Source organism: Hakea prostrata, chromosome 5 (assembly GCF_041222555.1).
Source record: "Hakea prostrata isolate BN-2017 chromosome 5, UWA_Hpros_2, whole genome shotgun sequence".
Classification (NCBI taxonomy): domain Eukaryota; kingdom Viridiplantae; phylum Streptophyta; class Magnoliopsida; order Proteales; family Proteaceae; genus Hakea; species Hakea prostrata.
This window is the reverse complement of record NC_142604.1, coordinates 34,278,443-34,350,531: the sequence shown is the minus strand read 5'-3', so window position 1 is coordinate 34,350,531 and position 72,089 is coordinate 34,278,443. Positions and strand designations below refer to the sequence as shown.

At 40.0% G+C, this 72,089-nt stretch overlaps 2 protein-coding genes and 1 long non-coding RNA gene across 7 annotated transcripts; 2 read left to right on the top strand and 1 right to left on the bottom strand.

The window, feature by feature from the left end:
• The first annotated feature begins 17,585 nt into the window (after positions 1-17,585).
• LOC149015860 (Actin-binding FH2 (formin homology 2) family protein) lies at positions 17,586-21,653 on the top strand. Of its 2 annotated transcripts, XM_089157001.1 has the most exons (5): positions 17,586-18,326; positions 18,459-20,017; positions 20,108-20,298; positions 20,400-20,635; positions 20,757-21,653. In XM_089157001.1, exons 1-5 carry the CDS (start codon positions 18,315-18,317, stop codon positions 21,477-21,479), a joined length of 2,721 nt encoding a protein of 906 aa, XP_089013127.1. In that variant the 5' UTR covers positions 17,586-18,314; the 3' UTR covers positions 21,480-21,653. The 2 variants fall into 2 exon arrangements, with proteins under 2 accessions (XP_089013127.1, XP_089013126.1); XM_089157000.1 differs by having other exon boundaries at positions 17,586-20,017.
• A 1,121-nt stretch (positions 21,654-22,774) lies between these two features.
• Positions 22,775-36,966, bottom strand: LOC149015859 (serine/threonine-protein kinase VPS15-like). Of its 3 annotated transcripts, XM_089156084.1 has the most exons (11): positions 36,512-36,966; positions 36,243-36,365; positions 36,081-36,126; positions 35,840-36,000; positions 34,559-34,638; positions 29,684-29,789; positions 29,337-29,513; positions 26,058-29,240; positions 25,706-25,953; positions 25,523-25,622; positions 22,775-23,214 (listed from the first exon to the last, which is right to left on the bottom strand). In XM_089156084.1, the coding sequence occupies exons 1-11, from the start codon at positions 36,782-36,784 to the stop codon at positions 23,038-23,040; spliced, it is 4,674 nt and encodes a 1,557-aa protein (XP_089012210.1). In that variant the 5' UTR covers positions 36,785-36,966; the 3' UTR covers positions 22,775-23,037. The 3 variants fall into 3 exon arrangements, with proteins under 3 accessions (XP_089012210.1, XP_089012212.1, XP_089012213.1); XM_089156086.1 differs by lacking the exons at positions 36,243-36,365; positions 36,512-36,966 and having other exon boundaries at positions 35,840-36,010; XM_089156087.1 differs by lacking the exons at positions 36,081-36,126; positions 36,243-36,365; positions 36,512-36,966 and having other exon boundaries at positions 35,800-35,928.
• A 286-nt stretch (positions 36,967-37,252) lies between these two features.
• Positions 37,253-42,403, top strand: LOC149015858 (uncharacterized). 2 transcript variants are annotated; one of them, XR_016173667.1, is made up of 5 exons: positions 37,253-37,598; positions 38,115-38,302; positions 38,443-39,257; positions 39,370-39,468; positions 41,863-42,403. It is a non-coding gene; the product is annotated as an uncharacterized LOC149015858 (long non-coding RNA). The 2 variants fall into 2 exon arrangements; XR_016173666.1 differs by lacking the exon at positions 41,863-42,403 and having other exon boundaries at positions 39,370-39,543.
• The last annotated feature ends 29,686 nt before the right edge of the window (positions 42,404-72,089 follow it).

The following is a 72,089-nucleotide window of genomic DNA, read 5'->3' as shown; positions in this document are numbered from 1 at the left end:
CCCCAGACCAAGCGTTCGGTCGATCCCGAGGGCTTGGTTTTTAACTGGGTTCTTCGTCAGGCGATAGTCTCTGCGTGCTCCATTAAATGTCATATCACATTTAATGCGGTGGTCACTTTTCCTCGAGCGTTGTGAGGGTAAGGCCACATGTCTCCTTGCAGTCGATCTGTCGTGGCTCACGTAATCCAAGCGACGGTTTCCGAACGCCTGTTTCGGATTCGTGAGTTCAAACTTTCAAAACGTCTTTCAATCTCGATCGTCGATTTTGAATCAATCTCGATCGTTCAGATTCCCAAACACTCGTGCGGGTGTTTTAAAAGCGGTTCGTTGTCTTCGTAGGTTTCATTCTTCCTGTCCGGAATTTGAACCTTTGTTGTTGCCTTCGCGCCTTCTTGCTCTCAAGCTTTTGCCTCACTGAATCAGTAAGTTTCTGGTCTTTTCTTTTTCTTTTGTAGTTTCTTGAAACAAGTAATGGCGGATAATAGGGCTTCTTCGGTACCCAGTGTTGGTAATAGTAGTGGTAATGAAGCTTTTGCTTCTCCTCCTTCCGAACAGTCGGATAGTGATAACAAAACCCTAACTGTCCTCTGGCGCGAGTTTGCTGAAGTTTCTCAAAAAGGTTTAGAGAGAAAAACCGAAACTCCTTCTGTCCTCCTCGAGTCTGGATCTTCCAAGATTGCCGAGTCTTCTAGGCAGCCTCAAACTTCCAGGTCCGATGGTGGACTTGGCTCTATTCCCTCCATTTACAATGAGGAAACCCTTCTTTCAGCCATCCAAGATTTTGATTTTCCTTCCTCTTATCAGGTTAGGGCTCCCCATCCTGATGAGAGGGTTGATTCAACCCTTTCGGGTGAATTTTCTCTGTACATAGATGCACTGGAAAGCGGGGTTCGCTTTCCCTTTTTTAATCCTTTGTTCTCCACAGTTCTGAATCATTGGGACATTTGTCCCGGAATGCTCCTTCCCAATAGCTGGCGTCTCATCGTCGGCTTCTTGGGTTTGTGTTTTGAACTTGGCATTACGCCATCTCTTTCTCTCTTTGTACATTTTCATGTTCTTTCTATCTCCCATCCTCCCGGATGGGTTTTTCTGTCCAAACGCAATAAGGCTGAACTTGATTGGAGGGGCAGCATCCTTGCCAAAGGAACTTGCCCTTCTAACCACAAAAGATGGCGCGAACGATACTTTTTCTGTCGAGCGCCTCCATCGGATCTTAACTTCCCAACCGCCTGGAGGCGGTGTACTTCTTCTTCCGAGAATAACCGAGGCCTTCCCTTATCCAAAGAAGACGAGGCGGCCGTCAGGAAGATCAAATCCATTCCATGGTATCAAGAGATACATGGACTTGAGGTGGAGTATAACTCCATTCTTGATCTTGGGGCTTGGCTCATTGTGAGCTTCTAACCATCATCCTTTAATTTTACTTGAAGTGATATGTCTTTAATTCTGACTCTTGCTCTTCTTTGCAGTGCCTCCAAGAATGAACCCCGAGAACCTGCGAGTGAAGGCCGCTAGGGCCGTTGCGACAGCCGAGCAACGATCACCCAGAGCCTTGACCGTAGATCAAGAGGCTTCTGTTCCCTCTCCCGACCCCTCTTATAGGGGTATCAGGAATATCAGGCCCGTGGCTGATGCTTCGGGTAAAGGGAAGAAGCCAATGGTGGAGAGGTCTAATGTCTCCTCCTCCGCCCGAACCAAAAGGAGGCATGATACAATTGATGCTTCCTCCCATAAAAAATCCAAAACTTCAACGGATTGTGAGGAGGTCTTCACCCCCCAGTGGACCCTGAAGTTGACCGACAGGGTGACTCGGGACCCTGAGAAAGCTGCAGAGTGGAGCTCCCTCAGTCTTGTTCCTTCTGATCGCCAGGAATTTGAAAACCTGGATGACGTTGCCCTTGTTAGTCAATCCACAAGGTACCGGTCTTCTTGCTTACTTATTTTTTCATAATTTCTTATGACTTCTTCTGATATTTTCCGCCTTCCCAGGAATGCTGTGTTGAGCTTCTATCAACACATGGAAGCATTGAGCCGGGTTGGCCGCAGACGCTCTTTGCTTGCAAACTGTGAAGAGAATTTGGCCAAGGCCAATTCTGAGATAGACCGGCTGACTGCAGCTGCTGAGGAGCTGCAGAAAAAGCATGAGGAAGAAGTGATCTCCCTCAAGGATGCCCTTGTTGCTTCGAAGGCTCGTGCCGCTGCTGCCGAGCGCGAGGCCAGGAAGCAAAAAGAAGCTGCCACGTTGTTCGGTGACAGGCTTGAATTTCAATGTAGGGAGAACGAAGAATATCTGAAGTGGGCGGTCCCTAGCAAGCCCGAGCATATCAAGCCAGAGCTTCGGAAGGAGTGTGTTCGGAAATACCTGAACAACGTACCTTTCTCCGAGCTGCTAGGTGCCTACAACATTCAAGCTTATCGCTTGGGGCAGAATGACGTTTGGGAGCGAATTCTCGCATCAATCCCTTCCTTCAATCTTGCTCCCTTTCGTGAGGTGTGCCATAAAGAGGTCTTCGGGAAATTAGGCATGGATCTCCCAGACTGGGCTCGGGAAGAAAATGATCCTTTTCCAGCTGACCCTCAATATGAGGCATACCTGGCTGACGAGCCGGCGCTTCCAGAGGAGAAGTCACAAGCCGAGTCTCAAGCTGCTGCTAAAGAGGACTCTGACAATGTCATTCTTGAGGAAGACTCTTCTCAAGATCTGAGAAAAGTCCTCCCGACCAGGGGTCCCTCGGGCAACAATGAAGAAGAGGCTTAGGGAGTTATCTTTTTTTTTTTTTTTTGTAAAGATTGACCTCCTTGCTAATGAATAGACATTTCTTTTTCATGTTGGCCTTTCCATTTCCCTGTCTCCTGCTGAAATCTTGTCTTGAATATCAAAGTATAAATGATAAAACTTATCACTTAACTTCACATTCTTCGACGAATAATAATCTTGTAGAGATATTGTGAAGATGCGTTTCGGAAAGATGCATTAATCTTCCCCACTACTTCATTTACTGCAAAGTCCACACGTTTCCCTTCTCGTATCTGCGAAGTCCAAACGTTTTCTTGCTTTGGTATACCATTCACTGTTTCCAATGAATCGGAAATACACCCATTATTACAATGGCGGTGCGACGATTGGAGGTATCTCTGCATCGGGTGCTCGCCTCCACATGTTTCCATGTGGCATCCCTCCGACCGTTGATCTTGCTTTCTGCGGATTTCGAAGCGTCATTTCGATCTGGGCCATTGGTTGTCCTTAGCTTTCAATCGTCGTCTTAATACCTGAGGCTATTTAAAGCCTTCGTGGGTACTCTCCATCTATCCTGCTATCTGCAAGTTAGATTTGCTAAAGTGCTAAAGCGACATTCCGTCCTTCTGCCTGCTCCCGTATTCCTCGTACTCCAACAATAGCTCTATCAACTTCTGAACAAGTGAGTTTTTTGATTACTCATCTCTTTCCCCACTTCCCCCCTGAGTAAACTGCACAGTAGTAGTACTTGGGGTTTAGTTAATCGGGTTTTTCATAAGTGATAGAGAACTAGGGTTTTCCCTCTTTTTTTTCGTCGTTGGATATCTGTATTGTCGATACGGCTTTTCTGTTTATATAGTGGCTCCCAAGATCAACCCGAACTTTATCAGAGCGAAGTCTAGCAAGAAAATCGTTCCGTCGGCGGTGGTTGGGGCCAGTGAGGTGGTTTCAGCTAGTGAATCCTCCAAGCGTAAGGCGACTGCTGTTGGTGAATCTTCAAGTCAGATTCCCACAGTTTCTATTGATGCCGCCCCTACGCCTCTTTTGCCCGAAGTGATCGCTCGTCTTTCCCAGGAAGATCTTGATCACTCCGTTGTTGATGGCGCTGCTGACGCCCCTGCTGCAGAGACCGTTGGTGCACCCCCGAAGGAGACTCTTCGGGCATCTGAGGCAACTATGTTGGCGTCTGATGAAGGTGTGGTCCCAGCAGGTGCTGCTCCTATTTCCAATTCTAGTGCTTGTTTGGCATCCTCCTCCTCTCCTTTGGAGTTGGAGGATTTTGCCACTAGGAAGCGCCGTCGGGTGACAAGTGATGCAGCTCATCCTTCTCTTGATGTAGCTCATCCTTCTCATCCTTCGCCCGAATTAGTGTCAAACGAGTTTGACAGAGCGTTGGAATGGTGCACTGCTGCTCGAATGACTTCGAGAGAGCGCAGTGCTTTCCAAACTCTCAGATGAAGTCTTTATGAAGTCACTGGTGATGTAAGTCTTTCTTCATTATCTTTTGATTCTGAAAAATTACTCTTCTGCTCCTTTTTAACTCGGAAGTTATTTGCAGGAGTCTTACTGGTAACTTCCACAACCAAGTGGAAGCAGCCTCTAGGCTCAATAGGTTGAGCAATGAAGTTTCCAGGCTTCGGGAAATCTCTGAAGCTAAAGATGCTGAGATTGCTCGCCTTCGGAAACTAGCTTGGGAGGTTGTAGGAGAAAAGAATTCGATGATCGGTCGTCTTCAGTCGGACTTGGATGATGCCAGGGAGAAGATCCAGCAACTGGAGCGAGCAGTTGGAAAGTCAGGAGCCAAAGGATCTGAAACGTTACCCCAAAGGCAAGCTGTCGTTCCTTTGCCCGAATCCCTTCCAACTGATGTTCGCAGAGCCTGCGTCTTCAAGTATTTACACAGTAAGCCCTTTGTTGATATGCTGAATGCTTATAACTTGCAGGCGTACCGGGATGGTGAGAACGAAGTATGGGAATCAATATTAAGGAAGGATCCTCATTTTGATACGACTCCCTACAATGTTGTTTGCCATCCTGAAGTATTTACCGACCTAGGTATTCCTCCTCCTGACTGGACCAAAGATAAGATTGATCCTCCACCTTCCGATCCAGATATTATGCATTATCTGGAAGATTCTCCTGTTTATTCTCCCCTGGAAGGAGTCAATTATGACGAGCTCGTCTTGAATGCAAGTTTGGTCGAGGACCATACTTCTCCTGGACAAGCTGGACAAAGAGTATGAAATTGCGGAGGATCTTATGCATACCGAGATATTTTTTGTAATCCTCATTTCTCCTCTTCTTTTCCTTGAATCCACACCAATGGTTGACTCATATGTTTGTTCTAGCAAAGTTGTGTCGATCTTGTATAACTTCTTAATAATCACCGATGATGACTTTCTTTTTTGACCGAAGATTGTATCCAGCTCTTGTAATTGTTTTGATACTGGCCTCTTTCGATCTTTTGAAGAAATAAGAAATTAACTTCATCTTGAACTTTGCTAGCCACTTGAATCGCTGTTGAATTAGGTCTTAGTTGTTTGAAACAATGCCTTTACTTAAAGATTTCCGGAGAAATACAATAAGTCTGAGAAGGAACTCACTCGGGTTTTAAACCGATGCCTTTACTTAAGGATTTCCGGAGAAATACAATAAGTCTGGGTAACCGTGCCTACAGATTTCCGGAGAATACAATAAGTCTGAGAAGGAACTCACTCGGGTTTTAAACCGATGCCTTTACTTAAGGATTTCCGGAGAAATACAATAAGTCTGAGAAGGAACTCACTCGGGTTTTAAACCGATGCCTTTACTTAAGGATAATTCGAAAATTCAATAAGTCTTGAAGGAACTTACTCGGGTTTCAAACCGACGCCTTGCAAAAGGAACTCACTCGGATTTTCATCCGATGCCTCGACTTAAGAAGATCCGAAAAAATTCCATAAGTGTTGAAGGACCCACACGGATTTTCATCCGATGCCTTATAGTTGGATCTTGTTCTTGAATGTGGTGTATGATGCCCCCCAATCAAAAGATAATTTGTTGAAAGCCAAAAATTGCATTGATTGAGTTGAAAATGTTTACATCGCGAACAAAATTGAAATCATCATCAAGGATAAAACTTTTTGAGATGCCTGGCATTCCACGACCGATCCAACTCTTTCTGGGTGTTGATGTTCTTCAGCCTATAAGCTCCTGAACCAACTGGTTTTACAACCATATAAGGTCCTTCCCAGGAAGGGTCCAATTTTCTTTGGTGACGCGGGTCGGAAGCTAAGGTGTTTCTCAACACCAAATCTCCGGCTAAGTACCGACGATTCTTCACTCGAGTATTATAATGAGACGCTATCCTTCTTTGATAATGTTGAGTTCGTGCTATTGCCTTTGCCCGAACTTCGTCCAACAGATCAAGACTATCAAGCAGTCCTTGCTCATTTGCTTTTTCCTCGAACTCTCGATCCCGTAATGTCCCCGCCATTATCTCCACTGGTGCCAATGCTTCGGATCCATATGCCAACCTGAATGGAGTTTCTCCTGTGGGTGTTCGAACCGTAGTTCTATAGGCCCACAGTACATTATGAAGTTCTTCGACCCAAGAAGCTTTGTCAGCTTCGAGTCTTCTCTTTATTCCTTCCAGTAGCGTTCGGTTAGTAACCTCTACCTGTCCATTGCTCTGGGGGTATGCCACTGAGGACATACGATGCTCGATCATATATGTTCCGCAAAATTGCTCAAATTGCGGACAATCGACCGAGTACCATGGTCGATGACGATAATCTTTGGAATCCCAAAGCGATATATGATTGACTCAAGCACGAATTTCTCCACTTTTTCTCAGGTAATTGCTGCCGGTGCATCGGCTTCAACCCATTTCGTGAAGTAATCAATTGCTACTATCGAGATATTCCCGTCCGCCTGACGCCTTGGTGAATTTGCCCATGATATCAATTCCCCACATCGCAAAGGGAATGGGATCTAGAATTGAAGTCATGGTTTCAGCCGGGCGCTTTGATACTGTAGCATGAATTTGACAGTTACCACACCGACGAACATATTCCATAGCAGCCTCTTGGACCTTAGGCCAATATAACCCAAGTCTTAGAATTTTGTGGGCCAGGGCTCGTCCACCCATGTGAGCTCCACAAATTCCTTCATGAACCTCAGCCAAAGCTGATTTTGCTCCTTCGGGGCCTATACATCTCATAAGGGGTCCAGAATAAGATCTTTTGTATAGTCTCCCATTCTGAATGACAAATCTAGCTGATCGTATCTTGATCAACTTTGCCTCTTTCGGATCCTCAGGTAATTTGTCATCTCTCAGATACTCGATTATCGGATCCATCCAGCAACGCTCTGCTTCAATATAAGAAATTTCTTTCTCATGATAACTTGGAAAAGTTATTTCTTCAATATAGACCGAAGGGTCTAGATTCTTTTCTTTGGCATTGGCTAGTCGGGATAGCTCATCTCCGCCACCGAATTTTCATTCCTCGAAATCTGAGATATCTTCAAATTCCGAAATTGGTTTTGAAATGCCTGCACTATCTCTTGATATTTCTGCAAGCGTGGTTCTTTAATACCATACTCCCCCTGGACTTGGTTGACTATAAGTTGAGAGTCACTATAAATAGTAACATCTGCAATAGACAATGCTTTTGACAACCGAAGTCCAGCTATCAGAGCCTCATATTCTGCTTCGTTATTACTTGCTTCAAATGCAAATCTCAAAGCATATCGAATAATAAATCCTGCTGGACTTTTTAATAGAATTCCAGCTCCTGCTCCATCTTTATTACTCGAACCATCCACATATACCTCCCAAGTGGTTGGTATAATGGGATCCTCGATGGTGGATTCCACCGGTGCAGTAGTTTCTACTACAAAATCGGCTAACGCCTGAGCCTTGATTGCGGTTCTGGGCTTAAAGCTCACTTGGAACTCGCTGAGTTCAACCGACCAGGACACCATCCTTCCAGATAAATCAGGTTTATTAAGAACTTTACTAAGAGGAAAAGTTGTAAATACCTCAATTGGATGAGCCTGAAAATATGGCCTTAGCTTCCTGGCGGCCATCATGAGAGCCAGAGCCTGCTTCTCAATCTGCGAATATCTTGTCTCCGCATCTAGCAACACGTGGCTTACATAGTAAATCGGCCACTGTTTTTTATCTTTTTCACGAACAAGTACTGCACTGACCGCTGAAAGGGACGTCGCTAGATATAGCTGTAATATTTCCCCTTCTCTGGTCTGGACAAGATCGGTGGTTGTCCAAGTGCTTCTTTTAACTCCTCGAAAGCTTTCTAGCACTCTTCGGTCCATTTTGCTTCCTTGCTGCCCTTCAAATCTTTGAGTGCCTTGAACACTGCACATCACGAACAGTTTTGGGAGCCTCCATATCAACCAGAGCTTGTATTTTGGCAAGATTAGCCTCAATTCCTCTCTATGATACCATGAAGCCCAAAAATTTGCCCGAGGAAACTCCAAAGGCGCACTTTTCTGGGTTCAGCTTCATTTGATACTTTCGCAGTACTGAGAATACCTCAGTCAAATCTGCAATATGATTTGCTTTTGTAAAGCTCTTCACTAGCATGTCGTCAACATAAGCTTCAACATTCTTTCCTATCAGATCTTTAAAAATCTTGTTGACGGCCCTCTGATATGTTGCTCCTGCGTTCTTCAGGCCAAAAGGCATGACCTTATAATAATAGCTTTCACGATCACTCATGAAAGTCAGAAACTTCTCATCCTCCTTATTCATAAGGATCTGATTATACCCTGAGTAGGCATCCATGAAACTTAGAGTTTCATATCCTGCAGTCGCATCTATCAAGAGGTCAATCCGAGGCAACGGATAGCAATCTTTAGGGCAAGCCTTGTTAAGATCTGTGTAGTCTGTACACATCCTCCACTTCCCATTCGCCTTTTTTACCATTACCACGTTGGCCAACCAAGTTGGGCATTCAATTGGTTCTATGAAACCAGAATTCTTGAGTTTTTCAATGGAGAAATTTCTCCTTTTCTGTATCACTGGTTTCACCTTAGGATCTATCCAGAGTTTATGCTCGCGACGACAGCCCGATCGATTCCTGGCATGTCTTCAGCAGACCATGCAAATACGTCTTTATTCTGTTGAAGAAATAACTTCAACTCATCTTTAAATTCCTCCAGCTGTTCAGACCCGATATAAGTAATCTTTTTCTCATCCTCGGTACACAGCTGGATTTGTTCCAGCTTCTCCACTGGTTCGGGTCTTTGCATCTCTGCTTCTTCCCGATCGTCTCGAACTTCTATAGGTAGGGCAGTTACCTTCCTCGGGCCCTCCTTGTCTTTTAAATAGGCAACGTAACATTGCCGAGAGATCCTCTGGGTCGAGGAGACTTGACCAATTCCCATATCAGTCGGGAATTTTATCTTCAGGTGTTTTGTCGAAACAATAGCACCTATCTTGGATAAAGATGGTCGCCCGAGGATAATATTGTAAGCTGGCAGTTCCCGAACCACCAAAAAATTGATTCGGACGGTTGTTTCCTTAGGAAAACTTCCAATAGATAAGTCCAACTGGACCGATCCTTCCGCCACCGCAGATGACCCTGCAAAACCATATAGATGTGTGGATGAAGGTTCCATCAAGTCCTGATCCACCTTCAATTTTTGATACACTTCATAAGAAATTAGGTCACCGTGACACTCGTGTCAACCAAAACTCTATGCACTTCCCGACGTGCAATCTCTACCTTGATGACTATGGCGTCATCATGAGGTAAACAAACGCCTCTTTCGTCCTCCTCGCTAAAGGTGATAGAATCTTCACCATTCAGCTTTTTTCGCTTCTGCGTCTCTCCGGTTCCGACAAATTTGGATTTTGTTTTCAAACTCCGGAGTGATTCGGGCTCGGTCCCCCGAAGATGGTAAGGATCGGTGACCGAGTAGCTTCAATCACCTCCTTGCCCTTCTTAGACTTCGGAGCCTCCCTTGATCGTTCTGAACTAACCGAACGATCCCTTTTAGGAGCAGCCGCGCGTGGCTCACGTGGCTCCTCCCTCCTTCTGCTAACAAAACTGGACAAGTGTCCCTGAGATATTAATCTCTCAATATCGCTTTCGATGACGACGCTCATTTGTATAATGACCATAGTCCTTGTGGAATCGGCAATACTTTTCTCGATCCCGCCGCTCTCCGGGTTTCAAAAGAATTTTAGGCGGCCACTTCAAGATATTTTTTCTTTTGATGATATTTAAAATATCAGCCCGAGGAACATTCAATGGAGTGTACTCACTTTTACCGGGAGACCTTTGGCGCCAAGCCTGAGATTTTCCAACCCGATCACGAACATTTTTCTTTGGCTTCGCTTCGTCGCTCAGAGCCTTCTGTTCCTTATTGGAGACTTTATTATCTCCTTGGCGCGCATCTAGAATCTCCATGACTTCAGCCTCGCTTCGGCATCTCTCGTACCAACTCAAGATAAGTCGCAGGCATATCCCGTAGTAATAACTCCAGGAGTTTCCGATTAGTGAGTCCCGTGAATAGAGCAGTTTTGGCTACTTGCTCATCCAAATTTTCTATCTCCATCGTTACTTTGTTGAATCTTTTCGAAAACTCTCTCGATTGATTCGTTTTTTCCTTGTCCGACAAGAAACAAGGTTTCTTCCGTCTTTTTGACCCGTATTCCACTCCGAATCGCCCTATGAATTTGCGCGCCAATTCATCAAAGTTTACGATCCTTCCGGAGGGGAGGTTCGAAAACCACTTTTGTGCTTGCTCCAGTTAGAGATGAACCAAAACCCCGCATAAAATTTCATCGAATTACCCGAAACCGCCATGGTCTCGTTGGTAATAGCCAATGTGAGCTGTTGGATCTCCGGAGCCATCGAATGTAGAAAAGGTAGGCAAACGAAAGTTATGGGGAAACCGATATCCCGCAATTGGCTCGGCAAAGGGGGTCTTCCGAATGACCGAGTAAATATCCTCGCTTATCCTTCCCTTAGCCAACCGCCCTAATTTCTCATTGATGTTGGCCAATTCCCCGACCAACTGGGTCGGGTGATCTTCAGCGATATGATCACGACCTCGATTAACACGATCATCCCGTGCTATTCGATCATCACGAACAGCCCGTCCTTCCCGAACATTCCGCTCGTCGCGAACTGCTCTATCATCACGAACGGTTCTTCTGACAGTTGGTGAGTGAGTTCTTACCCCTATATCCAACCTTGTATTTGAATCAGTTGTACTCTCTTGCGATCTGTCGAACCGATCGTCTCGCCTAGGTTGATCGTCAATCCTCCTAGGTCCTCGTTCTCCTTCACGAAAATTTTGACCAATATTCCGGTCTTCAGCCAATCTTTGATCACGTGGCAACGCACGTCTCCCTGAATCGCGTTGATCAGGTTCTTGTGGTAAAACCACTCGTCTGGTGAGCATGCGGAGTGCTTGGCTCACCTCCAAAAGTTGAATCTTTACCTGATCCAATTGATCTTGGAATGTATCAGGAGGATTACATCCTCCCTGACCACCATCTACCTCGATAGGATTTTGGCTTCCCTGGGGAATATCTGGATTATTCGCTTCAGGGATCTGAATACCGGAATTGCGCTGTGCAGCAGGCGGCTCGCTGATCTAGTCACCATGGCTTTTCAAGTCATTTCCCACAGACGGCGCCAAATGATGCGTCCAAAATCTGCTCAGCCCTTAGATCTCCTCGTGATGACCTCGCAAAACGAAAGCGGCGGATGTGGCCCGACCGCGGGGCTCGGGAGTCCACCTCCGAAGGCTAAGTCGCTTGATGAACTTAATCACAAACGGCTCGGCTAGAAGCACGAGCTAAGGAATAAAGAACCGGGAAAGGTGATCTAGATCGTAAGCCGCTGATAGTTTACGTCTATCAGTATGTATCTGAATCTGAGTCTGAGTCTCAGATTGTGTGTTTTCGATCCCCCCCTCACCTCGTATGGTAGTGAGGTTTATATAGAGTGTACCTTCGAATCTCCTTCGTTGGATGCACTTGAACCTTCTTCGGGTAGTCGTTGGATCTTAATAGTTAGATCCGTTGAGCAATAGACTTCTACTAGTTTGGACTAGTAGAGGACTCTCGAGATAACCTTTAGGTTATGTGATAATTTTCCCTTCGATAATGATTAGCCGCAGCCGTCAATTCGAGTCTGCCATCATTAGGGTAATTAACCTAATCCATAAGTAGGATTAGGGCGTGCTTGTAGCTAAATAAGTTTTCTTCCTCAGCAAGCCATCTTCTGGATCCGGTTCGCTCGGGAGCGAGTCGGTTCCCTCTGTCTCGACCGGGGTCGAGGGTCGAACTAGGTATGAACCCGGTCTGATCATAATTTCTCCATATCAAAAAAAAAAAAATTTTTTAATTATTTTTTTAAAAAAAAAAAAAAAACAAAAGGGGCGCGGGCCCCCCCCAAAATATATATATATATATATATATATATATATATATATATATATATATATATATATATACTAGCAAAGTAAGACACGTGCAAATGCACGTAGCCATATGAGAGAGAAAAGATATCGAGTCAAAAAACAGAAAGAAAATTTTATATAAACTTTATTATCTAAAAAAAAAAACACACACACACACACCAAGATCTAAACTTAACCATACTCACTGTTAAGCCAATCCTTCAATTTTGGTTAACGCATTAGTTTGTGACAAGAAACTAATATGTCAGAGTTTATTATATTAGCTGGTTTTATGGAAGAACTCCAACAACCTAGCTAGACTCAATAGTCATACAAGGAGATAGCAACTAAAGATATTATATTGGAAGAACACAATATTTAAGTCCGGCTATATTGCTAGTGCATGAAAAATTGGTATTTTCAATTTTGACTAAAATGTCTAAATTATCCTTGTAAAAATTAATAAAGAAATAGCAAATAGTACAAAATTATTGGTATTTAAAACAATGATAAAGACAAAAACGGACAGAAAAAGATAAGGACTCTAAAGATAAATACAAATTCTTCCTTCTTTTGTTTGCATTTGTGTGGTCTTTTATGATTTTTCTTTTCTCATTATATCTTTGACGTTGATTTTCAGACAGTTTTGTTGTTGCCATTGTACTCTAAAGAGATAAGTAAATAAATGAATGGATTTAAAAAATATAAACTTAAATAAAGATAGTTGGCAACAATGAAATGAATGAATGGATTCAAAAATCTAGCCACATACACTTCATGCAAGATTTTCAAGCTAGTATTAACAAAAATGCTACATAAAACAGAACTGTATCAATAGTACCTGCATATATGATGAGTGCATGTGCCGTATAATTAAGTTTACGCTTTGCTCAAGGAATCATACGAACTGCGAGCAACTGAAACAATAATATGATAAAAAAGAAAAATCAGATGAAAGGAAAGAAAGGCAACGAAATAAGAGCAAAACAAACAAAGGAATCTATTAAACAAAAGAAACAAAGTTCAATATCTCAAACAGTGAGACCATAACCCTAGATCCTAAGAACCACAACTCTAAAACTATAACACACTATTCCTAGATCCCTAATCATTAAATCCTAGGTATAATTTTATTTGTATGGAAGTCTCCCTGCTGCCTATTTCCCTTTTTTCCCCTCCCTTCACCCTGTCGACAGCCTTGCTGTCCCACTTTTTTGGTGCATTTATCATGGGAAGAGTCGTAGAGATAGCAAATATCTTGATGTGACAGCGTATTGCTTAATTAATTGGAATTTCATGAGGAAAATTATAATTAATAAGAAAATTTTCGGGATTTTGAAGTCTGTTTTTGCTTTTAAATGGAATCGAAAAAGGATATGAAGAGTCAATTGATTTTTTTCTAGAATGCTCCATTTTCTTTGAAAAGGATAGTTTGGTCCATTTCTTTCCTATATGTTTGTGACTTTGTGTGAGTTCAATTTACGAATCTAGAAGGTAATTAATTATTATCCAAAGAATTTTTAGTATCAATCAAAAGAAATAAAAACAAAAATTGAGTCATGTGATTCCTCTCAGGTCAAGAATATCTATATAGAAGTCTCCAAAAGATTGGCTAAGATGGCAAAACATGTCATGGGTTTAAATGTATTTGGGATTGACATGTAGTTGAATCTGGACCACCCGTTCTAGTATTTTTCTTTCTTTTTGAACTACACAATTGAAACCCAAAAGAAAAAAAAACAAAAGCAAAATGGGTGATCGAGAACGAATCTCGACAACCACTTTACATCTGGACCGTTGGCAGCTCAATTCTGCTCATGATCAAAAAAAGTTTAGAATCTTACTGTTTATAAAATAAAATTTTGGAAGCGAAGTAAGAGCTTTGCCTTAGATTTTTGGTTCATCATATTTCAAATTTGTAAGATTCAGATAAGCATTACTCGAGATCACATCAACTTCACGGGCTGGATTTGAGGTTAGGATTGAACTGGCTAGAATAAAGGGAGTGTTAACAGAAAAAGCAAAATCAGCAAGCAAATAGCCGAGAATCAATGACCACTAAATGTTCCTGCGCGCATGTCGCTCATGAATTGGAGTTTTAGCGTAGAAAGTAGAAACTACAATGGGAGGGGTACTTCAGTCACTTAAAGAAAAATAAAGTTAAAATATCTTGAAGGGAGAGAAAGGAGTCTGGGTGGGAGCTTGAAGGTGAAGCAAGCAAGACCTTCTCATCGCTTTACTCATTGGTGAGTTTCTAATCCTAATGCTTGTACTCTTCTACTCCTGATGCTTGTACTCTTCCACAAGGATCTGAAAATAAGCTCTCTTTCCCCATTCTTCTTCACGTACTCTACCACCTCGTAGTAGTTAAATACTTGATCCGTATGTCAATCAGTATATGCAGTTAGGTATCAGGTTCAATAAAAGCGATCTCCTGGGTAGGGCCATGATTTAAAAATTGTATCTTTTATATCCCTTGATTTCAACTTGTCGGACCCATCAATCGATTGAGATGCAACTTCAACCGTCGAAATCGTTCTGTTTTACACGTATAGGCTGCACACATGTTCTGTGATGGCTCTCTCGATGTTGTCGTGCATCGCACGGATCTCGACGTTGTGTTGGATGATTTCTTGAATGGTGTGATCTCTAAATGCTTTCTCTGGTTCTTCTATTATTAGAGATCACTGAAATTTCTGCAATTAGTTATTGCCTTAGAATAAACGGTTGTGTGAATTCATATGGAACGTGTGAAATTTGTAACAACTTCTAGATACAAATAACTTATTCAAACAAACAGAATCAAGAAAAATAATGCAAATAGATACAAATAACTTATTCAAACCGAAAGCAAACAGAGTCAAGAAAAATAATGCAACGAAACACCAAATTCTCAAACAATTCAATTCAGCAGCTCCAAGCCTTATTCTAGACGATACGTAGAGAGAATATTGGCAATGGAGGCGATAAGATCGTAAGGTAGAAGACTTACAAGCAAACCCAACATCTACTGCAATGTTACAAAATCAGGGTTTCTGCAATGTTACAAAATTCGTCGGAATGACGCAAGTAATTTGTGCGAGAGATTTCGAGAGATCGATTGATTTCGTGAGATATTCAGAGAGAGTTCTGTTTCCGCCTACCTCTTGTAGATACCAACTGGAAACCCTAAGAAATCGATCATTTCGATTTTCTGAGATCGATAACAACCCTTTCATCGTCATCAAACACCAAACACTGTCTGAAAAGAGATCGCAGAAAAACACTTGAGGCTGAGCGAGTTCAGAGAGATCGCGAGGGATTAGAGCGAGAGGTATTCCGAGCGAGTTTGAGAGGGAAAGGGATATAAAGAGCGAGAGACTGAAATTGAGAGAGGTGTTAAGAAATAGTGGTGATTTAGAGAGAGATTTAGAGAGAGTTTGAGAAGGAGAGGGATAAAGCAACAGAGTTTGAGAAAGATCGAAAGAGGTCAAGAGAAATCGGGATTAAAATTAAGGATAAATTCATAATAATTCATGACTATAATGTACAAATTAGCCTTGCAAAAATAACTACAGAAATAACAAATAGTACAACATTATTGGTATTTAGAAAAATTCTAAGGACAGAAAAGAACAAAAAAAGATTTACGCAAAAGGTAGAGTACATGCTTTTATTATAGTAGTATGATATATATATATATATATATATATATATATATATATATATATATATATATATATATATATTTTTTTTTCTTTTTCTCTCAACCCCCCCTTCCAAAAAAAAAAAAAAAAAAAAACCCCCACGTTTTTTTTAAAACCACCCAAAAAAACCCCACCCCCCCCCCCCCCCCACCTTATTGCCCAAAACCACCAACAAATTTTTTAATTTCGTTATTTTTTTTTCCCTTAAATCCATCCTCTAAAACGTATGTAATGTTTTCAAGTGACTCCCTATACTTACCCCTTACAAATTTTTATTTTTATTTTTTAAATATAATTGACATCAGATAGTAATACAAGATTTAATTAGTTTTTAATTCAAAGGGAGTGATAGTACATCCATAAAGCTGTTGAACAATTGGAGAAGATATACAAAATAGTCTCGACATCTTATATTCTCTTTTCACATTTTCAATATTTGAGTGAGAAGATGAATAGCATGATAAATTTACAATTTGATAAAGACAAACGAAGACTTAAATAGGAATTGTTCATTATAATAGCATATTTGCACTTTTTAAATCTTCCTATAACCAGAAAAAAATTGATTAAAATACCTAAAAAAAATTATAATGCACAATGTTGCATGCAAAATATCATAAGTTTTAATTTCAAATTATTTTGTTTTAGAAACTCCATACTTATTGTAAAAGAAAAGAGCATGAGATCACAGTATGAAAGTAGGAACTTCTAGGCGCTACTCATGTTGCTTTCCAAAGACATAATTCGCTCTCACTTATTGCTATGAGGTACGGGTGAACCGTCTCCCAAGATACAAAGAAGCCCAACTCAAAGTTGTATCTCCCAAGTTTTACAAAGCACAGACAAAACTCAAGAAAGCTAAGGGTATTTATAGGCATTGAGGTGCCTCTTTTAAAGAGTTCATGACTCTATTCGTATGGGTGTACCTCTCTGTAGGGATACAAATGCCTACGTTCAGATCTGAGGCGTCGGATCGTTCGGACGTCGCACGATCCAACGGTCCAAATTGAAACATCAAATAGATGTTTATGAATCTACTTCCATCGCTCTAGATCTACCGTTGATCAAAATACACGGTTCAGATCTGATCTCGTTCGAAGTGTGTTAAGTGCTAAATTGCCCACACCGCGTGTGCGTGTCCTCGTGCATACACTGCACAAGCATTGGCATGTCTCATTATTATAAATCAAAGTTAATAGGCAGTACCTATTAATTAACTTGGATTCCGAAATCTCGTTTCCAATGTAGGACTATATAAAAAGCATTTTCCTAAAATAAATTAAAGAAAATTTCTTGCATTTATAAATCCAATAAAATGAATCATTTATTATTTTATTATATTAAAAATAATACAACACTTATTGCATAATAAAAGATAATAATATGAGAATTTTGAAAATAAAATAGATGCTGAATTCTTACTTTAACCCCACTATTCTAATGATAGGGATGATTTGAAACAAAAGGGTATAAAGGTAGTAGAAAAAAATATTCAAGGGATATAATAATGTATAATCTCAGGGGATGTACATATAATTTGCTCTATAATATATTTATAAAACAGACATCAAATGCAAACAAGATCTAATCCAAGAGTTTAGTCACAGGTTGAACCCAGGAAAAAAATTAAAAAAGAACACTGTTTACTCACGGGGCTTGGGTCGACAGAGCTTGCATCCCCTAACACCAACACATATACACTTCCAGGTTATAATGAAAACCTAAAAAGTGCAGCAAGATCTAATTTTTGGCTTTTTGGTTCACAGCAAGATCTAATCAACTGTTTATGCTTTTCTTTAATGCATGGATCTATCATTTATACACAACCTGGCGATTGGTATGACTAGTCTACCAATCCAGACTCTAGAGGAAAGGGATGGGTTACTTGTTTCCTCCTTTTAATGATTTCTCTGGGTTGGTAAGAAACTGAAGCTCTGTTATCCTCTCTTTGAGTGGTAAGCAAGTCCAAAATTTTTGGACCCACCCAAGTTACAGCAGCTTTATACACTTCGATTAACATTGAACCCACTGTTAATCTTCTACTCAACTATGACACTCCATGATTCATCTTTTCATACCTAAAAGCTTTTTGAAATAAGATTTCAGACTCTCAGTGGGTGTTGAAGAGTAGAAAATCATGTTCAGGTTTCTGTAAAGAAAGATCAAAGTGGAAAGAAACCCCAGTCAAGAAAGGGCAAGAAATTTGTATGGTTATAATGAGGGACAAATAAACAGTACTTTGAAGAGGAAATTTATGGGGATTGACGAAATCTAGGTTCATGAGCAAAAGTATTAAAGGAGGCCCATTTACATCTGCAACTACCAGCTTCAGGGGTTCCTTGGAGTAGCATTAAAGGCTTAGCATTGGATCTTTTCTGCTCTCATCAAACCTCACCAGCTTGAATAGAGAGAAAATGACGAACTGGGTTTATAAGCACAAAGTTGAATGATCTCTTGATGATTAGCAGATGAAAGAAATGGTTTCTACTGCTCAGATTCTCCACATGATTTTCATCATCTTCATGCCAATATTATTTCTTGACGTCCAGTTTTTAATGGCCCTTACTCCACTAAATCCTGTTGCAGAGAGTCCTAATGTTCTTTCTTTACAGGAGCGCTACTGGGAAGAAGAAAACACTTCAGATTTCCCCATTAGGAAAATGTCTGGTGGGGATGAGAGTGAAGAGAAGAAAGATTTATTCTGGAAGAAATTCAAGGTTTTGCTTGGATTGTATAGCTTCAAAACTAAACGTCCTCAACACAGCAACGTTGAACATGGGTTCTCTTCCCCATCTCCGGCACCATCTGTTGAAGCTGAGCCAGAAGCTCCTTCCCCTGTCCCAATGGTTCCTATCCATTTGCATTCCCATCATCCTCGAGCAAGGCGTCCAATCTCAGTACGCCCACCTGACAAAGTTCAAAGAAGGAAAGAAGGTGACAGTAGAAGAAGAAGAATAATCATTGTGGCCATTGCTGTATCTGCCAGCTTAACCTTGGCTGTATCTGCTCTTGGGCTCATTCTTGTCTTCCAGAAGCTCAGCAGAGGGAAATCAAAGTATGTTCATTCCCCTAATTCAATTAGCAAGGTGAGTTTTGATCCTGGCCCAGATATTTTCTATCTAGATTCAACAGGACCTCCTTCAGAAACAGTTGCTCTTAATGGTAGACACACTTGTGAAAATGTGACCATAGCCACTGACCAGATTCCATCTAAACTTGCATTTGATGATGTCGATGGACCATGTCAAGAATCTATAATTCCTGTAAGAAAGAGTTTCGGTTATTCTTCAACTGAAGAGGTTCTCACTGTGGATGAGAGTGTAGAAATGATTAAAAGTGAGACAGATGGCTATAATTGTTCATTGACTAATGACACTGTTCATCATGAACTTGTTTCTTCTGATGATGAATCCTTCCATTCTGTCTGTGAATCACATTCATCGAATGTGCGGCATTCTGATGCTTCAGATGGTAGTTTAGGTGAACCATTAGATGTTTGGTCTCTGCCACGCTTAAGCAATGGTTCTCCTCCATTTAGTCATGGATCAACACAGCCAAACCTTCCAGTGATAGTGGATATTTCCCCAGCTCAATATTCAAATTCACTCTCTATCCCACCCAATTGTCCAACTAACCTGGAACAAAGAACAACCATACACTCAGCAAATTCTCTGCTAAAGTTTCCTCAAGGTCCACCACCACCACCCCCACCCCCACCTCCTCCTCCATCACTGCATTTGCAGACAATATTTTATAATGTGCGGCCCCATTCTTCATCTTCCTTGACTAAAATGGTTACAAATTCTTCCTTGTCAAGCGTACCCTTTCCTCAAGACTCAGATTCTTCTTCAGGTTCACACCAGCCTCCATCAAATGACTTGCCTTCTTCGCCTCTTCACAAACCTTCTCAGGCTCCACCTACTCCATTGGGTGGTAATGGAAGTATTCCTCCACCACCATGCCCACCTTTAGCCCCTCCTCTAAGACCTTCCTTACTCAAGGGTCAGGGTAATGCTATACAACCACCACCGCCACCGCCATCCCTACACTTTGCACCAGTAGGCAAGGATGGAGCTCCACTGCCTAAACTGAAACCACTTCACTGGGACAAAGTGAGAGCCACACCTGATCGTTCTATGGTGTGGGACAAGCTGAGATCAAGTTCATTTGAGTAAGTCAACTCTATCCTTTTACTTTTCTTCTTTGCAAGTATCAGATCATTCTTCATTGAAATTAAGTAATTTATGGGTTGACAAAACAGATTTGATGAGAAAATGATTGAATCACTCTTTGGATATAATCTGCAAAGTTCAATTAAGAACTGTGAATCTAAGAGCAAGAGCCCATCTCCCAGTAAGCATGTTCTTGATCCCAAGAGATTGCAAAACATAACAATACTTTCAAAGGCTCTGAATGCTACCGCAGAATATATTTGTGAGGCTCTATTGCGAGGTATAACTAACTTCTGGAACAGGTTTCCAATCATTATGTTGTAGTTCTAATAGTAACTTCAGTTACAGAATTTCTTTGATATTTGGTGGTGAATAATGCAGGAGATGGTTTGTGCTTAAAGCAATTAGAGGCTCTCGTGAAGATGACCCCAACCAAAGAAGAAGAGGACAAGCTCTCAAACCATCAAGGGGACATTAATGAATTAGGATCAGCAGAGAAATTTGTAAAGCTGATGCTTAGAATACCCTTTGCTTTTCCCAGAATTGAAGCCATGCTTTACAGAGAAACTTTTGAAGATGAAGTGGTCCATCTCAGAAGATCCTTCGCAATGCTTGAGGTAACAAACAAGCAATGGCATAAGAGATATTACTTGTAGTCTAAGATGCTCCATTCTTTTATTTACCTTTCTAATCTCTTTCAATTTTCCTTCTGTCCCCCCACATTTCGGTTCCTGTTAGGAGGCCTGCAAGGAACTCAGATCAAGTCGACTGTTCTTGAAATTACTCGAAGCTGTGCTCAAAACAGGAAACAGAATGAATGTTGGAACAATCAGAGGAGGTGCCCAAGCTTTCAAACTTGATGCACTCCTTAAGCTTGCTGATGTGAAAGGAACAGATGGGAAGACCACATTACTCCATTTTGTTGTCCAAGAAATAATTCGAGCAGAAAGTATTCGAGAGTCAGAAATGATTGTAATGAGTAGTGAGAAAATTAAGAACAAAGAAACTGAAGAAGTAGAGGAAGACTACAGAAGAATGGGCCTGGATCATATTTCTGGCTTGAGTACTGAACTGCACAATGTAAAAAAGACGGCTACCCTGGACTTGGATGTGCTAGCAAGTTCAGTGTCAAACTTGTCTAATGGAATGGTTAAGCTGCAACATCTACTGCATAATTTGTCCATGGATGATCAGGATGGCAACTTTGTCCACTCAATGAGACCCTTCTTGAATTATGCAGAGAAGAGTATCAAAGAGTTACAAGAAGATGAAAATCTAGTCTTACAACATGTAAGAGAAATCACAGAATATTTTCATGGAGATGTGAGCAAAGATGAAGCCAACCCACTAAGGATTTTTGTCATTGTGAGGGATTTTCTGGGTATGTTAGATCAAGTCTGCAAGGAGGTTAGGAATCTGAAGAGCTCAAGTGTTCACAACCCTCTGGCTCCTTTCCGATAGAGTGTGATCCTTTGTAGATTATTTACTCGACTACTGATCAGTGGGAATTCTGAAATTCTCAGATTCAATCCTATTGTTGTGAACTTTTAACTCATTATTTTGGTGTCTCTAATCAACACTGATAATCCCACTTCAGCATCCAAGTTAATTCTTACATCTGCTTCATAAATTAGAATTCAAGATTCTCTGTTGGCTTTTTTTTTTTCTAATGAAAAAAAGTAAAAAGCACATTGCTTTCAAATTGGATACGTTGACAGAGTTTGAAAAATTAGAATGGCCTTTCCTCTTTGGCAGAACGCATAGTTTTATCATATCTCTCGTTTAAACAGGTAATCTTTTGTTTGAATGATCTAATTTTCTGTAAAATAAACAGAGGCTTTGGCAGAACGCATAGTATGATGTGTAGATTGAGAAAGAACCACTCCTTCATTGAACAACATGATCAAATCCCAAGAAATAATGAACATAGTGTTTACTACATCAACTGTACAGAAACAACGCAGCATATTTTTTCCCCGCTTCTTCTGGGTTATGTATAAGTTAGCTCATTATCACTTTTTTTTTTCATATTATCATCTGGTGTTAGAGCATTTTCAGGCCCAAGCCGTCATTATTCGTGTTGGGAACTAAGGAGAAGTCTGAGAAGTCAAACACCAAATCTGCACTGCATGGAAACCATCTTGTAATGTTGAAAAAGGCTAGAAAAATCAGCTTCCAAAAATTTCTTTCACATAAGACAAAGGGGCTTCCTACCTCATTAGGTTTTAGATGTAGACCTTCTTTAGATGTAGACCTTCCACCCAAATGTGTGGCGTAGAAGGTCGAGGACAACATTAAACACAACCACAAAGGGAGGTGACTTAGATTCGTCTTTATTACCCTCTTAAAAGAGTTAGCCAAAGAGTTAAATAAGGCGTTTGGTACCAAAGGTCAAACAAAAAAAAAAGGGTTTTCCAATGCTACTATGAACCCAGAGCTAAAGGCTTCCCCACAAGCGGAGTCCACCCGGAGAAAGGGGGGGGGGGTCGAGAGGAATCTTGCTATGCAATCTTACGCTAGCTTCTAAGAAACTTGTTCAATGATCTAATTACTGAAGATATTGCTTGCACTGAGCAGTTAATCCATAATTCTATTGATGTAGCTAATGACCAGCTTTCTTTAAACACAACCCGTTTTATGACTCCCTGCTGGTCCCTTTAGCTTTTGGATTACAACGTTAGAGAACATACCAAATTATGCATTCACTTCACGGTGTATCTTTCTTCCTGCTATTGTTAAATTGCTTTCCAGTAACTTTTTTTTTTTAGTTTAAAAGATATTCCCCACATCATCGTTTTCAAATTCTTGGTTTCCACCATTTCACCAGAACATTCTATACAACCTGGGAAGGAATAACTCAGAAATTTTACAACCACAAATATGAAACCAACGTCAAGTAGTGTGAGAAGAAGTGGGAAGTAAGAACTCTCTATTTCTTAGGACCATGATATACATTTGTACTAACAATTTTATCTACAATGTTGAGTGATCTGACATATTTGTTCGTGCTCGGACCTTTTCACTTCCAGACCTTGATAGCACCATCCCTACTACCAGATATCAACAGCCTTTGGTTCAACTGGGCAGAAGCCAAAGAAAGTACTGAGTCACGGTGACAACCTGCAGAATCCCTGGCAGCAACAGCCAGGAGGGCTTTTGTTGTTAATTTGGCTGCTTGAGGTCTTCTGCTAGTCTCCTGTACCAAGTGAGCAACCAATCATTAAGCATTGCAAAAGTCATTGTCTTCAAATCAGAAAATGGTTAGTACCAAACATGATGAATTTAAGCAACTTGAAGATCTCAAAGACAAGACCAGATGACATTACTCAAGAAACAAGATAAGCAGTCATAGTTGCAATGGAATCACAAGACTGCCAGTGAAAAGATGAAGATGGAGAAAGCCTGATGCACATTCAGGACCAAACTGGCCCTTATCTTACTTGGCAATAGACATCCCAGATGGCCCCTTAAGATCAGTACTAAATTTTGTTCTATTTAATTAGTATAATTTCTGCTTTAAAGTCGAACTGGTTAAGCCATTATTCATAGGTTTTTTCCTTTTTCCTTTTTTCTTTTTTTCTTTTTTAATTTTTTGAGGTCATTAGATCACTTAAAAGTCATGTGGCTCAATTAGAATTATATTTAGGGTCCACAACTCTACACACATAGAAAAGACATAGTTTTATGTTTACTTTTGAACTTTCAATTGCTAGTTTCCTGAGGACTTGTAATTGCCCAAGGCCTCGTCTCTTTAGTAAATGAGTAAAATTAAACTAAGCTATATTGGTTTTGCTCAAGCTATCTGCGGCAGTGTCTCACTCCTGCATGACTTGTCTAGTGTTTGAAATCCAGGCTGAAGCATGGTGTGTAAGTCCAGGTTGCATGCTTCTTGATTTACAAGTCTGGATCACTGACTTGGAGTTGGAGGTGGGAGTCCAGTCTCTTAAGTCTTGACTGATGGTGGAATTAGTCTTCTATCATCATCCCTAAAGGCTCACTGTTACTGAAGAACAGAAATAGTAGGAAGTCCTTTTGAAGGATCAATTCCCCTTCCTTAACCTTCTCTTTCTTCTTTAATTTTCCTGCTTCCCCATAAACCCTAATTGATTCCCCAAGCTCTCAGCCTTATTCTCACATTATAAAAAATTCAAATTCCCAACCAATGACCCCCATGACATGCTGAATTATTGATCTAAAAAGCCCCTTACATATCATCTCCAAACCCAGGAAATTTCCCTGTTTTGCTGAGTTCGAGTTTCACTGAACCCTAACCTGATAAATCTAAATTCCAGGACTTCCAACCATAATTCCCTTCACTCATTCAACTGTATGATCCCCCAATAATATGCTACATTCGATCAATCTTTGCTGCCTCATCTATCCATTGGAACTGTAATTTCATTGAAAACCTCAAACCTGCAACTCTTACCAACATTCTCATTCTAACCATAAGAATCCATTTATGGAGGACAGCATCTTAATCACAGCTCATAGACTACAATCCAAAACCTAGCCCCTAACTCCCACCGAAATCCCATTGACCGACAAGTTCTAGTTCTTCTCAACTGCCCCCAATTTCCAGGTTTGAAATTCAATCATCACAACTGTCCCAATTTTGGATTGAACCACCCCCTCAGCCCAAACCCCACTTGAATGAAGTTTCACACCAGTGTGAAACCTAGAAACCTAATTCTCCAACTACCTGTTTTGAAACCCTAAACAGTCCAATTTCAAGCTGGTTCTAGTTTAAGATCATCTACATGGCCCTTCCTCAATCCAATTGAGGCTACATCAAAGCCTAATATTGAAATGTGGAGATTCACTGCAATTACACCCCATTGTTTCAGAAACCTACCAAGTCCCTAGTGTTTCAAAAACTCAAGGTAATAATTCCATCTAAAAAAGAAGCTTATCCATATAAGACTGCAGTTTCAGCAGATTTTTTTTCTTTCTTCCTACTGTTAACTGTCTTAAGCCAACCTTTTAATGTAGGTAACCATAGAACATTTACTATTCAGTAAAATGGACCAAGCTGGATCAGGATTAGACAGCTATTTATTATAGAAGGGGGATATCAACTCACCCAACAGCTATTTATTATAGAAGGGGGATATTAACTCACCCAACTTATTATTCTGGCTTTTTAAGAGGAAGTGATCGACATGATTCATTAAAAAAAAAAAATGGAGCAGGAGTCTACCAAAAATTAGATCAAATTACATGCAAATATGATGAAGCCCAGTGATGTAACAGTTCAGTTGTTACCCAACATCATATACGGGACCATCCTGATTAGGTCTCTCAATAGCATCAACCAATTGGACAGCTTTGCAAGTTAGACTCGGGTTGCTGGTTGATTGTCATTAAGTTTATTTTAAAACAAGCAGGTACCAACATGAAGGGGTTGGAAACAGATGTTGCTGGTACCATTTCAGCTTCACCAAGAATAAACAAAAACAACCACACATTCTCTTCAATGAATCTGACCAATTCTTTTCACAAACCTGCACGATTTGCACCCCATAACTAGATCTGGTTTCATAAATCTCGTCATTTCCAATGCCCTTCAGTGATGGCCCACAAACACAATAACTGCGATCAGGACTGCAACACAGTTATGAAGAGTTAGAACATATGTACAGATATTCAACAAGAAATTCTGGGGACGGAAAGGAACCAACAGACACCTGCAGTGATCCCACCGACGGATCTTCAGGTCAGTTCCCCCTGTTAATAGATCTCCTCCAGGTAAGGGAAGCATTGAACGAACACCAGGAAGACGACCTGGAGGTTCATTCAACTCATTGACTCGGTACTTAGGATTGGCATCACATTTCATATCTTGTTTAGAACCAGACTTGCTGGGAGGCCTAGCCAATGCCCAAGGCAGGCCAGAGCTTTCAGCATCAGAATCATTGTTTGACACTCGTAGTACCTACACCAGAAAATAAAAGTATAAGGTAGCATATCTTAGAAAATGTTTTAATTTTTCTTTAGAACCTCAAAATAGCCAGAAAAGCTAAACTTACTCTCAAGTACCTGATGGCAGCTACCATTCTCTGCATTCCAGAGGGCAACTTCATTACTACCTGCTGCTACATATATCAGTGGTCTTTCCATAGTAGCAGACCTGGGAGCATTTGGAGGTGGTACAAGCAGACACATTTTCTCTACAGGGCATGCCAGAGAATATTGCCACGTGTTAACAGGAAGAAGGAACCTCAAATCCCAAAGAGTAAGCACACCCCTTGAAGACCCAGATACAAACCAGTTTCCGCATGGGCCTGTTACCAGAGAAGATACATAGCCCTCCTGAGGAATTGCTTTCAATGTCCATGACATTGAATTTATTCTTGTATCCCAAAGATTGATCCCACAACCCTGGGTGCTGTACATAATTGTCTGACTGGGATAGCCATCCATTGTATAGTTCAACAGGCTGAGAACAGCTCCTTCCCCAGCCTCCCTTTTTTTAATGTCAGTAATACCTGAATACTTCTCAACAACGCTTCCTAACCCTCTGGAAATGTGATCAATGGAGAACATATGTATCATTCCATCACATGCTCCTACGACAATTTGTGCAGACCCACGTAACATTGTAGCACACAGTGCTCGACTTCCCCCTAAAGGGTAAGTCAGTCTTGACCTGAAAGAGGTGTCCTTTTCCAGCTTCCTTGTATCCCATACTTTCACAGTAGAATCATCAGATGCACTTAAAAAAAAGCTGTGATCAGATGAAACAGCTATGTCATTGACAGCAGAACGATGTTCCTGGAGATGGGCCACCAGAACCCCACGAGGCCTCCAACCATTGTCTGAAAGTGATGATGCTCGGGCAAAAGATGTCAATCCTGTTGCATCAGATGGTGAAGGGGCCTCTTCCACACTAACAGAGCTTCCTTTTAAACCAGACAATCCCATGTCTTGAAACTTGTTGGTGATGTAGACAGTTTGATCATTTTCTCTCCCTTCTGCTTCCCGTAACACTTTGTAAAACTGTCTAGAACCATTAGTAATGCTTAGGGAGCCTGAAACAAGCTTAGGTGCCACAGATGAATTAGCTAAGCCAAAGGATTTATTTAGTGGGTCTACCCAAGTCATTGATGAAGAACCAATTCCAAGGTTGTTCCACTGTAATGCAGGATCAGATCCAGCAGGTGCAGCTCCATTTGCTCCTTTGTCCATGTTATAGGAGTACAAAGGTATTCCTTCAGATGATCCATCACCAACTGAACCACTTCCACCACCAATGTGCGGAGAAATGAAGCCAGAAAACTGCATCTTCTCTGAGGACAAGGGATCATGAATACCCACAGTGCTTGAAGCGCTAGGCATGATGCTTCCCATTGCCCTCAATTTAGCATCACTGTCATCACCATCAGATACCCCAGCTTGCTGCATGTCACTGCTAGCAGGTTTATGACCCTGAAAATCAGGTGGCTTGCCTGACCAGCTCTTAATGGGATTTAACTCCCCGAATACCCTCTTGTCCTCTATTGTTTCCCATTGCTTTGACTGTGCAGATGAGTTGTACCATATTTTCCTCTGTCTCTCTAGCATGTCTGAACTCCTGGCATTTTCTAAGACTTGGTAGAATACCTGTCTTGAAACAGGAGGCTTAAGGCATGAAAGAAGAGGCTTTTCAGAAGCTAGAGATGCAGGCTGTCTTTGGAGGAAAGGGCGTATAATAGGAGCCAGGTAAACATAGGAGTCCACTGCTCCCAAACACTCACTGCTAGCTGCAATGAAAGTGACAACTGATCTCCTTACCCACTGACTAGGATAGCATAGTAATGGCAATGCACGTTCAATCATTTCAAGCAATATCCTCTTCCTCAAGAAACCATTATTGCACAGCATGGCTAAGCATTCCAATGCATTAACAATAACAGCCTGCACTGGATCACTTAAGGCTTGCTCAATATATGGTAAAAGATACTCCTCAACACTTCTTTGACCTACAAAGAAGCAGACAAACACAATTTGGCCATAGAAAACTGCCCTCAGCTGTTCATCTCGATCATTTAGAAAAGCGGGGAGGATTGGTAACATAAAATCGTTACTCTGCCGCTGGCCAAAGAAGCAACAAAGATTACCAATGTCATATAGGAGTGCTCTCCTGATATTTGGAGTTTGCTTTGGGCCCATAACCAGTTCCTGAACCACATCAGCAATTGAGAACCTCAACTGAGAAAGTTGTGCGTTAGTTCTCTCAATCTGCATATGTCCAGATGATGGAACTGATGATTTTGGGGTTGTACTGAGTTTATCAAGAACCCCTACCTCACTCAAGCTTAAGGATCGAATTAGAAAACGGAATGCAGTTAGTGCAACCTTGGAGATATTGCTGGCATAACAAATCCGCACACTTTCCTCTGAATCATCAGGAACCATAGACAGCATTGGAAGAATATATTCAGGAAAAATCTTTGCATCACTAGGAGGGAATTCTTGGACTAATGGCAGAATGCAACACAAAGTTTCCAGGGCAGCACAACGAACAATTGCAGCTGCATCAGAAAGCATTGCAATGACATATGGAACCACACGCTGCAAACGGTCCTCATCATAAATATATAAGGAAGACGACTTCAGTAGTAGTACAGCTCCCCTTCTCAACTGTGGCAACCTGACACTACGTATACAGGAACATAGCAGTGATGCAATCAACACCATACCTTCACAGCTCATATTGTGTTGGGTTACTGTAAAGAAAGGCATCCCAAAAGTATCCAATTGCTTATCATATTCAGATATCAATCTATTCAAGTCACTCTTTGCAATCTTTCTGAAATGGGGGTGATCCCTGACCTTCAACCCATTGTAGGAAGTATGCAAAAGCTCTGTTGGAGATTCTTTCTGGCTGTTCTTTGGGTTTTGAGGAGTTGCAGAATTTCTTGCATCAGAGTCTCCCAAAGAAATGCTATGGCAATTTTCAGATTCCAGCTCATAGCGCTTACTCTGTTCTACATCCCGAAGGAGTGCATTGACATCACCAAGAAGCTGAAGGTGATCACTCAACAAGCTGTTATCTGGCACACTCTTCTTTGGTAACTCCTTTGATGAATTCAAGTACTGTTTTGCATTGCCTATCTTCTGGAGATTCCCATCAGTTGGGGTACTGGAAGACTTGCATGATAGGGAACTGATCTCCTCAGTTTCCTTGGTCTTCATCATTTGCCTAAGGATCTCATGAAAGGCACTCTGTGTCACTGCAATCTAAGGAGGGGAAAATAAAAGGTTGTGGCAAAGAAGCATTATGTAGCTGCTGTGCATTTGTTCTTTAGAGAAATCAATTTAGCAGAAATTCCTTACCCTAGTATCAGAATCAAGGGGAATCAAGCAGGAAAAGAAATTATGGAGAAATGGTGAGAAGTAGTTTGGAAACACAACAAAAGCATAATCCTGCAAGTAGCTATCAGCAGAAAGCCGTGACTCTGGGTCCAACTGGATCATATGAAGAATCATCTTGCGAATTCCAGAATCCTGGATCTACAAAAATAAAAAATAAAAAAATATATACATGAAGAAAAAAACCAAGAAAATATGATCACCAGCACGACTACTATTGAATAAAAACAACACAATAATGAAATAACGCTGAAATTCCAGTGAGATTTTGAAAATTATACCAAAAAAGAAGCACAGAAAAAGAAAACTACCTTTTCAAGAAGCTGGTTAGGATCATATTGCCCTCTCCTATAAGCTAGTAGCTGGGATAATTCAAACAATGGTTGTCCTTCAAGAAAAAGCTCCGCAATCACACACCTGGAAAGGTAAGAATATTAAAGAGCAGAGATCCAAAAGAATTATGTGTTTCAAATAATTCATTACTAGGGACAATGTTAAATCAAGTTGTCTGCAATGACAGATGCAGCAGTTCCACAGTTATGATAATAGCATGAAGGAATCTGGCTTGACACAATCAACTCAGAGAGATGGTTGGCACGTAAGATCTCTCTAGGTCATCTCTGAGATCCCATGGCATTTTGGCAGTTGAATTACCCAAAAATACTCCATCTGTTCCAAGATTTATATAAATATTGGCAGAAGGAAATTTTTAAGGCTCAACACATTGTTGTTATATGGGGACAAATCCTTCAAACATTTCTCTTTGTTATCAAAAATCTGTTGGAAGCTCTCTACTGATCAGTTGATAGATTCCAGTAGGCTAGCAATACAAAACATTTTGGATCTTTGCAAGTCATAGCTCTGACTAATTTCTAAAAATCCATCAGTTTGTTTCCCCAAAAAAAAATGTACTACATTTCAAGTGACAAATTTTGAGGACAATGAGTACAAATATTAAACCTTGAAGCAACTGGACCTTGATGCATTTTCAACAACAAAGAAAAGGCTCTGAATTCGGAAGCAACTAGCAAGCAACGTATTCATGTATATATAATTTCACATTCTTCCATATTCAAAGGTGCAAAAAGAACTAAGATTGACCATCAGTTATTAAGGCAAGTGTGTATGTCCCTTCTGACCATTGTGTTCAGTCACAATTTGGTGTTTATATAACTGGAAGGTTATTATAATTAGAACCTCATCCACAATAAAGAACGCTAAACATAAGTGAGTTCTTGTACATGTTCACACATTATTGCTGAACATATGTTCAAAAATGCCACTTAGTAGAAAAACCACAACAACAACAATAAGCCTTGTCCCAACTAAATGGGGTCTGCTACATGGATTCTTGCCCTCCGATCAGTTATGTTCAAGGCCATGCTAGATACAAGGCCTAAGCTATACATATCCTTTTTCACCACTTCTCCTAAGGTTATCTTAGGTCTACCCCTAGCTCTTCTAGTTCCTTCAATATGGATTATATCACTTCTCCGTACAGGGGCATTTATAGGTCTCCGTTGAACGTGGCCGTGCCACGTCAAACGACTTTTTCGAAGCTTATCACTTATGGGAGCAACTCCCAGACCAACTCTAATATGATCATTTCTTATCTTATCCATCCTAGTTTTGCCACTCATCCATCTTAGCATCCTCATTTCTGCTACACTGAGTTTATCTATATGATTCTTTTTAACAGCCCAACACTCTGCACCGTACATCATAGTTGGTCGAACAACGGTCTTATAAAATTTTCCTTTAAGCTTTAATAGAATACGCCGATCACATAAAACCCCGGACGCACCTCTCCACTTCATCCACCCTATTTTAATTCTTTGGGAAACCTCATCCTCTAAATCACCTCTTTTACTTATGATTGAACCTAAGTACCTAAAACAATCACTCTGAGGAATCCCTTTATCGTCAAGTATCACAACCTCATCATCTGCCCTATCATGACTAAAGTTACAAACTAGATATTTTGTCTTCGATCTACTAAATTTAAAGCCTTTTGATTCCAAAGCTACTCTCCATGATTCTAATTTGGTATTAATCCCCACATGGGTCTCATCAATCAACACAATATCATCCTCAAAAAGCATACACCAGGGGACCTCATCTTCAATGTCTTTGGTTAATTCATCCATTACCAGTGCAAATAGATATGGGCTTAAAGTTGACCCTTGATGTAGCCCAACTGTTATCGAGAATTCATTACTTTGTCCCCCCACTGTTCTAACAACATGCCCAAAAATAAATCTGATGTTTCTTTCCAAACATTTGTATGATTTCATGTGACTAATTTTTAGGGCAATTCCTCTATTACATTATTCGTTAAGCAACTAGCAACTAGATCTTAGATGCAATTTCATGATCAGTTAGGATTCTAAATTCTAACAGTCAACAGATATATCTTGTTGTAATGTGAGTTTTCAAGCTCTTTCCGAATATCTGTAAATCTGTAATTCCAAAACACACATAATTTTTACCCCAATTCTCTCTTTCTTCATGGTTTCAGAGCAGGAACCACTCTCAGAACTCTTGGTCTAACCCTAGAACCTAGCCAATGCAACCTCTCTCTTCGCTGTTTAGTCTAATAGGTTCTCTTTTCTTCCTTTCTACTATTTCAGGGATTTGAGGCTTTGATTGAGTTGAACCTTGATTCACTTTACCTAGGTTTTGGTGTCCCTTCAGATCCCTCATTTGCTTTTTTCTATCAAATTTTTGGACTCCTAGATCTTCACCCTGAAACCATGTCAGGTGGATGTAGTACCAACTCTGCACCTATTGGAGGGAAGAGTGGCAATACACCACATTGAGTTTTCCATATTCCTAACTAGCTATGTCAGACTGGATGGGAGAAACTATTTAGTAGTCTCACTCTTCTTTTTTGCTCTTCTGATTGCTGCCTGTGACCTCATTGGATATCTTATGGGTACTGTTACAAAGCCTACCATGGCTGGTGTTTCCCTTGGAAAAGTGGTTATGATGCCCTTGTGTATTGCTTTTCTGATCAGCTCCAGTCCTGTTACGGTGTTGTACTGTGATAGCAAATCTTCCATGGTATTGCCCACAATCCAATTAAGCATGTGGAAATACTTTGCCATTTCATCAAGGAGATGCTTGACCAAACAGAAATTTTTACTAAACCTTGAGCATTGTGTAAATGCAAACATACGTTCTATATTTTACAAACAAAGAGGTGTAACCAGGTGCAGGTCTCACTTCACGACAGTCTCAAGAAGGGGGTGACAAGAGACACCTTTAAACTTTGGCATTTTGCACAAATCGTAAAGGACGCCTTAGCATAATGATAATTCATCCTGCAAGGTTCCTGTTTATCCTTATCTGAGGGGACTATAAATGAAGAATTTTAAAACACTCAACACAAATGACAAGTTAGGCTCTGTGGTCCAACTGCAAGTAAGGAGTTCATATGTATCATTGACCACTAGTTTTAATTCCAATATAGAGACTCAAACTCAACTGGTCTTATCCCAATGAAACACAGTCAAGTACAACAAGTTCTGATTCATCATCAATTGTACTTAGACAACTATTATGTTATTGTAGACCATCCAACTCTATTAGTAGTCATCTGCTAACCCAAAGCTTGACATCCAGTATGGTAATCACAGCATTATATAATTTGAGCAAATTACACATATAGGCCAAGTTGCTAGCAACTACTGCTACTACACCTTATTTTAAAATTACAAATGTCACCCTGAACAAATTAGCTTATAATGAAAGACCAGAATACCCTTTCTTACGCCTCTTCTTAGTTTAAGTTGCAAGGACCTAATACTCTTTCTTACTAGCCCTCTTATACTTGAAAACCCAAATCAACCCCAAATCACACAAAGGCAGTCAACTGTTGCTCCACACTCATGAAGCTCTAGCTCATTTCAAATTTGTTTCTTCCCTAACCCCCTTGATACACAGGAAGTGAAAAGTCTATGGGTTTGTGTTTTGAAGAAAACAAAGGAACCATTTTAGAAGCTCACACTGCAATGCAAGTGATAGAATCTGAGGTTTGAAAAACAAAACAATGAACAAAAGGCCATCTTGGGATTCACGTATACCCAAAGGACCACCTGCTGATTTTCCTTCCCTAGTTCCTCTTCCAATTGAATAAGGGTGGTGCCATACGCTGCACATTGCTTCTACTCCTCTTCCTAGGCATTTCATCTGCTTGTATGACTCTCAGAGAGAAGGGGTTGGCTTCCTCAGCATAACCGTTTGGGTTGCACCATTACAAACCTATTATCTGCATCTTCACCGCTTTCATCTTTGCCCATAAAATTCTCATTCTCAAGAAGCATGTAGGATGGAAAATCAGAACCCATAGGACCACTGAGCCTGAGCCATCAAGCTTCTTGTCTAAAGGTTTCAGTTGTGAGGATTAGAAGATGGCCTAGAAGCCATGCCAATAAACCAAGATTGAAAAAACCAAAGACATTACCCCTGAAAGCGAATAAAGTGAAGAACAAAAAAGAATTCGGTAGTGATGAGAAGCAAGAAATCAATTTTCAGAAGACATTCTTACTAGGTTTTTCAGGGAATTCTTTTGGATACAAGGTAAAACTGTTGAGACTGTCTCTGAAAAATTTTCTTTTGGCCCTAGCATGTCGCTTTCCTTTTGGGAAGATGACAATTGGAGGGTAAGAGATCTCAAAATTTGTGTGTTTTGGGTGAAGGGAGGGGTGAAATTGGCATTTTGAAATGTTCTTACTGATGACATCATCACTTAACCCCAAACCTTAAATGGTAGGGGGAGCTTTGTAATCAAAAGTGTCAAGAGGTGGTAGCAGTAACTGATAGCAACATCAGGGGTCATACGTGTAATTTGCTCGATAAATTTGTATAAGAAAGTCATGTCCAACCATTTTCAAGCCAACTTATTTTATGGTAGAGACAGAATGGAAAATTTTAAAATATTTAAAAATATAGATCGAGAAGCAGATTACCTCCAAGTACAAGTCATGCATAATTTCATATACATGATGATAGGTTGCTCCATACATCAGGGTATGTATACTCTCTATTGATGTATTTACTTCCGAATTGTCTAAAACGCATAGATTGGTATAAAGATAAAGCTGGTACAACTTGCATTCATAGTATATGATATCTATTGCTATACTTCCACAGGAGGAAGGGATGCTATGATAAAGACTGCTCACCCTACAGAGAAGATGTCCATGGATGGCCTTAAAGGTGCATCTGGTGTAACTTGTGTCTCACCTGCATGCTCGTAAAATCTCTGAAACAGGTGAAATCATTAGACGATATGCAAAGCAAAAGCTTCAGCCTTGAAAACTAGATAGAAATCATAGAGCATTATCCTCCAACGTAAGTGTGTATATTCGCTATGCAAATAAGCACAACGATAATCCATGGCTCAACTAGCCATTATAAAAAAAAAATGACAGGTATTCATTTCCAAGATATATAATGAAGGATAAGTCAGGTTAATTGCATCATATGTTAGTGATACAAAAGGTTCCATAGCCCAACACTGTAGAGAGTGTCTAGTAGGTGTCCCCACCCAGAAAATAAAATATTTCCATAACAAGAAATAAAAAGGAGTGACCTCCAAAAAACTTAAGAGCTGCATTTCTTTTGCCCATCCTGTATCGTTTGGCCTCCCTGGGCTGAATATCCAGTATAAGAGAAATGTGAATGGATCAACTAATCAACTCTAATTTCCCAAAGGGAGGAGGACCACTGCCCTGCTAGGTGCCAGTGCCACTGCATCAGCATGGAGAGCAATGGGAGGATGCATACAGATATCCAACTAGGGGCGGGGATCGGGTGGTCATTTCACAGCCCCTTGTGTCTGGGCATGGAGGAATTGCAACTGGGCAGCATTCTTTTCCCTTCCCTTCCCCAAATTGTGAAAATTGCCCTTGAATCAATTTCCTTATTCCAGTACTCTTATCTGATTATATTCTTCATATTTTCTCTTGTCAAAGATCAAGCTCCATATTACAAAAATACCAAGTAGCTTCGTGCCAAGTTCACTGGAAGTCTTTAAATGCCCCTGTATTGAGAAGTGATTTAATATAGATTGAAGAGTTAGAAGAACTAAGGGCAGACCTAAGATAAACTTAAAGGAAGTGGTGAGAAAGGATATGCATAGCTTAGGCCTTGTATCTAGCGTGGCCTCAAACAAAGCTGATTGGAAGGCAAGAACCAGGCTTGCTGATGTTGTTGTGCTAGATAGAAACTGAAGACAGTTTTTTTACTTAAAGAGAGAAAAAATAGAGAAGGAGATCACGATCAAGGCAATGTAGTAGCCTAGCAATTCGAAATCAAAGAACAAAACATACACTTGCATTAAAGATAAATGAATTCTCATTGGACGTTCATAAAAATTCAATTATTGAGTTTCTAAAAAAACTAAACGCTGTACAAGTCATACATTTTATGAGAGATGCCACAAGTGGTTAGGAACTGCCAACCTCTGGAGCAAGATAACATCGCCTTCTCCCTCCAGTATCAAAGAAGAAAGAGAAATCAGAGGGGTCATCATCAGGTATGTAAGTGGGCTTGAACGAAGCGAAGTCAGCTAGGTAAAGCCAATTCCAAGAAGTGACCAGGACATTCTCACACTTAATATCACCTGCACAAAACTAAAAAAAAGTCAGCCAAAGAGTAACTTCAGGAACAAAAATCTAATTGGCCTCAGTCGAGTGAACTCACCATGACAAACACCATTTTCATGGCTTTGCTTGACAGCATATAGTAACTGCACAACCACAATATTAGTCAACACACTCCACCAAGGCCATAGACACAACTCGAGAGAACACAAAATAGTTAAAATAACAAACTAAAAAGGATGTCCCCGGGTAATTTACAAACCTGAAATGCCAACCACTTCTTCTCAATCAAACTAAGGAAGGGCCGAGTACTTAATCGATCTTGAATATTATTGAAGAAATACTGCCTTAATAAATAAGCCGCTTTATCCGTTTCAAGCCAATACTGCAAATACTCAGATACCCACCAAAATTAAATAGGAGGAAATTGAAATTCATAACCCAATAAGACGAAATTTCTGAGAAATTCAAAATAATTAATTGATTAACATATATATGAAGGAATTTGATTAGAATTAGTAGAGTGCCAACCTGGAACGGCCACACATGAGAGTTCTGAATAGAACGAAAGGTCTCTTTGATTTGAAACAAGTGGCGTTCATATTCTTTGAGATCAATGAAGTCTCCACGCTTGAAGTAGACCTTAACGAGGACAAGCCCCTCATCATGCTTGCACTGAATTGATTTAAGGAACCTTCCTCGACCTAGAACCTCCTTAAGAACAACGTTATACGACGATGGAAGATCATGAAGGTAGTACTCTGATGCCGAAACCTGTGTTGTGCGTGCGATTTTGTTACCCATTACTCTGTTCGATTCTATCTGTTTGCCCAATTTCTGATTATCATGCTTTCTGGCTTCTGCAAACTCTTTCTCTCGTTACGTTTCCTGTTTACTTCCACAAATCATCAACTTCAAATGTTGAAATATTAAGTACTTTTTCCTCTCTCTTTTTCTAATTAAACGAGAGAATATTTAAATTCGAAACACGCAAAACTTATGCTAATCGGAGTAATCTCGTGCTTTTAAATGGAATAAAGAATCTTAACCAGTACTCTTCCTGTTTTTTTGGTATAAAAGAGCTTTCATCATACTACTGTCATAAAATTATGAACTCAAAACACATGGTTACATTTTATTTATTTTAAATAATTTAATTATTAACATCATGGTTTTAGTCTTCCTCTTTGATGATGTAACGTTTAGTCTTCTTACCAAAAAAAAAAAAAATACGTAAGAAGAGGAACAATATACCGAAAGCACGAGCGACTATTTCTTGCAATGTGAGGGCAAGGGCGCCTCCGGCTTTTGTTGATAGAGGTTCTCTGTTTTCCAATTGTTCCAATTCTTTGGTGTTTTTAGTGGATTTTCTTAATGAAATTATTTAATGTAAATTAGGAATGTAACAGATACCTGCCTTTGATTCCCTGGTTTGCGCTATTACTCCTTTGCATACTGCTATAATGCTGCATCACATTCACTGGGTTCCCCAATTAGAGCTCTGTTCGTTTTCTTCATCGGATCTGTCTTTTTTTTCTCTGTAATTGTTCAAAGATTCACGAAGCTGCTTTGGAGGATTTCGGAGGAGAAAGATTTTGATGAACCTATTATCGATTAGGTTAGTGTTCCAAATTAACTCTTCGCCATTTAGCTATTTTGATTGTTCAATAATTCATGCCAGTAGAAAAATATTTAATCGCATGCGCTGATAGTTGTAGTCAATGCTGCTTTGAATTTTAGAGGATTCGTTTTTAGTTCTGAATGACCTGCATTTAATTTCGTTATTTCATGTTATTCCGTCTAAATGATAGCTTTTTTTTTTTTTTTTGTAGAATTGGTAGTTCTGGGGTTTTTGGTTATTTATTTATTAACCTTTTCCTATTTGTCCAATTTGTACTGATATATTTACTTAATCTGGTACACAATTCAAATCACATCTTCGAATTAGAGAATCAATCAAAACAGGAATGACATTCCTAGATATAATGATTCATCATTGTTACATTCATATTGGCTGTTCATCTGAAATTTGGTTACCACGGCAGAGTTCTAGCATATTAGATGTATCTTTTTGCATCTCTTTTTGGAAGGGAAGAAAAAAGCATAATGAACTGACTTGTATCTCTTGTAACAGTAATCCGATGGAGAACAATGCAGAGATATGTGAAATTGAAGAAAAAAATGAGCAGCAAGAGCACACACAAGAGAGTCAAGGGACTAAAAGGGAAGAAGTTCTCATGGGGAAGGCTTGTCCACTCCAATTATTTTCACATGGAGAATGGGAAGATCCCTTCAGGATACCTTAACCGTGGAGCGTCTCAGGCATGTTTCATTTGGATACCTCTTTGGTTGTTTCAGGATTTTTAATTGTACATGGCCTTTCTCTTATTACTGTTTCAACAAAGTACAAAGGATGATGTTGGAGTCACACTACATCATGAAATTGCTTGGGTGAATTGCAGGCTGTGCATTGGAGAACCACATTGAAGCTTGCATTCCAGTGTATTGGAGTGGTCTATGGGGATTTAGGCACCTCACAACTGTATGTGCTTCCTGGTATTTTTCCTAATGGTATTAATAATACTCATAATATCTTGGGGGTATCGTCTCTAATCAGGCTTTCAACCATGGAAATAATCTTTCCATTGTACTTCCCCCAGTTTTGTCCAAAACCCTCAAACAAAGGTATCTGAATTCGCAGGATTGCTGCCCTGTATTTTAACTGAATCGAATCTTCTGAGAATTTTTTTTTGGAATTGGTATCTCAATGCATGGTCTTCATTTGATCATGAAACAGATTGAAATAGCTGAAACTTATGAAAAAGGTGGGGCAGCATGTCTTAGTGTTTTGATAGATTTGAAATACTTCCAGGTAATATTGGCTATTTTAGATAGCTACTGCTAGATCTCCCCTTTTCACTTAGAGTGGGGCGTTGAGTGCAGTGAGCTGAATATGAGTTATATGTTTCCATGGGAATATTGAAAATCTGGAGAAGATATGCAATTATAGAGTAAAGATTTGCCTCATTAAGTGTTTTATATGATGCCTTCATCTGTACCTGTCACATTTATACTTCAAATATTGGTTGCACTGACTTGGACAAAAAACATAGTGCCCTTTCTATGCAAAAAGTTCGTCATTGATGCATGGCAGATTTTCTATGCTAGAACAAAAGGGGCAGATGCAGTTCTTTTGATTGCTGCTGTGTTGCCTGATCATGATATTAGTTACATGATCAACATATGCGAAATTCTTGGGTTGGCTGCACTGATTGAGGTATGGAGAATTCTTTTCCACTGTTGTAATTGACTTTACTCCATTGTTATCAAACTGGATTTGATTCTACATTTTATTTATTGAAACAAATTTGGGTATATTTGTTTTTCAGACTCACTGAGGTTTAAAACCATAGTAGAATATGCCCCTTCACAGCGTGTTCCAAAGTCTTGGTCTGAAAAAGATGTTCGTGAAGGAACCATATCCAAAGGTGTTTTTTAACATTCATCGGTTCATTAATCCATAATGGAAATCTTAATTTAAGTGGGTCAGTTGTCTTGCTCTTAATATGTTCAAATGTTTTCTGTTTTAATCATGAACAGTTGTTAACATTAAAAATAAAAAATTTAAAAAAATTGAGGGTTTGGATGAATGAGTAGATTTATTTTTTTTTATTTATATATATAATTTAAATTAATAAAAAATAAAATAATTAATAAAAAAAAAAAAAGGAAAAAGATTTTTTTTTAAAATTTTTTTTTTTTAGAGGTGAAAAATTTTTTATTGGTTTAAAAGAGATTGGGGGTTGAATATTTAAGGGGAGGTTTTTAGGGCCCCTCCCACACACTTTTTACCCCCCCCTTCCCCCTTTTTCCCCGAAGTGACCAGAATCTTGTATGGTAAACCGGTTCAAAATTTTTGTGCTGGTTCAGCAAATGTGTGCCTAACCAGGCTTTTGGCACACAAATTGGGTGTGCCAGAAAAGCTCTAAATTGGAGCTTCTCTGACACAGAAGCAATTCTACTGAAAACGGGCGGGCACAAGAGTTGGTTGACGGTGATTAGGGAATCGACGTAAATTCCACTCTCTCGTCTTTCTCATCTCTCCCTGGTCTCTCTCATCTCTGTCGACGACGATGTGTGTCTCTCTGGCGTCTCTCATCTCTCTCGACTCTCTCGACACTCTCTCGTCTCTCTTGTAGCCGCCGTCTCTCTCAAGCCCTAAGCAACTGTGAAAAGTTCTTTCTTGGTCTCTCTGCAACCGTTGTCTGTGTTACCATGGAAAAACTAAAGCCGTGTGTAACAAAGCAACAATTCCAGGTTCGTCGCGATCATTTTAGGGTTTCCACTTCTTCATCTTCATCAGCGAGTCTCTCGTATCCACTAAACAAAGGAACAAAGGATCTCCTCAAATTCGCGCCACTTCGTTCTTCACCGAAGAGAGAGAAGGACAAAACTGAGAACGTTTCTCTATTGATCTTGAAGAACGTCGCTTGTCAATTCATCACTGTTTTTTGAATTTGATATCGATTCTTAGTTCCAACTCCTTATTCACTTTCTCAGGTATGTTATCGTGATTCGTCCTTTTTTCTTGAATCTCTTGTATCTAGGTTTTTATAATTTTATTAGTTGTAAAAACATAAGAAGCTGCTGGTTTGCTTTTGTATCATCCACATGCGGTCTAAAGCATGATTATGATCGTTAACATTGCTTTTTATTCACTCCTGTTATCTTCATGTAATCTTCGGTTGATTGATCTAAATTCTCTTTTGTATAGAGGATGAGAATGTTTCCCTATTGATTCTGAAGAATGTCATCCTTTAGATTCTCCACTGCTTTTTGAATTTCCTATCTTTTTTATTTTCCCTATTGATTCTGAAGAATATTGAAGGCTGGAAAAGCATGATTGTGTGATTGTGATCATTAACATTTTTTTTTGGCTCTTGTTGTCTTCATGTAATCATAGTTCGGCTCATTGATCTAAAGTTTCTTTCTCTGTTTGTATAGCGGATGAGATCTCCATTTAATTGGTTTTGTTCGAGCGATTGGAAAGAAAGCCCTTTGCATAACGTTTAGGGATTCTTGTATTGGGATTGAGAGGGTGTGGTATGAGGGGTATTTTTTTCTTCTAGTGAATTTAGAGTTTCAGACTCAGTTTTTTTTTTTTTTTTTTTTTGTCTGTCTCTCTTTGCCTACAATATCATGTTATTTTTACATCAGGGTTTTATTTATACTTTGCTTGGGGATTTGCTGTTTCTAAGATGAAACCTGTGATAAATCAAGTATGAGTAAAAAGAGGGAAATTGTTCTCCCAAAAAAGAGAGGGAAAATTAATGAAAGAAGCAGGCAACTTAAGAAGAGAAAGAGGGATTTGAAGTAGTAACAGTGGCTGCTCCAGGCCTAGAGAAGTCTTGGCCAGCAACCCTTGCCTCTGCTATAGTGGCTGCAGCCAATGTAGTAGAAGGGGAAGAGTAGGAGAGGTTGGTTCCGGCTGTAGAGCTTGGTCAGTAGCCCTTTCCCTGCTTTGAATGTGGGTGATTGAGTGAATGTGATGTGTGAGTAGCAAGGCATTTCATGAAATGTACACCTGTTGTCAAGCATTTCAGATTTGTTCAAGCTATTTCTAAATATAGAGCCATTATAAAACAGAAAAGCAGAACGTACTAAACTTCGAATGGAAAGAGACCCCATCTCTTTGGCACATGTTGGCTGATTTTATCATGATAATCTGAATTATGGGCTTAGTATCGAGACAAACTATAATCCTTTGTCATATTCCTTTGAAGAGATTAATGGCTTCTATGCAATTTATCCTCTGAGGTTGATGATTTTGTAAACTATTATACACTCTGTTTTTCCCTTTATCACAGTTTGTTTGGTTGTAGGAAATCCAATCAAAGATGACATGATCCTCATTCTTGGAAACAAGGGAAAAGCTACAGGTCTCGAAAACTATGTTTTTGAGGTGCAGAGTGCAGTGGTCAAGCTTCTGCAAGATGAACTGGGCTTAGATGTCATCCTGGAACGACCAAGAAATCCATTTACTATAAATGATCTTGGAGGCCCTTGCAACCTAGACATGAATGAGAAGCTGCCTATTGACTTGGAACCCTTGGCCAGAAGACCTGAAGTTTTACAAAGGCTGAAGGTGACCAGGAAGTCATTGTATCAATGGTTATAGAGATTAGAGAAGAGGTAGGTGTGACTGAAATATAAGTATCACACGGCTTCCATAACCAGTTTTGCCAGTAAATTTGTGCTTTTGTTGCTTTACAATTTGTATTTAATCAAACAGTTTCTACAGCAGAATGAGCCCACCGTATTGTAACATTGGAAATATTTTTTATAGCTGATGCAAATTAAAATTCTCAACTCTTAATTTAACATTGTTAGCAACTGATGCTAGCACAATTGCATTAGCTTGAACATCACTTCATAGTGTGCCATCAGTTTTGCTCTTGAACAAAAAGAAACAAGACCACCGGGTTGCTTCTTTTTCCCTCTTTGTTAAATTATTCATAGTTGTCCAGGTTTCTTTTTTCCCCTTTTGAGAGGTTGAACACATCTAATTTTGCTGATATTCTGTTACAATGTTGAAATTGAAGCTTTGGGTGTAATATCTGCACAAACATACAATTAGTGCCAAAATGCTAATATGAGATGCTAGGCACCTACGTTCTTGTTTCAAACTCACTCAAACAAAATGGGCATATATGTCGATAACTCATATTGGTTCTGATTTCCAATCTAAGCAACCATTTCATAATTTTACATCTTATGATGTAAGGAAGCAAAAGCTTAGGAACACCAAAATGCAATTTGATGTATTTCAGTCGTTCTTACATGACACAGATGTATAAGTCAAAATAGTCTTAATTCCCAACAAGAAGAGGGTGGCAATTTGTTTTAATACAACACAACTTAAAGAGCAAGTTATAATTTTGGCTAAAATGTATCACGGGTTCACATTACGTACTCAAGCCAGAATTGTCATTGCTTGTTGTGCTATTCATAACTTCATCCGCAATGAGCAAATTGCAGACAAAAAGTTTGAAGAATTCGAAAACCCGCATTGGATATCTGAAGAAGTAATATCGGATCCTGATATTCCCCCTGATAACACCCAATCAGAAGCAAGACAAATGGAAGAGAAAAAGAAGAAAATTGCAATGAATTGGCAGCAACATCGAGACTCCCATTAATCACTTGAAAACATCAATTATAATCTCACTTGATTTTATGTAAGCACCTAAGTATGAATTGAACATGCATGTTTAGTTATTTTTAATGTCTTTTATATTTATCTTTTTAAATATTTTATTAAAAAAATGTACCTATTTTGGCACAGAAGTTGTATATACCATACAAGATTCTGTGCCATGATGGGCCAAAGAAACGTGCCCATCTGTAGATTACCATACAAGATTATGGCAATGATTCTGTGCCAAATTTGCCCACTTTAGCACAGAAGCATAAAAAATGGATTCTGTGCTGAAGTGGGAATTTTGGCACAGAATGGTTACCATACACCCCCCCCAGACCCCCCCCCTCACCCTACACCACAATTTAAAATTAAAATCTCCTCCCATAATTTTTTTACCCAAAAAAGGCCTTAAAGGGTTTTTTTAAGTCAATTCTAATGTTGGAGATGATCAATATTATAATGGATTACAAGACATTGGCACTTGAATACTTAATGGTAGGATTTTTAGGACCGTTCATCCAAGCAATTTACACGGCCGTTCAGCACCACCTTCTATAAATATGATTCTTTTGGACATTACACATACGTAATTTCGAGCACACCTTAAAAAAGGAAAAAATTGTATCTAAGAAAAGAAAGGTTAACAATCTCTTTGATACTCTCTGAAGATATTGATTTTGGAGTAATCTCTCAGATCCCTAAAGCTGAGACATTCATGTTATCATTTATCTAAATTTAAGGGGTGACATGTTTGACCATAGTGCTAAACCGTCATTTTCAGTCCATTTGCAACCATCATAGTTACGCATATATAGATTTAGATTAATTTCAACTCAAAGAAGAAAAAGAGTTAAAATTTGTAAATTACACAAATAAAAAATATATTTGCGAACACATCACACGAGCATGTGCAATAGACCAACAAAAGAATACCAAAGAAATCGCTAAAATTTCTTTTGGTGTGTCCACAACTTCAAAAGAATGTCATCCTAGCTAAAATTGTTACTGGTCAGTTCCAAAGAAATTTGGTTCTAATTCCAAGAATACCTTTATGCCCAGTGAAAAATGAAGGATATCCCTTTCGTCTAAAAAGAGAGCAGTTCCCAATTCAACTCAGCTTTGCAATGACGATCAACAAGTCGCAAGAGGCCAATGATGGGTTTGTAAAGCGGTTAAAGGCTCAATTTTCCTAGGGGAGGTCTTGGGTTCGCACCCATTCGGCAGCATTAATTATATAAAAGCTCTCTTGAGGATGCAATCGTGGTGCACGCAAGCTGGCCCAGATGAACCTCATATCCAAAAAAGAAAAAAAAATCACAAGGGCAAATAATACCAAAGGTCGGTATCTATCTCCTGAACCGGTATTCTCACATGCAACTATACATTGCATTATCAAGAGGAATCTCGATGTCAACAGCAAAAGTATGCATAAAAAAAACCAACAAAACATCCAAATTAGAAGATTATACATAAAATGTGGTCTACAAAGAATTCCTCTTTTAAAGGTAATAGAAACACTACATTTTACGTATAATACTATAAACATAACTACATTTTACTCATCACATTCATCAAATAATTGTTTACAGGATTACTGACCAATCAACATCGACTCAGTGAAAAGAAGCAACATAATAGTCCAAAGAAGATAAAAAATTATACTACATTAATTTTCCGACCTAAATATAAACAAATATTTCTCATTGCTTATATACATACTGACTTACATAAAAACTTTATTGCAGAACATGCAGAACGCAGAACGTGAAACTTCTGAATCAAGAATTTTTTTTTTTATTCTACATAACATTTTTCATATTAGAAAAAAATTATGTTATTTCAAACAAAAGTTCAACATTGTCCCAGATTTTCAGAATTAAAGAAATTCACTAGAAATCAATTATTCACAACATAAATCGACGTGAATAAACCAAATAAAAAAAAATTTATTCTACATAACATTTTTCATTTTAGAAAAAAGTTACATTATTTCAAACAAAAGTTCAATATTGTCCCAGATTTTCAGAATTAAAGAAATTCACTATAAAATTATAAATCAATCATTCACAGCATAAATCGACGTGAATAAACCACACGCGTACCTGCACGTGCGTCCTTACTAGTATATATAAAAAGGTGAAGGGAGAGAGACTAATTATTATTACATATACCACCAAGGAGAGTTAGAACCATAACCTCTTCACTAAGGGCCTATTTAGTTACTTGAGTTTGGAGATTTTAAAAATCTAGAGATTTCAAATCTTTGGAGTCATGGTTCATAAAATTAACTGTTTGGTTAACCTAAATCTTTGGAATGAAATCTATAGATTCATCCTAAATGAAATGATTCATCCTAAAAAAAATCTATGGAGTTATGGTTCAAATGTTTGGCGCTTTTATAGTAAGGGTGAAATCTCTAAATTTCACCTCATACCCATAAATCTACAAATTCACATTTTTAGTATAAAAAGGTGAATCTCTAGATTTTATGAATCCAGAAATTCACACAACCAAACAGGTATAAATCTCCCACTAGAAGACATAGATTAGTTTTGATCGTTCCTTTATTCTTTCAGTTGTATATATTAAGTTACTATCACTTCTGCACTCAGTTACTCTAATTATTTGACATCACCTCCACACTCTGATATTTGTTTTGAGATCCTTCTGAGATCCTTACTTTTGATTTAATTCTTTAACTACATCAATACATTTATTTATTTTTGTTCATAATTACAGTATTGTGTAGAATGGTTGGATGATTGTTTGAGACTTGGTCTTCAGGGCTGTGGATCACACCTCCAGGTATTCTTGCCCATGGCGATGCTATCATAATCAAGATGGACAGCCAATTACATGGTGTATAGGGTTTTAGTCGACCCCGGATCCTCAGTTGATTTACTACCCTAGTAGTGTCTTAAGTAACTGGTTTCAAAGGCTCAGCTTTGGCTCCAAATGGAACCCATTTGTATGGTTTCATGGGTTCTTCTATAAGGTACATTGCTGTTGGATCTAATTATGGGGACGTTCCTAAAGAAAGCAGTCTATCACACCCCACCCAGCTGGTATCAGACTCACTTGAATACCCGTAGATGTGATCCATAACCACGAAGACCTTTGTTATAACCAATCCATAACCACACACATACACAATGGCATAATCAAAGAACAAGCAATTTTAAAGGTATTAAATATAATTTATTACAGTTATCCAAATATAATTTCAAAGTCAAAGTTAAATCAATGGAAATCTAAAAGAGTTATCATAATGAAAGGTTTAAAGTGTGCTTAATCAAATAGTTCAATTCTCAAATTAGAGTTATGCATGCAATCCTAGTCAAACTCCACTAGGTCCTTAAAAATAATCAAACAGCGATCAAAAGAGTTGAACACTATAAGAGCAATCCATGCATGGACACAAGTCGCTATGGGCCTCCACATCTTCACTCACTTGTGTGTCATATGGCTCTGACAGCACTAGGTACCCCAAAATGATGGAGTCCTCATAACCTGTCAAAGAATCTAAAAAAGAGTTTCCACATGGGTTGAGTTCCAACGAACTCAGTGAAGATAACAACATCATATACCACACATTTAAAACATGTATATATTATGAAGTGCAAATGAAATGTAAGGATGTAATATAATGGAAGTATGCTCCTATGAATCTAACCATGCTAGTCTCTATCTAGGTAGACACGCATCAAGACATAGCACCAGCCTCCTCTGGGAAGTCTCACCCAATGACACTAACCAAACTAGGTGTCACGACTGAGGTAATGGGGATAACAATCCAATCACTGACCATGGCTAGGGATTAGGGCCACACTCTCTCATCATGACCACTAGCATGAGATCTAGCACATGTCAGGGAACTTCCTAGCTTAATGCAAGAGGTCATCTACATCATCATATCATGCTAGGTTGGGATATCCATCCTATGGCACCAACCAACTCGGATACGCCTCCCTTAACCTAGTGGTCATCCACATGTAATAGACATGCTATCTCATGTCCCCTCACCTACTCCAATAAACTATTGGGTGCCCACAACCTAGCACCATTGTCATAGGTCACTCAACTTCAATTATACTAACAAAAGGGTGATGGTATGATATGGGTTGACAACTATGCATCTAGACACTTAGAGCATATTTACATATACAGTCTATATGAAATGCAAGGCATCAAGAGCAATGGATGAACCCATAACTTCCAGTAGACTATATACATGAATGCATATCCTCTCACTCCCATCATAATATAATCATAATTGTAATTGAAAGTAAAAATAAAGCAACAATTACAAAATAAATTCATGTTACTACCCATGCATGCATGCCCTACAACAACAGTCACACAAAAACTCAATAAGTATGATAATCATGAGATAAAACATGAATTAAATACATGATTATATAAAATTGTCTTCCTCACCTATCACGGTGTTAGCAATCTACAAGAGACCAAAATGTGAAAGATTGAAAAGCCAAATAATCACCCAAGACCTAGCAAAATCATACAGAAAACAATTGAACTACAATTTGGAACCAAGTCGGACAAAGATTGGACATCGCCTTTTGATTGAACCCAGGAGGGGCCTGTAATATCCAGACCTATTCTAACCCTGACCCTAACCCGGATTCACTGTTGTATTTAGGTCCGAAGACCTGAAGCGCTAGTAGAAGAGACTTATGGACAATTCTGATTGATGATCATGATTCGGAGACCGAGCCTATGGACATTGATGATGATACCCCTTGCTTAAATGCATTGTCAGTGTTTAAAGAAAGTCTGCGCATCGGAGAAGATTAATCTAGTTGAAGTACCTAATGACCTCCTATGTACAATCCGAAGGTATTCCCCGAAACTAGACTTCTTGATTGAATTGTAGAAGAAAACCTCACTCAAATTGACCTTGTATAGCCTTTCAAAACCCTACTTGAAGTTGCTGAACTAAACCTGTTTTTCTGCTGAGAAACATTTTGGTCGATCCTTTTGGTAGATACCATCGACCAAAGTTTCCCAGTCTGCCAAGTTAATGATTCCATAGAATATTCCCATTCTATTTATTATAACCTCGAGCCTTGAGCCCTATTGCAATCATTTTCTCACCTGAAAACGTGGGGGGAGCTTCCCAAAGCAACTCCTTGGCTAATGTGAATGGCACTTCACCAAAAACTCCTTGTTTATCATTGATTCTTGTCTACATCTTCCACACCAAGGTATGAATCACCATTCCACTCTCTATCCTACCATTTTCTATTCTTTTCTATTCCTTTCTTGCTGATGAGACATTGGAGATGGTGCTGCAACCTTGCAACCACCACTCCAAGTGTCTACACATGATTAACCTATGATCTTCTTAGCCATCCATTGATGCTATGCCTCCATCTCATGCCTAGCATATGTATTCCTTAATTTTTCTATTAACATCATGCCATTTTGTACCAAACTGAGTTGTAGGGTATGCTATGTTCATGTTTATCACTACTATATGATTCCAATCGGATTTCTATTAGTTCCCCTAGCTATTACATGCCATTTCCATATCAATGCAATCAATCCCAACTCATGCCATGATGTTTGTCACTTGAACTTGTTAGCTCAATTTGGGGCTTTTTGTTTGGACCATTGGATTGGGTAAATTTCTTGACTTATAGTGCCCTACTACTGTTGTTAAGCATTCCTCCAAGTTTCAGATTGATCTGAACACCGGAAAACCAATTTCGGATGAAAACCCCCAAAATCCACTATTCTTGTCACATCCTCCCAGCCGGACCCTAACTGGCATACCCGAGAGTGTGATCCACAGCCCAAAAGATCAAGTTTAGGAACGATCATATCCATTTAGCATAATAACAAATCAAAAGCAAGAACAAATCATTGTATTCTAATAAGTTAATAATAAAATTCAAGAAAAGATCTCAAAAGAATCACTAAGAATATTAGAGTGCGAAAACATGATACCAAATCAAAAGACAACTGTAGAGTATAGCGGAAATATACTCCACAAACATATGCGGAAGGTAGATTGAAATCTAAGTAAAGCTCTAAGCTAATACAAGTAAAGTAAAAGATAAGTCTAGAAGAAACAAGAGAAATCTAATCCACATCTTCAGTCGGCTCTTCTTCATCTTCAGTCTTCATCTTCTTCACCTTGCCTTTCCTTATATGGATCGTCATCATATTTCAAACCTGTAGAGAAGTCTAACAAAAGATATGGTACAAAAGGAGTGAGTTTCGAAAGAAACCCATTAAGGCAGTTAAATCCATAATAACATAAATGGCAGGATTTCAGAACAAACATAAATGCAATATGGTATGAGACAAACAATGAATGTATGAATCTAACTCTATGTATGCTGGTCTCTATTGGCAGGCATGCTTTAAGTCATAGCACCATACTTCTTTGGGTAGGTCAATCACACAACACCTTTTGGTAGTGGGTCCGGCATCCCTCGGGACATTCCATGGCTGGGGGTTAAGTCACCACTCTCTCACATCACCATTGCTCTAAGTACTGGCGCATGTCAGGGTAAAGCCTAGCCAAATGCAAGTCTTCTACTTAGTTACATCAAGTCAGATCCAGATACGTCCATTCCTCGCCCCTGGCGATCCTTTCCGGTATCCTTCACACTAGAGTCCTCATAGTCCCTGAATACGGACTCATCAACCCTATTGGTTATCCACATGTGGTAAACGGGAAGCTCTCGCGTCCTCTCACGGGTTGGTTACCGGTCTTAAGCGCCCGTGAGCCCAAGTCTATCCATATGCAACCCTCCAATAAATGGCCCCCACAATGTGATTCCTGTCTTCTCACGGGTTGGTTACCGGTCTTGAGCGCCCATGAATCCCCATTGCTACCACGGGTCGTTCGGTCTCAATACCCCTCCGATTAGGGTCTGACATAACGGGGTATTCCTAGCCAAACACTACTAGACAGCCCTAGGTATGAAAACCAATAATTCAAGAAGGTGTCAATGGGCATCTTCAGAGAACATCCCATACTATTCCCTTCAATGTCCAAGGACAGAAGCATCAAAAGGACACCTCTCCTTCCTGAACCATACTTAATCAATCACAATCACAAATCAATCATATCATGTACATTTATAGTATATAGAAAATATACCATAATAAGATCCATCTCATATACAATTAACAAATAAAGACATTCGTAAACTAAAGAAAGCAAGTAAATAATACAACTGTAATTGAAGTAAATACAGCAGTAATATATTCATAAAAGAATCTAATTATGGTAACAAATCCGAAAGATTCTACTATAGAAACTAAAATCACACAATCTATGCTATTATAGAAGTAACCATCCTTACCTTATATAACTTGAAGAGAATCTCCAAGGATCAAGGAGAATCTTCCCAAACTTGGCAAGAAGGTCCTAAACAAGTATATATATCATATTAGGAAAGAAACCTAGAAGGAAAGATATCAAAACATCCAAAACAGACCAAATCTGGAGTTGCTATACTCATTGGTCGATTGGATTGGTCTACTGTCTCAGTCGACCAATCAGTCGACCAACAGAGACAGTGGCCTACAAAATCAGAGTTTTAAGAATAAAGAACCGAATTTGGTGGTTCAAAAGGGTACCAAACAAGGGGAAAACTACTATGACAGTATCCTAGTATATAGAGGACTTCAAAACACTAATCAAATCAAGTCTTCAAGTTACAAATTAGGAAACAAAAGTTACCATAATTAGATCAATCATGGTTCTTGAAGAATTCATAGTAAAAATCATGGACAAGATCGATAGGATGATGGATCATTGATTGTGATAAAGAAATCATGAAAAGCATGCATAGATCTTCAAGAAAAATAGATCTAAGACTGAAGAACATGAATCTAAATAAGGAAACAAAACTTACCATAAATGTATCAGTTATGGTTTTCGAAGAAAGCATGGTATGATCAAGAAGAAAGAACTAAAGATTGACAGGTTACAACTGTGAAACCCAGCCCTAACCTTGACCCGGAAACTTTGTTATTTGTAGGTCCAGTGACCCGAAGTAAAGCAAGAAGTCAGCTTTGGGCCATCCCAGTGGAGGACTTGGTGTCTGGCTTTGAATCCATGAGTGTTGATGATGAGGTTCTATTTATGGAAACTGAATCTTGATGAAGATCGGATTAGTTGATGGACTTGGAGTGCTCTCTATCATGGTTTGAAGGCATTTCTACCTGTTAGGTAAGTCACTTGGTATGTGTGCAAAACCCCTTTAGGTTTGGATTTGATCCCGGGCCTTCAATTCCCTCGTTTAGAGGTTGTTGAATCGATTGGTCGACTCATTGGTCGACTGGACCAGTCGACCAATCCAATCGACCAATGGGTTCTATCTTTGGTAATTAGGTCTTGCTTGCTCTATTTAAGTCCAATCTCGAGTCTACTTCGTATTTTCTGCCTCCAAACTCTTTGGAACGAACCAAAGACCTCTGCAAGTCATCTCCCTTGCGTTCTTGGTGTTTATCTTGACGGATCTTCGTCAAAACTCGTGTTCTTACACAAAAAGGTATGTTTACACTCTCTTCTTCTTCTTCATCCTTGTTTTCTTTCCTTTTTGAGTTGAGACAGTAGAGGAGATGCTGCATTATCTGTTGCAAACATCTCTGAACTTATCTCTCATGATCTTCCTAAGGATTAATGGCTAATGCGATGTCTTAACCATGATCATTGCAAGCTTTTGAAGGAATCATGATCAAATCATGATCTTGTCTTTGTTCATCTTTTGATTTAAATTCTGATCTTCTTAGACCTACTATATTGATCATGTTAGTAGTCAATCGCTGTGTTTTCTTTACATGATCCATGATCTATCAATCTCTAGTTGTTTCTCTTCTACCATACCATGCTTTCTTCAAGAATCATGATTGATACATCTTTGGTAGGTTTTGTTTCCTTATTTAGATTTATGTTCTTAGATCTATTTTCTTGAAGATCTAAGTATGCCTTCCATGATATCTTTATCAAAATCAATGATTCATTCTCCTATTGTTCTTGTCTATGATTTGTATCTTGAACTCTTCAAGAACCATGATTGATCTAATTATGGTAACTTTTTGTTTCCTAATTTGTAACTTGAAAACTTGATTCGATTACTGTTTTGAGGTCCTCTATATGTTAGGATACTACCAATGTAGTTTACCCCTTGTTTAGTACCCTTTTGAACCACCAAATTCGGTTCTTTATTCTTAAAACTCTGATTTTGTAGGCCACTTGTCTCCATTGGTCGATGATTGGTCGGACCGATTGGTCGATCGGGACAATGAGACCAATCCAATCGACCAATGAGTACAGCAACTCCAGATTTGGTGTGTTTTGGATGTTTTGATATCTTTTCTGTTAGGGATCTTCCCTAATATGTTGTATACACTTGTTTAGGACCTTCTTCTCAAGTTTGTCAAGATCTTACTTGATTTCTTAGGATTCCTTTGCAAGTTATAAAAGGTAAGGATGGTTACTTCCTTAACAACATAAATTGCATATCTTAGTTTCTATATTTGAATCTTGTTAATTTATTTCTTTAATTAGATTCTTACAATGTTATACTACTGTGGTACTGTCTTAATATCAGTAACATTACTTGTTTATATTAAATTGACTCATGTATGATTTACTTACCAGTTATATACAAGTTGATTGTAATTATTGATTTCTTTCCATATATGAAGTTACCATATATGTAATGTTATGAATTGATGCTTGTGTATGCTTAAGTATGGTTTGGAAAGGAGAGGTGTCCTTTTGACACTTCTGTCCTAGGACTACTATGGGAATATTATGGGATGTTTCCGGAGATGCCCTCTGGACACCTTCCTAAACTGTTGGATGACATATTTAGGACTGTCTAGTAGTGTTTGGCTATGATGTCCCGTTATGTTAGACCCTAATCGGAGGGGTATTGAGACCGAACAACCCGTGGTAGCAATGGGGATTCGTGGGCGCTCAAGACCGGTAACCAACCCGTGAGAGGATAGGAATCACATTGTGGGGGCCATTTATCGGTAGGGTTGCATATGGTTAGACTTGGGCTCACGGGTGCTCAAGACCGGTAACCAACCCGTGAGAGGACGTGAGAGCTTCCCGTTTACCATATGTGGATGACCAATAGGGTTGATGAGTCTGTAGTCAGGGACTATGAGGACTCTAGTGTGAAGGATACCGGAAAGGATCGCCAGGGGCAAGGAATGGACGTATCTGGATCTTACTTGATGTAACTGAGTAGAAGACTTGCATTTGGCTAGGCTTTAACCCTGACATGCGCCGGTACTTAGACCAATGGTGATGTGAGAGAGTGGTGACCTATACCCCAGCCATGGAATGTCCTGAGGGATGAAGGACCCATTACCAACTGATGATGAGTGAATGAGACTTTCCTAAAGAAGTACGGTGCTATGACTTAAAGCATGTCTGCCATTAGAGACCAACATACATAGAGTTAGATTCATACATTCATTGTTTGTCTCATACCACATTGCATTTATGTTTGTTTTGAAATCCTGCCATTTATGTTATTATGGATTTAACTGCTTTACTGAGTTTCTTTGAAACTCATTCCTTTTGTACAATGTTTGTTAGACTACTCTCTGGGGTTCGAGTATCATGACTGCTCGTATGAAGAAGTGCAAGGAGAAGAGGCATATCTCCAGGAAAGTGATTGCGGTTATGACAATTACACTGAAGATCCCGCGAGTGGTTATGCTCCGCACGATGCTTAGTCCGACCATAGAGTGGAAGCGCCCTTGTGCCATTTATGAGATTTATACTTATAGGGATATTGTCTATAAGATTGAGAACAATTTAGTTACCTATTGTACCTGCTATTGGGATTAGATTCTATTATGTTTCTTCTCTTCTAGAACTACATTTTCGCTGGTTGTAGAGAGGGATTTCGCCTCACTTTACTTATTTGATTTAGACACTCTGATTATATTTAGTACTCTAATTTATATATATGATTCATTCTTTCCTTATTTGGATCTATGGTTTATCTTTCGCACATCGATTATTATTGTTCATGATTATGTTATTGTTTATGTGGGAGGTTGATTACTCGATACCTGATCTTCGGGCTGTGGATCACACTCTCGGGTATGCCAGATTGGGTACCGGCTGGGAGGATGTGACAACAACTCTTGTAAAGAAAACACAGCGATTAACTACTAATATGATCAATAAAACAGATCTAAGAAGATCAGAATTTGAATCAAAAGATGAACAAAGACAAGATCATGATTTAGATCATGATTAAGATCATTGCATTAGCCATTAATCCTTAGGAAGATCAGGAGGGATGAGTAGAGAGATGTTTGCAACAGAGAATGCAGCATCTTCTCTACTGTCTCAGCCCAAAAAGGAAAGAAAAACAGAGATGGAGAAGAAGAAGAGAGTGAAGACATACCTTTGATGCAAGAGGAAGAAGATTACTTGAGTTCTTGCGAGGGATCAACCAAGGATGCAAGGAAATTGATTAGAATGGAGTTATAACTCGTTCCAGAGGCTTAGGAGGCAGAGGAGACGAACTAATCCCGAGATTGGACTTAAATAGAGCAAGAAAGACCTAAATCTGGAAAACAGATCTCATTGGTCGATTGGATTGGTCTCTGGCCATCGACCAATCAGTCGACCAATGGAGACAGCAAGGTACAGATTGCACTGTTTTGGTCATAACTTCTTCGTTTGAAGTCCGATTGATCCGAAATTCGAAAGGGAACTTCACACAAACATAATAAGACTATCTTGCATGAATTGGGAATCATCCATGGTCCGAAAATCAGTACTTTATTACTTGGGAACATGAGTTTCTAAATTGGAAACAACATGGTTCTCATAGCAAACTCACCGTGGATTCAAGGGAAGAATTAGAGAGAACAAGGCTTCTCTCTAATGGAATATCAAGAACATATTAGAGGCAAGGATAAATAAATAGAAAATCAAAAGAATACTAATCCTAGAATGAGAGGAATCAAAAATAGAAACTTACTAGAATGCTTATATCAATGGTCAACATAGAAGGCTAAAATGGCTAGAAAGAAAGGAGAATTGATTCAAGGAGATGAAACACATTGGAACAATAGTAAAGGCTAAGATCAAACATGTTAAACATTAATGAGAAAAGAAGCTACAGTAGAATGATCATGCTGTCGAAAACTCAATCAAAATCAGTGAAGAATTGAGGAGATTCACCATGTGGTTTCAAGGAATGAATAAAGTGATTGGGGGTTCACTCTGAGACATAAAGAGATTAGAGAATAGGTAGCTATAGTAGTGTAACACCTTCTCCATAATCAAAACATCAAGATAGAACATAAGAAGAAGAAAAGAGAGAAGAAGGAGATAGAACACTGGAATCAAGGTCCAACTTCAAGATGTAACATTAAAATGACCTTTCTTCATCCAAAATAGATAGGGTGTCTTGGCTAGGTTTGGGCTGGATTTCACAATTCTGTCCCAAAGAGAATTTTGGTCGATCCCTCGACCAAGGACATCGACCAAAGTTGTTGCTGACAACAACCTTGGCTGGTTTTGATCCAATTAGCATCCGATCTTCCCAATTTCTTCTCTAACTTATTATTGATGTTTGTTTAGGGTCTTAACAATTCTTTTGGACTATTTCTTGGTATTCTCAATTCATCATTAATTCAACCCAAGGTAAGGATGGTTATCTCCATAAACATATAGATCATCAACTTATGATTTATGTTCTTATATATGAATAGAGTCTCTTGATTACTTTTAAATCTTTATAAGACTGTTATATATGTGTTAGAACAGTAGTATTGAAATCTTTATACTCTTGTCATGTTATATTACTATTCTTGTTTACTTATGTCTATGACGATTCATTTCAATATCATGATTTAACTTTTATGATAAGATGTATTGGATGCATGAAAGATGATGAACTTGAATATGTGATTGCCTACGTATAACTTGGGATTGGGGAGTGTCCTATTGACACTTCTGTCCTTAGGCATCGGAGGGAATAGTATGGGATGTTCTCCGATGGTGCCTATCGACACTCTCCCGGGTTATTGGATGACATACATAGGACTGTCTAGTTGGGTGGCTAGGTTTATCCTTGTCGTGTCAGACCCGAATTGGAAGGGCATTGAGACCGAATGACCCGTGGTAGTGTATGGTTGGATGGGCACTCTAGGCCTGTAACCAATCCGGTAGGGGACATAAACCATGCTACGAATACCCGAAAGGGGCCATTTATTGGTAGGGTTGCAAATGGCTAGACTTGGGCTCACGGGCACTCAAGACCGGTAACCAATCTGTGAGAGGACATGAGAGCTTCCCGTTTACTATTTGTGGATGACCAATAGGGTTGATGAGTCTGTAATCCGGGATTACGCCGACTCTAGTGTGAAGGATACCGAAAAGGATCGCCGGGGGCGAGGAATGGACGTATCTGGATATGAGTTGACTGACTGAGTAGATGACTTGCATTGGGCTAGGCCCCTCCCCTAAACCGCGCCCCAACTTTAACCAACGGGGGTGTGGGGGGGCGGTGACCTATTCCCCTTCCATGGTTTTTGAGATGACTTTATCGAACTTCCCTGGCAGACCCAAGATATCTTGTATGATTGAGGGGGAGTGACTGACCACCCAAAAAAGTATGGTGCTATGACTTAAAGCATGTGTACCCTAGAGACTAGCATTTATAGAGTTAGTATCATATTTGCATCATATGTTTCATATCACATTGCATTATGTTATGTTCTCTATTTGTATGATTTCTAATTATGGAATAACTACCTTGCTGAGTTCTTCGAACTCATTCCTCTTTGTTAGTGCAACCTAAAGGGGGGTGATTAGGTTGCAACTAGTGGATTGTCCCAATTTTTTGGTTTGTGAGGAAATACAAGGTAAATTGAAAGTTCAAATGAAATTAAACAATACAATCAACCACAAGACAAGTATTTTATAGTGGTTCGACTTTGCAAGTCTACGTCCACTCCTCTCTTGGCCTCAAGAGAGTATTCCACTATTGATTCTTTTTCAATACAATGGGTAGAGATCAAACCCTTACAATAATCTTTGTTACGGGGCAAGAGAACCCTTTACAATCTTTGTTTAGCAAGCAGGGCAAGAGCACCCCTTAACAATCTTTGTTTACGGGCAAGAGCACCCAAGCAATCTTTGTTCACGGGCAAGAGCACCCAAAGACCAATTCTAATCTACCTAGACTAGAATTGAGACAATTACAAAGGAAGGATGTTACCTTACAAGAGGTGTGACACTTTACCTCTTGTGTGAATTGATGCAATGTGAGTTGTATGCTCAAATAGAGATGTATGCACCACCTACGCCTTCAATCACTTCAAGCTTGACTTTCACAATCTTACATTGTACCTTGGTATTGTTCTTCAAGGTTGGGAGAGGGTGAGAGGCAAAGCACAAGGCTTTCTAGCAATTTGAGAGCTTAGGATCACTTGGGGAGTGGGTGATCAAGTGTGAGTGTTCTCGCTCTCAAATGAGGTGAATTGGGTTTATATAGAGCACCTTTGAGTGCCAAAACCCAATCCCCAACGGATAGAAAACGGACACATTTTTGTCCAGTTTTTCAGCCCAGACGGACGTCCGTCTGGTCAGACGGTCATCCGTCTCAAAAGTATCCGTTGCAAACAACTGTAGAGGATATTCTCTTTAAACTACCCGTTATAGTCAAATCTAGGCCAGACGGACGTCCGTCTGCACAGACGGTCATCCGTCTGGCTTGGACTGGCTCAGATGGGCATCCGTCTGGCCTTCTGTTGTTTCTGAGAAATAGAGTTATCAGTACAGACGGACATCCGTCTGCTCAGACGGCCGTCCGTCTGAACTCTGTTTTGCTGACTTAAGTTGGGGCTGGGACATGGCTTGGGTTTTTGGACTTTTTGGTCAACCCTAAGCATTGTACACCTCACTAACATGTCCTAGGTCACTCTAGTAATATGAATTACATATAATTGATGCATTTACATGAATGTGTATGCGAGAGTGTCCTAAGCCCTAATTCAACCTAAGTCTTGATCTTCGACTTGATCTTCGACTTGATTTTATGCAACGGTCTTCATGTCCATCTTGGCATGGTCATCTTGACTTAGACTTCATGTCTATCTTGGCATGATCTTGGCTTTGACTTGAGCATATGGCTTTGACTTGGAGTTGGTCCACTTGTTCTCATCTTGAACTAAAACATCATAACTCAATATAGCCATTAGTAATTCATGCTTATTATCATCAAAACCAATAGAGGCTGATGTGGCAATTGCTGACATAGCATTTCCCAATACTTTTGTACAAATGTTTTTAGACTATCCTACAGGTACCGAAGATTATGATGGCACCCCCTTCGAGACGGATTATGATTCCGTATACTATCCTTTCGGGTAGTGGCATCTGTGAAGATCCGAGTGTTGGTGCCGGGGAGGATTACTATTCGCACCAAGGTTAGCCCCACGGTTGTGCGGGAGCAGCAGAGCTGGGTTTACTTCATCCGTACCATTGAGGAGACTATTATTAGAGTAGAAGAAACCCTAGCTTAGTGCCCCATTTCCCTAGTGTATTTATGGAGTATTTGGACCTGTAATGAACTTGTTTGGATTTATCTTTTAGATACTTGGACATGTAACTAACTTTATCACACTTCTTTTCCGCTGCTTTAAGAGGGTGGTTATCATACCTTCTCTCACCTTTATGATTATGTTCACACTCTGATATTATCTATTTTCCGCACTCTGATTTATTTAATCTTACCTTATTCATGATACTTAGTATTAGTTGTTTTTTTTACCTTGATTATTATTGTTCATGATTATGTTATTGTGTATGTGGGAGGCATGGACCTACGAATCTTGATCCTTGGACTGTGGATCACATTCCTGGGTATTCCAGATGGGGTACCGGCTGGGTGGATGTGACAGGGCCAGTCAATTGGTCTTCCATGGCTGGTCGACCACCACTGGTCGATCGCCTCCTGGGTGTGAACTAGGTTGGGTCTCTCCTTGCTTCATTTTGAATGCCCAAGTTTTGAGGGTTTCAAAGCTATAATGGAATAGTGACGATGCCCCATAAATACTCCCAAAAACATCCAACAAAGTGTCCTAACATAAATCCCCATATTGATTTACAGAAAGCTTCCTATGAGCATCTCTGAGATGACAAATTGAACCTAAATGGGGAGAGCAACACAAATCACCACTCAATAGGTTGGAAGACATGATGATAATCATCAAACAACATTCAATTTCTAACAACTACCACCATCAATGCCATCTACCATCATAAATTCACCAACAAAATTTGATGGAAAGGAAAAATGAGGGTTTTCTTACCTCCACATGACTTTATCCTTGAGATTCATGCTTTGGTACCACCAAACTTTCAAAGATTCTACAAAGCCCCAAACTCTTAGCCTCCAAGAACATAAGATATTTGTTGGTGAGGCAAAAGAACAAATAGGGTTTTCAAACATCAAAATCTCAATTGGACCAACCACGTTCAGGAGACTACCCCAATATCTTTTTCATCTGAAAGTGTTTCCATCAGGCTTCATCTTTGAGACTCTCATAAACATGCATGACTCAGTGGTAACATTTACCTGGGCATTGGGGTCTTCTAACCTCGATTTTCGTGTATGCCAAATCTACCTTCCTCCACCATTTAGGTTAGCTTTCTCTCTCCTTTGAAAATCATTTATGCTGGCCGGGTCATCTCCTATCTCATCCATATCCATGGGTTCACTCCTGAACCCTTGGTCTTGAATTAGATGGCCCATAGGTGTCTTCTTCTCACTCCAGGTTCTTGAACTTGAAAAGATACGTTATCAGGTTAAGATTCTAGGGATTTCACATACCCACCAAGTAACTTTTATGGTTGTAAAAAGTTTGTTGGCATATAATGTGATCCTTGGGAGATTGACATTGAGCACCTTGGGTGTCATGGTCTCACCCAAGGATATTAAAGGCAAGTTCCCCACGGGGAGTGGAGTCAAGGAGTGCATAGCATATCAAAGATCCTCCAAAAGTGTTGCACCAACTTCATGAGGTTTAACATGTTAATAGATGCAATGATGTGGAATGAGGTTTTGAGTTTTATGGACACATACGTGGGCTACAACCAGATTCTGATGAATCCAGAAGATGAAATCATATGTGTTTATGATAGATGAGGAAAGCAACTTTTATAAAGTCATGCCATTTAGATTAAAGAATGTTGGGGCCAAATAGCAGAGGGCTGTGAACATAACTTTTGGCAGAATAGGTTGGGAATTGGTAAACAACATAGCTTGAGGAGACCATATAATTGACCTTTGCCGAAGTTTTTGACATCCTTTGTGTAATAACCCTTGTAATTCTAACCCGGAATCTGTATTGCAGGTTCGAGTACTCGAAGTTCCAGTCGGAAGAAGCTATCAGCTATCCAGATTGAAGCCCTTGATCCCCACCTTGAGCTCATGGTTCTGGATATAGCCGGTAAAGAGCCTGCCTTACTAGGAATCTAAAGAAGATCTAGTGGAAACCTAGAATGGACTGGGCAGGTGGATTTCTAGCATGAGTCAAGTCGAGTTTGAAGATGTCCAAAATCAAGGGAAGATCCCCCTATGTGTTGGTTTAAGTTAAATTGGTGTTGGGGATCAACCGGGAGAGCAAAGCACCCAAGTACTGAAAAGTACTAGGGGCGGTTGATTGACCCAACCAAACCTAAGCGTCGGTCGGTCTAGTTACAGGATTTAAACCCTGTTTTGCCCCCAACCCTCTATAAATAGTCATCCATGACCTAATTTTGCATTATTATATTTGTGGAGGTTATTGTGGATGGTGGGGAGACTCTACACATGTGGTTGGTGGTGAAGAACCCTCGATTCGCGAAGAAGGCTTGGATCTCACTTTTACTTTCAGATCTTTCAGAGGTTAGTAAGCACGCTCTTGTTTCACTTGAATTCTATATTGTTAGAGAGATGTTCCTCCATCTAAAATTCAGTAGTGGTGAGTTGGAGTGTTTAGAGTCCTTCCCATCAATGATCTCGACTAGATCAAGCCCGAAGATGGATTCTTATAGCCGGATCAAGGGCTGATTTTCGAATAAAATGAAATGGATTTTAGATCTTTCTTCTTCTGTGATTTGGAGTGTGGTGACCTCTCTAGAGTTCTAAGGACGAAATTCGGATTTGAACCACCCCAAAAAATAGATCTAGGATGGGTGATCAAAAGTCTAAATGTTGGACTTGGAATTCTTCCCGAGATGGGACAACCTAAAATTCCAAGTGTTCACCATCCTGTGAATTTCCATTTTTGACTATATAGATGCAGGAGAAGTTCTATATGTATGGGAGAACCCCAAAGAAGAGACTATGGAGATGTCAATGGGAAGTGGTACTGCACAACACGAACCCTCTTGCGGGTGCATGGGGTGCTCTTATAGCACCTATTGACGACAAGAGGATCCATGTGGTTCGTCATTTGGATAGGTCAACGAGAGAGGTTTTATGACACCTTTTATTGAGAGATTAAAAGAGAAATGTGCCAGTCTTGAGAAAGACAAGAACACTTATTAGACTTTGAAATTTTCTCTGCTTCCGCTGAAACACTCTTTTGGATACATTTCTTTGATTCAATCTTTGGATTACATTTATTACCTTTTTATTGGATTTTGGATACTTTGTTTCCCATAAATTAATTATTGAACTGTTTTTTGCTCTTGATTTGGTATTGTGTGCATTAGTTATTACTGATGGCTAAACTGTGGATCTTATGATTGTGGATCGCACCTATGGGTTGTAAGGCAGGACTGATACTAGTGGGTGAGGTGTGACACTTTGGACCTATCAGATGAGACTAAATCTGAAGAAGTGCAAATTCAGGCTCTTCAAGGAAGTTCTTAGGTTTTATGGTATCTCAGTGTGAGATACAGACCAACCTCAAAAATATCAAGGCATTGATTTAGATGCGACCTCCCAAGACAATCAAAGATGTGCAAAGCCTTATTAGTGGGGTGGCAGCACTAAATCAGTTAATTGCCAAGTCCGCAGATAGGTGTATACTTTTTTTTTTTTTCAAAGCTTTGAAGAATCTTGTAGCAACTAATAGATTGTTGTGCACTGAAGAGGATCAACAAGCTTTCGAGGATTTGAAGAAGAAACTGGGATTGCCACCTTTTCTAGTAAGACCTCTTCCCAAAGATGAGTTGTTCTTGTACCTTGCAATGTTGGTGGTGATAGGTAATGCAATATCAATCAAGGAAGAGGGGCACAACACCCCCTGTATTATGTCAACTATGTACTATTGGAAGGAAGCTGGGTATTGTGGTTGAGTCTAACTCCTCGCCGCTTTTAGGATAGAAAGTCGAGAATCAAGAGAGCGAGAGAGAGAGAGAGAGAGAGAGAGAGAGAGAGAGAGAGAGAGAGAGAGAGAGAGAGAGAGAGAGAGAGAGAGAGAGAGAGAGAGAGAGAGAGAGAGAGAGAGAGAGAGAGAGAGAGAGAGAGAGCCACAGATCCTATATGTTGAAGTAGCTAGCATTTCAACAAGAAGCGAAGTAGGTGTCACGTTGCGGAGTTTGGGAGGCTTTGTGATCTAGTACACTTTGAGATTCGAGTTTAAGGCAGTTTAAGGAAGAAGAACAAATCAATAGATACCTTGACACGGCTAGCCTCAGTGGGTTACTTAAAGCCCAAACCAACAGTGTACATCAAAAAATTAAAAATGCCGACCATAGATAAGTTGGAAGCTATGGAGATTGATGAAGCCTCATGCTAGATGGATCCTATCATATCATACTTGAGGGACGAAAAGTTTCCCAAGAATCAAGAGGAGGCCAGAGTAGTAAGAAGGTTTACCGCAGCCAAAGGTGGTATGTTAAAGCGGTTAAAGACCCAACTTCCCTAGGGGAGGTCTTGGGTTCGCACCCACTCGGCAGCATTAATATAAAAAGCTCCCCCCCCTGAGGAAGTAAATCGTGGTGCGCACAAGCTGGCCCGGATGAACCTTAGTGACCAGTCTTGAGACTGGTAATACTTTGCCTTGGATCTCAAGCTCAGACTGGTAATACTTTGCCTCAGATCTCAAGGAGTTCAATATGCATTAGCTGATGTACAAGACGGAATCTTTGGGCACATGGGCGATGGACTTTGGCATACAAGATTCTTCAAGGAGGGTTCTACTAGCCTTGGATGCAACAACAACCAAAAAAAAAATTAATGGTATGAGTAAAGACATACAAGTAGTGCTAAATGCATGCCATAGTGCAACGAAGACCCTCCATTCCCTTGACGTCAATACTTTGTGCTATATATGCCCTTTGCTATGTGGGGCATGGACATTCTAAGAAAATTTTTATTTGTTGTCATCAACTATTTCACCAAGTGGGACAAGACAGAACTGTTGGCTACTATCACCAATAAATAAATGGAAAATTTTCTTTTGAGAGAAAGTCATCTACCGGTTCCAAGTTCACATAACCGATAACTAATAAAAAAAGGAAAATTAAAAGAAACATCAATTTTGTTGTTGTTAATATTGTTACTAAGATTGTTGTTGCTTATTTTTTTTGGGGGGTTTTTGGGGGGGGGGGTTTTGTCACACCCAACCCCCCTGGTTTTGGTTTCGCCGCCAAAAACCGTGGGGGGGGTTCGTTACAAGATCCAAGGTTTTAGTCTATCAACAATATTTAAGACAAATAAAGATAATCAAGAGCAAAGACTATTCAATAACTGAATTAAATGAATTACAGAAGTCCAAATACTCCAATAACAATAATAAAGGAAAGAAATAATGAATAAAATGGATAAGGGTTTAGCAGAAGTAAACAAAAGAGTTATATCAATTTCTTCCCAGTTTCCTTTTCTAAATCTAAAAAGTGTTTTTCATGGATCTCAAGGTAAGGTGTTCTCCAATTCAACTTTATTCGCCGAGCAAACTTTCTGACCACCTTCCGTCTCTGATCATCAATAGGTGCGATAAGTGCACTCCATACAGCTGCAAGAGCTCCCGCACATGCTATTTCCATCTCCCACTGATGGTGCCACATCTTCTTCATACAGGATGGTTCCTTCATAGGAAACCAGCCCATCCTCCTATATAATTCATTATTCTGTGCAGGCTAATAAACAATACAAAATAAAGACGTGAGTTCTAGAGAACTCAGTAAGAAACAATCACAAATCCCATCAATTATCCAACAATGCCAAGATACATAAATAATATGAATGAATGAAAAGTATGAATGATACTATGATTTCTAACTATGCAGGTCTCTAATAGTTGACATGCTTTAAGTTATACACTAGCCCTCCTCTGGGTAAGTCTCATCACTCTGATCCGGCAAGGACTGCCTACCTCTGTAGGGATCTTGGGAAAAAGGGAAAGTCCACACCTGGCTCTCAATTCCATGGCTGGGGGTTAAGTCAACACTCTCTTACCACGACCATTGGTAATGAGTACTGGCACATGTCGGGGTTTCTAATCCAATACAAGGTCATACTGGTTACATGTCTACATGAAGTCCAGATACATCCCCTATGGCACCAACCAACTCGGTTCAGTATCCTTCGCAACCTAGGAGAGAGAATCCTCACGGACTGGCCACCGCTGTTGGACTCCACTCCTTAACCCTACGGTCATCCACATATTATTGGGGCGGATGCTCTCATGATTCCTCACGACACCTGGTCCGATCCTTGGACATCCATGAGCCCAACCCTAATATATGAAACCCTACCATTTATATGACTAACAGTGGACCACAATGTCACATCACTGTCATCACGGGTCACTCGGTTTCAATCCCCCTACCGAAAGGGTAGTAGCATGTGGGGTACCTAACCATGCAATTCTAGACTCTACCTAAATAATGCCATCAAATAGTAAAGACAGTGCTAAAGACATCAGCAGGCATGTGTCCCATTCCACAGCCTTCTGATATCCCTAGCTAAGATATCCCAAAATAGATACCTCATCCATCAGAACCATATACTAACTACCATCAATACATAACATTCATAATCAACACAATATGTATATAAGTAAGACAAACAACAGTAAAGTAATATGATTTCTATATAAGACATAAAAACAACAGCATATATAAAGAAATATGATTTCAAATATACACTAGATTAACATATTATAAGTCTATTCAAGAGAAAGGATGAATTGTCCTTAGCTGCATATAAGTAAGATTGTCCGTAAAATGAAATCCGATAACTATTATATGACTTTTCTTTCAAATAGTGATTACCTATACACAGGGTTACAGTAACATATAAGTTAAATGAATCAATTTGAATCAGAACAAAAAACCATTTGGTCTCTGTTTACCAGCCGGTCGCTTGGGCCGGTCGCTTAGGTTGAGCAACCGCCACTAGTGACCGCCCCAAAAACAGTGAGTTTCAATCCGAAACTCAAGCCTCTAATTACTCGTTTTCAATCCGGATTTCGAGTAATCTTGACCTAAGTCTCAAATTTAAAACTCCCTAAGCCAACGGGTGAGGGAAAACTAACCATTACCATCAATAGATTACCCAAAACTCTCCCCTTGACTGGATTAACCTTCTCACGAAATCAGGGTTTCGTTTACTGTTAATTCATCTCAAGTAGATTGAAAAGAGAGTTAAAAAGATCCAAGGGGGTAACCACAAAGACGAGGGGATGGGTTAACACTAATTTAACGGACAAAGAGAGTAAAGAACAAAGGATTAATTCATTACCTCACGCCAGAAAGTCAGAAAAGGAAAGGACTGATCTCCAAGTCACTACCAGCACTCCAAAGTCTCTTTCGGAACTTCCCTGCAGCCGTCTAACCTCCAAATTTAGCAACCACGAATAAAATATTTGTTACTTAGACGAGGGTTGCCTTTTATAGAAGTCAGGGGGCAAAATAGGGTAAAATTCCCGAAAACAGACCGGGTGGTCGCTCCAGGCGGTCGCTTTGTTTAATCGACCGCCACTAGCAACCGTCCCCATGTAATTTGCCATACAAGGGTGCTTTTGCTAGGGGGTTGATACCCAAGGCCAACCTAGCCCTAAAGAAGAGATGGGGGAGATCTTACCTTCATTCCGGACATCTCCGAAGAACACTTGACTTCCAGAATTCCAAATACCAAGCATGGCAGGCTCTTCAGACAAAGGATCCAGATCCATGGGTTTAGGGTATGGATCATGGACTTCAATCTGGACACTCCACAAATTCACCCGACTATACCTTCGTGTTCTCGGACCTAAAATATAGATCTCGGGTTAGAAATATGGGGGTTGTTACCCCCCCCCCCCCCCCCTCCCCCCCCCCCCCCCCCCCCCCCCCCCCCCCCCCCCCCCCCCCCGCCGACTCCCCCCCCCCCCCCCCCCCCCCCCCCCCCCCCCCCCCCCCCCCCCCCCCCCCCCCCCCCCTTCCCCTCCTCCCCCCCTCCTCCCCCCCCCCCCCCCCCCCCCCCCCTTCTCTCCCCCCCCCCCCCCCCCCCCCCCCCCCCCTCCCCACCCCGGGCACCACCACTCCCCTCCCCCGCCCCCTCCTCTCCCAAAGAAACACGGAAAACAAACCCCCCCCCAACAGAGAGCAAGGCGAGCCAACCGATAAGCTACTGGTCCAACTTTTTCAATAATGTCAAAGGGACCAATATACCTATGGCTGAGCTTTCCTTTAACATTAAAACACATGACTCCTTTCATCGGCGAAACTTTCAAAAACGCACGCTCACCAACTTGAACCTCAAGGTCAGACCTTCTTTTATCCGCATAAGACTTCTGTCGAGACTGAGCAGTTTTGATCCTTTCTCTAATCATATCCACCATGGTGCAGGTGGTTTCGATTAGATCAGGGCCAAGAACACGCCTTTCCCCAACTTCATCCCAATATAGAGGAGTTCTACAAGTCTTTCCATACAGAGCTTTAAACGGGGCCATTTCAATAGTAGACTGATAACTGTTATTGTAATATCCAGCCCTATTCTAACCCTGACCCTGACCCAGATCCATTGTTGTATTCAGGTTCGAAGACCCGAAGCGGTGGAAGAAGAGATTTATGGACCATTCTGATTGATGATCATGATTCGGAGACTGAGCCCATGGACATTGACAATGATACCCCTTGCTTAAATGCATTGTCGGTGTTTGAGGAAAGTCTGCGCATCGGAAAAGATTAATATAGTTGATGTACCAAATGACCTCCCGTGCACAATCCGAAGGTATTCCCCGAAACTAGACTCCTTGATTGAATTGTGGAAGAAAACCTCACTCAATTTGACCTTGTATAGCCTTTCAAATCGCTACTTGAAGTTGCTGTTCTAAACCTAAGTTTTCTGTTGGAAATATTTTGGTCGATACCATCCGATACCATCAACCAAGGACCATCGACCAAAATATCCCAGTCTGCCAAGTTAATGATTCCATGGAATATTCCTTTTCTATTTATTATAACCTCGAGCCTTGAGCCCTTTTGCAATCATTTTCTCACCTGGAAACGTGGGGAGAGCTTCCCAAAGCAGCTCCTTGGTTAATGTGAAGGGTACCTCATCAAAGACACTTAGTTTATCATTGATTCTTGTCTTCATCTTCCACACTAAGGTATGACTCCTCATTCCACTCTCTACCCTACCATTTTCTACTCTTTTCTATTGTCACCTTGCTGATGAGACATTGGGAATGGTGCTGCAACCTTGCAACCACCACTCCAAGTGTCTACTCATGTTCAATCCATGATTTCCTTAGCTATTCATTGATGCTATGCTTCTATCTCATGCCTAGCATATGTATTCCATGATTTACCTATTAACATCATGCCATTTGATACCAAACTGAGCTATAGAGTGTATTACGTTCATGTTTAACATTGCCATATGATTCCAATCGAATTTCTATTAGTTCCTCTAACTATTACATGCTATTCCTCATCAATGCAATCAATTCCAACTCATGCCATGATGTTTATCACTTGAACTTGATAGCTCAAATTGGGGCTTTTTATTTAGACCATTGGATTGGGTTAATTTCTTGATTTATAGTGTCCAACTACTATTGTTAAGTATGCCTCCAAGTTTCAGATTGATCCGAACACCGGAAGACTCATTTCGAATGAAAACCCCCAAAATCCACATTTCTGTCTCGAAGGAAATTTTGGTCGATCCTTTTGGTCGATACCATCGACCAAAGACCATCGACCCAAATGTTGGCAGACAGCAACCTTGGCCAATTTTGATCCAAATGACATCCGATCTTCCCGACTTCTTTTCTAACTTATTATTGATGTTTGTTTAGGGCCTTAACAATTCTATTAGACTATTCTTGGTATTCTCAAATCATCATCAATTCATCCAAGGAAAGGATGGTTATCTCTATAAACATATAAGTCATCAAATATTGAATGACGTTTTATTTAAAGAATGAAACCTCTTAATTTTCTTTCATTCATTATAGGACTGTTACATATGTGTTAGAACAGTAGCATTTAAATCTTTATACTCTTGTTGTGTTACTTTATCACTTTGAATTGCTAATGTTTATAATGATTCGTTTCAATATCATGATTTGATTATTATTATGGATATGCATTGGATGCATGAGAAATGATAAGATTGGATATGTGATTGCTTACATATGACTTGGGATTGGGGGGTGTCCTACTGACACTCTTGTCCTTGGGCATCGGAGGGAATAGTATGGGATGTTCTCCGATGGTGCCTATCGACACTCTCCCGGGTTATTGGATGACATACATAGGACTATCTAGTTGGGTGGCTAGGATTATCCTTGTCGTGTCAGACCCGAATTGGAAGGGCATTGAGACCGAACAACCCGTGGTTGTGTATGGTTGGATGGGCGCTCTAGGCCGGTAACCAATCCGGTAGAGGACATAAACCATGCTACGGATACCTGAAAGGGGCCATTTATTGGTAAAGTTGCATATGGATAGACTTGGGCTCACGGGCGCTCAAGACCGGTAACCAATCCGTGAGAGGGCGTGAGAGCTTCCCGTTTACTATATGTGGATGACCAATAGGGTTGATGAGTCCGAAATCCGGGATTTCGCTGACTCTAGTGTGAAGGATACCGGAAAGGATCGCCGAGGGTGAGGAATGGACGATCTGAATCTGACTTGACCGACTGAGTAGATGACTTGCATTGGGCTAGGCTTTACTGTGACATGCGCCAGTACTTGACCAAATGGTGATGTGAGAGAGCGGTGGCCGATCCCCTTACCACGGTTTTTTTGATGACTTTACCGATCTTCCCCTGGCATTCCCAAGATATGGAAATGGGAGAGTGACTGTTGACCCAGAGAAGTACGGTGCTATGACTTAAAGCATGTCTACCCTAGAGACTAGCATTCATAGAGTTAGACTCATATTTGCATCATATGTTCCATATCGCATTGCATTATAATATGTTCTGAATGTGTATGATTTCTAATTATGGAATAACTTCCTTGCTGAGTTTTTCGAACTCATTCCTTTTTGTGCAAATGTTTTAGATTATATTCCAGGTACCGAAGACTACGATGGCACCTCCTTTGAGGCGGACTATGATTCCACATACTACCCTCCGGGTAGTGGCGTCGGTGAGGATCCGTATATTGGAGCCGAGGAGGATTACTATCCGCACCAGGGTTAGCCCCAGCCCAGGTTGTGCGGGAGCGGCAGCGTTGGGTTTACTTCATCCATACTGTTGAGGAGACTACCATTAGTATAGAGGAAACCCTAGCATAGTGCCCCATTCCCCTGGTGTATTTATGGAACCATTGGTCTTGTAACTAACTTATCTTTGGGATTATCTTTTGACACTTAGACATGTATTTGACGTTACCACACTTCTTTTCTGCTGCTCTGAGAGAGTGGTTATCATACCTTCTCTCACCCTTATGATTATGCTTATACTTTAATGTTATCGTCTTCCGCACTCTGATTTATTTAGTCTTATCTTATTCATGATACTTAGTATTAACTGTTTTTACCATTGATTATTACTGTTCATGATTATGTTACCGTGTATGTGGGAGGCATGGACCTCAGATCATTGATCCTTGGACTATGGATCACATCCCGGGTATTCCAAATGGGGTACCGGTTGGGTGGATGTGACAGTTATTATAAGCAAACTCCACCAAGGCTAGGTGGTCATCCCAGTTACCACTCATATCTATGACACACGCTCTAAGCATATCTTCCAAAATCTGTATGGTCCTTTCCGATTGGCCGTCGGTCTGAGGATGATGAGCAGTACTCAAATTCAGCTGAGTACCCAGAGCTTTCTGCAGACTATTCCAAAAATGCGAAGTAAACCTCGGGTCTCTATCTGACACAATGCTAACAGGAACACCATGCAGTCTCACCACATTATCAACATAGAGTCGGGCCAACTTATCCATAGAATAGGTGATCTTCATTGAAATGAAGTGCGCTGATTTGGTTAATCGGTCCACTACCACCCACACCGAGTCATTCCCTTTTCCAGATTGGGATAGACCAGTGACAAAGTCCATAGCAATGTCTTCCCACTTCCAACTAGTACTGGAAGAGGTTGCGAAAGGCCAGACGAAGGCTGCTGGACAGCTTTCACATGTTGACAAGTTCCACACTTAGCAATGAAATCTTGCACATCATTCTTCATGCCAGACCACCAAAAATACGCTTTCATATCATGGTACATCTTCACACTTCCGAGATGAATAGTAAAGATGGACTGATGAGCATCAATCAAGATTTCGCTTATGAGGTCATCAACAGTAGAAACACAAACTCTTTCTCTAAAAACAAGAGCACCATCAAAGGCTAGGGAGAAATCTTCCACGTCCTTAGTCTTTGAAGTGATCAAGTCAATCTTCTTCTTCAATTCCGGATCAGTAGACTGTAGAGCAACAATTCGATCCCTCAAACTTGGTCGAACTGACACAGCTGCCAAAATAGCACCAGAACTTTCTGACAAAATCTCAAGTATAAATCTTACAAAGAAGAACAATAAGGGCTTACTGAGAGATGTCAAAACCAAACTTCCTCGATTACTCTTTCTACTTAAGGCATCAGCAACCACATTAGCTTTTCCTGGATGATACTGAATATCACAATCATAGTCCTTCACCAGTTCTAACCATCTTCTTTGTCTCATATTCAATTCCTTCTGAGTAAAGAAATACTTGAGACTCTTATGGTCAGTGAAAATTGATATCTTTTCACCATAAAGATAGTGACGCCAAATCTTTAGAGCAAAAGCCACAACTGCCAATTCCAAGTCATGAGTAGGATAGTTATGCTTGTATTTCTTCAACTGCCTAGAAGCATAAGCTACAACCTTCCCATGCTGCATCAAAACGCAACCCAAACCAACTTTAGAGGCATCGGTATGCACTGTCAAACCTCCAGAGTCATCTGGTATCATCAACACAGGAGCGTTAGTTAACCTTTTCTTGAGTTCTTGGAAACTCTTTTCATAGGCTTCCTTCCACTCAAACTTGACCCCTTTTCTGGTAAGCTTTGTCATAGGTGCTGAGAGTCTAGAGAAATTCTTAATGAAGCGCCTATAATATCCCGCCATACCAAGAAAACTTCGAATCTCAGTGACTGACTTAGGTCGGTCCCAATCAGCAACATCTTGAACCTTTGCAGGGTCAACCTTAATACCGTCAGCAGAAACAATGTGACCTAAGAACATAACTTTAGGTAACCAAAAGTCACATTTGTTGAACTTGGCAAACAACTTCTTCTCTCTCAAACGCTGCAGAGCAAAACTCAAATGCACAACATGTTCTTCTTCGCTCTTTGAATAAATTAGAATGTCATCAATAAATACAATGATGAACTTATCTAAAACATCCTAAAATACTCGGTTCATCAGATCCATGAACGCTGCCGGTGCATTAGTAAGACCAAAAGGCATAACTCGGAATTCATAATGCCCATATCTAGTCCTAAATGC

What these genes read in the sequence shown, in the direction of transcription:
- LOC149015859 (XM_089156084.1), bottom strand. Translation starts at nt 36,784, where the DNA reads ATGGGTAACAAAATCGCACGCACAACACAGGTTTCGGCATCAGAGTAC. An exon ending in CTCATGTGTGGCCGTTCCAG is followed by an intron (nt 36,366 to 36,511) that starts GTTGGCACTCTA and finishes GAGTATTTGCAG; the next exon opens with TATTGGCTTGAAACGGATAA. An exon ending in CGTCGGTGGGATCACTGCAG is followed by an intron (nt 25,623 to 25,705) that starts GTGTCTGTTGGT and finishes ACTGTGTTGCAG; the next exon opens with TCCTGATCGCAGTTATTGTG.
- LOC149015860 (XM_089157000.1), top strand. Translation starts at nt 18,315, where the DNA reads ATGAAAGAAATGGTTTCTACTGCTCAGATTCTCCACATGATTTTCATC. An exon ending in TTGTGAGGCTCTATTGCGAG is followed by an intron (nt 20,299 to 20,399) that starts GTATAACTAACT and finishes TGAATAATGCAG; the next exon opens with GAGATGGTTTGTGCTTAAAG. An exon ending in GATCCTTCGCAATGCTTGAG is followed by an intron (nt 20,636 to 20,756) that starts GTAACAAACAAG and finishes GGTTCCTGTTAG; the next exon opens with GAGGCCTGCAAGGAACTCAG.